Source organism: Cydia pomonella, chromosome 26 (assembly GCF_033807575.1).
Source record: "Cydia pomonella isolate Wapato2018A chromosome 26, ilCydPomo1, whole genome shotgun sequence".
Classification (NCBI taxonomy): domain Eukaryota; kingdom Metazoa; phylum Arthropoda; class Insecta; order Lepidoptera; family Tortricidae; genus Cydia; species Cydia pomonella.
The window spans coordinates 6845595-6917683 of NC_084728.1; the positions used below are offsets into that span (position 1 = coordinate 6845595).

At 39.5% G+C, this 72089-nt stretch overlaps 2 protein-coding genes across 2 annotated transcripts; both read left to right on the forward strand.

Moving 5' to 3' along the window:
• The first annotated feature begins 4913 nt into the window (after positions 1–4913).
• LOC133531989 (uncharacterized) lies at positions 4914–21428 on the forward strand. The gene is made up of 13 exons (XM_061870447.1): positions 4914–5303; positions 7339–7444; positions 10888–10973; positions 11471–11613; positions 13344–13476; positions 14074–14200; positions 15284–15351; positions 15561–15687; positions 16494–16609; positions 17290–17481; positions 17952–18094; positions 19263–19392; positions 20193–21428. Exons 1-13 carry the CDS (start codon positions 5237–5239, stop codon positions 20330–20332), a joined length of 1578 nt encoding a protein of 525 aa, XP_061726431.1. The 5' UTR covers positions 4914–5236; the 3' UTR covers positions 20333–21428.
• A 4593-nt stretch (positions 21429–26021) lies between these two features.
• On the forward strand, positions 26022–48986 carry LOC133532305 (uncharacterized). Its single transcript, XM_061870914.1, has 12 exons — positions 26022–27565; positions 30143–31045; positions 31836–31955; positions 32400–32582; positions 34950–35021; positions 37487–37588; positions 39160–39252; positions 40136–40234; positions 41003–41151; positions 45865–45970; positions 47111–47218; positions 48212–48986. The coding sequence occupies exons 2-12, from the start codon at positions 30167–30169 to the stop codon at positions 48275–48277; spliced, it is 1977 nt and encodes a 658-aa protein (XP_061726898.1). The 5' UTR covers positions 26022–27565; positions 30143–30166; the 3' UTR covers positions 48278–48986.
• Positions 48987–72089: the final 23103 nt, after the last annotated feature.

Sequence of the window (72089 nt, forward strand, 5' to 3'; positions counted from 1 at the left end):
GTTCGTAAAAGGTAAAATAATAATAATTCAGCCTATATACGTCCCATTGCTGGGCACAGGCCTCCTCTCATGCGCGAGAGGGCTTGGGCTATAGTCCCCACGCTAGCCCAAAGCGGATTGGGGACTTCACATACGCCTTTGAATTTCTTCGCAGATGTATTCAGGTTTCCTCACGATGTTTTCCTTCACCGAAAAGCTAGTGGTAAATATCAAATGATATTATCGTACATAAGTTCCGAAAACCCCATTGGTACGAGCCAGGATTTGAACCCGCGACCTCCGGATTGAAAGTCGGACGTCATATCCACTCGGCCACCACCGCTCTAAAAAAAACGGACAAGTGCGAGTCGGACTCGCCCACCGAGGGTTCCGTACTTTTTAATATTTGTTGTTATAGCGGCAACAGAAATACATCATCTGTGAAAATTTCAACTTCACTATCACGGTTCATGAGATACAGCCTGGTGACAGACGGACGGACGGACGGACAGCGGAGTCTTAGTAATAGGGTCCTGTTTTAAACCCTTTGGGTACGGAACCCTAAAAAGAAGTAAAAGATTATGCATTTTTTAACAGTCGTCCGATATAGTGATTGCGTTTAGTAGCAAATGTATAAACTCATACTAAACACTTATAATACCGATAAGAGCGCCTGTTGCTGCCTTTCTTTATAGATATATATATATACTTAGAAACCAAACAGTCATATAAACATATCAAAAATGCAATACAAATGAATAATGCATATATTTGAATGAATGAATGGAATTTGTTTTCTTTGTGGTGCAATAAAGAATATTTACTTATTTACTTTCTTAATCAATATATTATAAAGAGGCCCTAAGGGAAGTACACACGCTCGTAGAGGCATTCGGAGCAGCCGTATGGGCCGCCCGTCATCCTGACATGTTCTCAAATTACCTAAACTATTTAACCCGCGGATGTCAGCCGCAGGAAAGGTTCAGAAAGTGTAATTTACGTCTAAAATTGCGGCTTTGTTATTGTAAGACTTATCTTGTACTATAGCCGGGAGCCTGATCCAGATTCAACAAGGCCGAAGCAAGATAAGGGAACGAAAAATGCCCATTAATATATTATGACTTGATGTTTTTTTCTACAGTTACTTACATGCATAGCTCGTGTCATTCCCGACGACGCGTGCCTTATGTCTTAATATCATGTTATTAAAGGTTAGATTTGACAAATCTGCGCGTAATCGTGGATGACACAGTCTATAGCAATACAATTGTGCCAAGTTCGGTTGAATAATTCTTGGTGGTTCCGCAGAAAATATAATCCGAATTAATTAAGAGTACATTGTGATACAAGTGTGCTAAGTTGGTCATCACACACGAGGCGATATTGTGCAATAAGAAAGCCGATGTGTGTAATGACCATAGCACACGCGTTTCATACGACGTTTTTCAACACACTTGCGAGGAAAAACTAAACTTTCATATTAATCAAATTTTAATTTTAAATCGGTTAGTAAAAGTGTTGCATCTGTCATACTGTCTGCCGTCCCTCGCCCCGGCGGCGGGCGGGGCGCCGGCTCCCGCCAGTCCACGTTTTAAAATCTACTCGACCAATTTAAGAAGCCTCCGTTTCCATACATATTATTAGCAGTCAGTACCTTCTTAACTCAGTCGGGTAATATAATGAAAAAGCACGAGTGTTATAATGTACTGAAAAAGCACGCATGTTTAATATCTAGGATTATGAGCCAAAAATCGGTGGAATAAAAATGCCGTTTTGAGCAAGTGTGTTGAAAACAAGAATTTTCTCTAAAACTATTAAACTTTAGTATACTTTTATTTTTTCCTTTTTTAATGTTTAATCAAATATATGTTCTAAAAGAGAATGGAATATCTATCTTTAACACTTCAATAGAAAAGAAGTAAATGAAAATTTGCAATATTATTATTATTTTACTTTTAAAAGAGCTACCTACCACTCTAATTGTCTTTTTTTTTTTGTTTTAAAAAATGGCCTCCATAAATTCTATGGTGATTTTTCCAATGACAAGTCGTTGTTCGGTAGTTACTTTTAAATGTGCTCGTAGAGCATGCCGTTGTTCGGTAGGTAGGTGCTTTTAATAAAGGGATAGCTGGTCTTTACTAAAAGCCGCGATGGATGGATTTAATTTTTAATTTATTTTAATTGCCGGGTGTTGTTTAAAACATGGTTAAACGCGTTTCAGGATTAGTTTTTCATTAGCTGCACACTTCCACGATAGCTCACTTCTTAATAAGCTATCAATATTACACTTTAAACAACGTTAATGACAAAAAATAGGTATATATTCTCGTGACGTCTTCGCCATCTTGAAACTCAAAGATAAATCAGAAATCAGAAATCAGAAATATTTATTGTGCAAACTGTGTAGGTACAAGAATATGACTATTAGGTACATTTTTTGATGAGTATCAACAGTTTTACCCTTCTCGGGTATACAATTATAACCCATCATTATCATTTCTAAATAAGCCTTACTTAACGTTCTGTCACACATATTATTTCGATGGATAAAATCGAGATGCAACTGTGTTAAGATTAAATAAATAATGGGGTTGGATTTTATTACATTTTATTAGTCCAAGTCCCCGACGCCGCCGGGTACAGATGGGAATGAATCCTTCCATTTGTACCCGGCGGGGACAGATGGGAATGAAACGATTCCCATCTGTTCCCGCCGGGTACAGATGTAATTGAATCATGGGACTGATCACCCAAATTCGGAAATGTTTTTTGTTAACTGAAAATAAGTAACCAAGATAAAGGTCTGATTATAGTTTTCCTTATATTAATTTTAATATTATGTAAAAATTTCATAATATTTCGGTAAATTTCAGAGATACGGGGGGGGGAGGTATTTTTTACATTCTCCTTCATTATATTTTTCTATCCACTACCTATGCTTACAAAATAAAATAAAAAATGTTTTGGATTGTATACTTTAAGATCTTTTCCATCGATTTAATATATCAAGTGGAGTACTTGACCTAGTAACTAGATTTTTGTCCCTTCTGTCCCTTTTGTACCTTTTTGGAATGGAACTCTGAGACATATCCCAAGATTTTTCAATGTGGTAATTTCGCAATTTTATAAACTTTTCAATGGCACATCAGTTGTTAAAACCGTGGGTGGTCTATCAGTTATAGTGATTACAGCTTCACAAGCAAAAACTTGAAAAAAAGAATGTTTTCTCTCTGCTTAAGTATTAAAACCTAGTGACTGGATCTCAAAACATGTCGCGTGCAGTTTCCTCCCTATGTTGTGAAAATATGAGCCTTGTACAATAACACGAATTGCTCACGCGTCACTGTTAGGGTGGCCAAGGAGGCCGTTTTTTGTGGGATAAGTGCGGATTTAAGATGTGGTGACCTGGTGACCAAGTGGACGGATGTCGCTGGTTTAAATCTTGGCTGGTACCCTTGGAGGATTTAACAACCGGAGTCGCCTTTAAGAGCTTATCCCTAAATCCCTATGTCGAAAACCTCGGTCAACCGTCATATAAATAATTAATGCTTATAGGGTAGTTGACTGTTAAGTCAAATCAAGTGGTTTTTTTTCTCTCTTAGAAGTCAAAACGATTCACGACTACGACGTCAGGTTCATATTTTTTTTTATCTATCAGTTTTGTGCTACCCATGCACGATGTAATATATATATATATATTGTGTAATGCCAGACAGTCAACAACCCTATTGGACCCTATTTTTTTTGCGACAATAAATGTTATTTTTTATTTTGTTTATATGTATTTTATGGACTGACGTTTATCTGTCATTTGACGTACCCCTCCTCCGCAAAAATAGGCAGACTGCGTTGTACAGAAAATTACAAACAAGGCGTCTCCAGTTTTTAAATCCTCCAAGCTCGTACCAATAAATTTTTTGGGACTTATCGTACAGAATATCATTTGATATTTATTACTAGCTTTCGGTGAAAGAAAACATCTTGAATCCTGCATACATCTGCAAATACCTCATGTGAAGTGCCCAAAGTTAGGCCAGCGTGGGGACTCAGGCTTTCACGCATGAGAGAAGGCCTGTGCCCTGGGCGGCTACCGGGAAAATCGAAATTCGTCAATTGCGGGCATTTTTCTCTGTCACTCTAATTACGTCTTACTAAGAGTAAAAGAGAAAGATCCCCGCAATTTGCGAATTTCGGTTTTCGCGGTAGGCCCCCTGCAGCGGAACGTTGTATACGTATACGTATATATAGTCCTCCTCATCGTTTTCGATGACGGCGACCCCAAATAAACACATTATGGACGTTGTCTAGCGTGAGCCCTAATGTGGCTGACCAGGCCGACTTGCTCTTAAATACTCTATTGCACGCGTGACAATAAAGTTGGCCAGCTGCGTTATACGTATACGTAACAATGTATCGAGATGACATATACTACGAAAAGTCACGTGACTATTTAATTTCTAAGCATTAGGTGTTTTGTTTCAACGATACATTTTTTGTTTTCGTTCAGCCTTTAAATAAATAAACATGCTTTATTTCAGACCTGTTATCATGATCCGTGATGACTTGATGAGGTTGTCCATGTACACTCAATTTTTTCTTCCTCGCGTTGTCCCGGCATTTTGCCACGGCTCATGGGAGGCTGGGGTCCGCTTGGCAACTAATCCCGAGAATTGGCGCAGGCGTAGTTTTTACGAAAGCGACTGCCATCTGACCTTCCAACCCAGAGGGTAAACTAGGCCTTATTGGGATTATTCCGGTTTAGTCACGATGTTTTCCTTCACCGAAAAGCGACTGGTAAATATTAAATGATATTTCGTACATAAGTTGCGTAAAGGTTTGAACCCGCGACCTCCGGATTACAAGTCGCACGCTCTTACCGCTAGGCCACCAGCGCTATCCATGTACATTGAATATTATGTCCAAATGTCAATTGTTATTTATTTGCATCTTGAGTAATCGGTTAGCTTACTCTTCGGATATTTTATACATGTAGGTATTTATGATACATACCATAACAATATAAGAGTCCTGAAATTTTTTTGAAGTACATAACTATTCGAGTTCTATTTTATTTGTATTACTCCTTGTACCAATGTCCACGCGGTAGGGTCAACCACTTTTGTTCAGAATGTTCCCTTTCACGATATTATAATGGTCACCCTACAAAAAATAATCTCAAGAAATCAAAGCTACCATTTTGAAAATCGATTCAAATGTCCCATAACTCTTTGTCGCGGGCTTGTAGAAGCACGTCGATATGTTGTTGGGGCTCATTTTATGTGTGGCGACGATGTGTGAGGCCAGCTTCCATGAGCAGTATAGAGGTAAGTAAGTATGCTAAACGGCCCGATTCGAAGAATGAGAAACGATAAGGATCAGTTTAGTAGGGCTAAGATGGTCGGCTCTTTATCATTTGTCACCATGCCTGTCACGTTCTAACAAGTATGTAAGTGCGAAAGTGACGGGCATAGTGACAGGTGATAAAAATGGAACCATCTTAGCCCTACTGGTTTAGATAAGTTCTCATTTAGATATCGTTTGGATGTCGAATAATTAACAAAAGAAGCTCGATTCGGGCAACCAATGTCATTTTGACGTTAGAAATATCGTAGATAGATATTATTGGGATCACAGCGGAATCGAAATTAACGTCAATTTTGACATGTCGTTTAGCTATCGATCTTTTAAAGATCTTAAACGTGTCTTAATTAGAGATGTGCCGACTAGTCGCCGACTAGTCGGGAAAGCCGACTATCCGGCTACATTTATAGTCGGCGACTAGTCGGCGACTAGTCGGCAAAATGAGCCGAATAGTCGGCTGCCTAGATCTTCCAAAAAAATAAGGAAATAAAATAAAAAACCACCATACTCGAAGTGTTTGCCGATTGGTACCAGTCCACCTCACGAAATAAGTACTTGGCATTGATTACTTTACTTGAATCACCTTCAACATCGTCAAAAAATGTCCACACGCGTGATTTTCTTTTAGACATAATGTTTATAAAGATCACTATTTGTTTATTTAAACTTTTAAACAACAATTACGATTCGTTTTGTATGTTTTTCTAATAATAACACACCGGAGCAACAAGTGAATCGGAAAGGTAAACAAAACTAGTCAAAACATGAAAACGCAACCACGTGCGGCAGCGAATCAGGCGACCCGAACGTTCCCGATTACGCCCGAACTTAGGCGAAGACCATAGTCGGCTACGCCGACTAGTCGGCCGACTAGTCGGCCACCTGACTGCCGACTAGTCGGCTAGTCGGCTAGTCGGCCAAAACCGTAGTCGGCACATCTCTAGTCTTAATCATTCTTCAAATCGGACCGAAAGGATGGTTTTTATAATATGTCTTACGGTGCCGAGACATGTACGCTCACCAAGGAGGCTGTGCATAAAATTCGTGTAGCACACAGAGGCATGGAGCGCGCCATGCTCGGTATCAAGCTTCAAGATTGAGCGAGGAATAGCGAGATCCGTCGCCACACCAAGGTGCTAGACGTGGGTTGCGTCATTACCAAACTAAAATGGAGTTGGGCGGGACACAGAGTGATGGCAGGTGGACTAAAATGTTGTGGTGGCCGTTTTCGGATGAAGGAAGCCCCTGGCGTCCGATGGCTCGTTAGGTGGGCAACATTCAGAAGATTGCGGGTCGCTTCTGGATGAGATTAGCTCAGGACCGGGACAGGTGGCGTACTAGAAGAAAGGCCTATGCTCAGCAGGAGGCGATAAAGGGCTGATATGATGATGATGATTACATTTTTTTGTCATAATTAAAAGAAAATTTGATCAACAATTTCATTGATCCTAGTTATGGACAATTTGTTCGACGCGATTTAGTTGAATAGTTAATTAAGTTTTTGTGTAGCGAAACTTAGCCATTTGAAGATTTTAAAAAAATATACATTAATAAAAGCTTTAATACGAAGCCTTTAGCGAAATTGATTTAGTATAACCGATGTTTTCAAGTATATATTTTTTTATCAATTCAGTTTTTGGAATTATATTAAACTAAACATACTTTCTTCCCATTTTTTGGACTTATAAGTTTTATTACTATTTTAAAGGTAAAACTCTAGGACCTAAAGAGCTCTTGGATAAAAATTATAGAAATACTAAATATTATAAAAAGTGAGGAAAACCATTCGTATGTGTGTAGTCGTCAAAAATCGTGAATTCATCCCTCGGTCGTGCTGTAGAGAACAAAAAAAAATGTTGTCGAAAAACACCAAAAGATTACTAATAATTTGGTGAGGATTCTTTTCGTAAAAAGACGAGAACCCTTTTGTTGTTATTTTAGAACGAAAGGGCCGACATACATTATTATGTTTTAAAGTAGGCATGATGCATTTTTCAGTGCCCCAGACCTGTACGGACAAATGGGAATCCTTCGTGTACGAGGACAAGGAATATGTCATCCAGAACCTGCCGATAACCTGGGAGAATGCAAAGATTATGTGCCGGTAAGTCATTCCATTTGCATCCTTATGAGTCCGCAGCAAGCTCGGACGAATTTCACCTTCCAGTACAAAAAGAGTTTCGTTCTCAATTTAAAAATACTCGTACGTGTTGGATTGTAATGAAACTTTGCACATACAATGACATGCGGTATATCTAAGCCTTGACTTACTTGACTTATTGTCCTATGTCCCCTAGATGGGGCAAAGGGCGTCCACAGTGCGCCGCCATCTGGATCGGTCTTGAGCTTCGTGCTTGACTTCGCTCCAAGTCTTCCCAATAGCCTTCGCCTCTGCAATAATAGTCCAGCGCCAGGTCTGCTTTGGACGGCAACGTTTCCTCTTTCCTTGGGGATTCCAGCCTGGGGCTTGCCTCGGTATGTGGCCAGGATCCCTTCGGAGAGTATGCACAATCCAACTCCATTTCCGGCGCTTGATCTGCTGGTCGATCGGGGTCTTATTGCAGCATCTCCTGAGGCTGGCAGTAGAGATTTTCTTGGGCCAGTATGTAGCGAGATATACATGGCGTCCCAAGACTATGGGATATCAAGGGAAAGTAAGTAGTCGGCACCTACCAATAGTTGGCACGCGGGTCGTTCTAAGTTAAGAGGTAAGGTGACGACCTGTCTGGCCTAGTGAGTAGTGGCCCTGTCTATGAAGCCGATGATCCCGGTTCAAATTCTGGTAAGGGCATTTATTTGTGTGATGAGATTGTTCCTAAGTCATGGGTGTTTTCTACTTATTTAATTTATAAATATTTATATATGTATCTCGTTGTCTAAGTACCTACAACACAAGCCTTATTGTGCTTAATGTGGGGCTTAGTCAATTTGTATAATAATGTCATATAATATATTTTTTGTTTTTATTTAATTGCTTGCATAGAAAACGCGGCACAACATAAATACAAGGTGCCCGTGAGCATTGCGAGAGATTTTAACGGTGCATTTCTGATGGCAACAGTGAAATACGACAAAAAAAAATCTTTTTTTCCCTTTTTTTGAACACTCCTGAACATAAAACGTAATTTTTATTGATAAACACAACCTAAAATTAACTAAAAAGTTTTTTTTTATTTGGGGGTAGCCTCTTGAATACATTTTTTTTATTTTTCGATGTCAATCAATAGGTATGTCCAGACTAGACCTCAAAGTGGCAATACCGCAGTCAAAAATGTGTTTTGTACCGGCTTATGGCGGAAAAATGATTTCGAAAAACATTTAATTATCTCTGAAACTAGGCCTAATCCAGAAAATTTTATATGACATTTTAGTTTCTAAATATTACCAGGAATGCTTAGTTAAAATGTCTTGCAATGCTCACGGGCACCTTGTATAAAAATGTTGATTTAATTATACTATATTCTTATCAACCGGCATCAAGGGCGGGACGGCGATATAATTATGTGCGTGCAATAGAGATAGCAACAGGTGAGTCAATGTACGAAAATATATCTCGAAAGCGTCTCTGCTTTATAGGTAATTGTATTAATTCCTTGGGGTCTCGAATGCATAAAGTTGAAATGAAATATTTGCAACTAAATGTAAAAAGTTATAGTGCAATCCAAAAGCCTAATCTAATAGTATTTTGACTGACAGCAGTTGAAAACATATTTTGTTAGATAGGCATGCATCTTTTAGAAAACGCTGGTGGCCTAGCGGTAAGAGCGCGTGACTTTTAATTCGGAGGTCACGGGTTCAAACCCTGACTTTAACCAGTGAGTTTTTCGGAACTTATGTACGAAATATTATTTGATATTTACCAGTCAGTTTTCAGTGAAGAAAAACATCGTGAGGAAACCGGACTAATCCCAATAAGGCCTAGTTTACCCTTTGGGTTGGAAGGTCAGATGACAGTCGCTTTGGTAAAAACTAGGGCCTACGCCAATCTTTGGGATTAGTTGCTTAGGGGATTCCAGGCCCCCATGAGCCAGGACAACGAGAGAAAGATGATGCGGCATTCATCTTGCATGGTAGCACTTGCACACTTTGTCACTGAAAAGTCTGTGCAGAATTGAATTTGACCGACTCCATGTACCATACCCCGTTATCAACGTTCCGGTTGGAGAAAAATATAAACCCTAAATTCGCCTTTAGTAGTTAACTTCGCATCTAACGAAATAACGGTAATTCTCTATGAAATTCCATTCCGGGAGAACACGTTTTCCACTAACTAATCTACTCTTAACAAATACTAATCTAATCTTAACAAATCATTTTGATTTCCATGTCAATCTCTTCAGCCTTATATTCAAAGTTTAGGTTTTGCATTTTTTTGAAAAAAAAAGAAAAACATTTCTTTTTGTTTTGCAATTTTATACCTGTGCGTGCTACCTCATTTTCACGCAAAATAGGCATAATGATTTAGATTTAGATTTATTTATTTTCATAACGATAAATTACAGTATAAATTATTCTTATGTTAATCTATATGAATTTACATTATGATCGTCAATGATTTGGCATGCAAACATCAATAATAAATATATAAAAAAAAACGAAATTACAGTCAAATTCAAAACTACGAAACAAATTACGCAACGAATAGTTGTCGATTTGCGGAAAATGCCCAGTATAACTAACTAAACCTAGTTTTTCATTGTGTCAGTCAATAACATATTAAAACATCATGGAGAATAAAAAATATTTAGAAGTGGAAAAACTCTCTTTTTGTATGGATGATCACGTGGTATACTTCCCTCTTAACTAGCATTAAATCATTATGCCATTATCACTTGTATCATGGGCGTTTAGTAATTCTGCATTTAGGTATCACTTTTAGTAGTTTTAGTACAATTTCCATTTAAAAAAAAATGAGGCGAAGTGAGAGACGGCTTGAAATCTTAAGTTATTTTAGATTATTGTATATTTTTAACTTTAAAACGAATACTTCAATCCTTATTTTTCTTAAATTGCAAGATTGATTGATTTATTTATTTATTTAATCTTTATTACACAATACATGAAGGTATCAATGGCGGAATTAATGCCTTAAAGCATTCTCTACCAGTCAACCAGACTAAGTAGGTGCAGTGTCTTTTAAAGTAAATTAATTTGTAACCACGACTATATATATATATATATATATATATATATATCTTTATCTTCATAAAAAGTATATATTGATTAACTTACACATATACTTACTACAAATAAACATACAGATATTGATACATACATAATTATACCAAGTGTGAATCATTAACTTTATGAAGAAGAAAGTTTGTCAAGGAAATACTTGCGCAACATGCGCTTGAATGTGAATTTGTATCGTGATGTGAAAATTGATATCGGGGTTTACTTTTGACATTTATGAATTTAATTTTTTTTTATTATGAGCCCATACTGTCCCACTGCTGGGCAAAGGCCTCCCTCTTATTCTTCCACGTGTCCCTATCCTCGGAAGTCTCCCACCAGTCTTAAATTTATTCATGAATAATATACTTTCAGTGGCCACCATAATGGAACCTTGGCTATCTTGGATACGAAAGAAAAGGCGGAATTTCTTGCTGAAGCTTTAGCTGAATCACAGTTTGGTAAGTTTAAAGACAGGTTAGAGATAATTGACCGAGTGAGCACAAAGCGCGAGCGAAGCGTTTCCGATTCAGCTTGGGTAAAAATGCTTTAGTATGTACATCTCATATATCTGTCAGGTTTTCCGGTTGGGAAATACGACCGGTAGTGGAACCGCTCTACAGGTCGCATTTTCCAACCGATTCTCGTGAAATTTTGTGAATATGCTCAATAATTAGAGTAATGATGACGGTGACTTGGAATATGTAAGGTAAAGAAAGCTCTTGGATACCGTAGTAATTTCATCATCTGCCTAGGGTTATCCCGATGTTTAGGGACGGAACCCCAACTAAAAAATAAAAAGTAAAAATTGTTTGTATTATAAAAGTATGAAATTGACAGATATGTTACACATTGCCATTGGCGATTCGATTGTTTTGCATTTCAATTGTCACTCGGCGCAAGTACCAATTTTCTCAAAAGCGACCCACCTGAGAGCTTCTAACTTCAACTATTTCAGTGATTGATTCTGTATGGGTTGGTGCTCGGAGACATGGCGGCGACGACCCAGATGGTTACCGATGGGGAAACTTGCTGGAATTGCGTCGTACAGCTGCTGACATCCGGCGGAGCAGTCCTGAAGACGTGGATCAATATCCAGCGGTAAGACACTGATATCTTCTATCTGAATATCACTCGAAGTAAGATGGCTACCAATGGGTAAATTGCAAGAGCTGTCTTTTATAGCTGATGACATCCGGAGGAGCAGGTCTGAAGACCTGGACCAATATCCAGCGGTAAGGTACCGATATCTTCTGTCTATACATCACGATAGATCAGGTTCAGGTCTTCAATTGGTCTGGAATTGCGTCGTAGTGCTGATGACATCCGGATGAGTAGTCCTGAAGACTTAGGCCAATATCCAGCGGTAAGATATTAATACTTCCCGTATCTCGTTGTAGGGGTACCATTATTTCAGTGGTTGACTTGACTCTGTATGGGTTAGAGCTCGGAAACATGGCGGCGACGACCCAGATGGCTACCGTAGGGGCAACCTGCTGGAGCTGCGTTGCACAGCTGATGATATTCGGCGGAGCAGTCCTGAAGATATGGACTAAGAAATCCAGCAGTATAATATCACTTATATCAGTCTGCTTGTATCTGCCGGTTCAACTTACTAAATACTTTCTTCATCATACATGATGCATCCTAAATGTCATGGTCCACTTTTGGATATCTACTCGTAATCCCAAGAATTGGCGCGATACTTGTTTATTACGAAAACGACTGCCATCTGTCATTCCAAGCTAAAATCTTATACCTTTAAACGAGCAATTCTTGTATATACCGGGTGTTTCCTGTAACACGAGCAAATAATTAAACCATATATTGTACTCCTCAAACGATATAACTTTTGATTAACAACTTTTAAAAATTACGAAATCTTTAGATTTCATCTTTTTCATACAAATTAAATATTATTTTCAATGTACGCTGACATCAGTGTGTTTGACGTTGCTTGTCACGCTTTAAACATAACAAGTTTTGCAATACATTGCGCCTTAGAATAAACTTTAAAGTGTAATAAAAATCAAAACATAAGTTATTTTTTAAAGTTGTTGAACAAATGTTGGTCAGTTTGGGGAGTACAGCCTACAGTTTAATTTATTGTTCCTGTTACAGGAAACACCCGGTATATATATATGTATATATATTTCCGGGATCTCGGAAAGGGCTCTAACGATTTCGCTGAAATTTGGTATATGGGGGTTTTTGGGGGTATACAATCGATCTAGATTAGTCTTATGTTTGGGAAAACGCGTGTTTTGGAGTTTTCATGCGTTTTTCTTTCGACGCAGAATATGGTCGCTAATTTCGTGTGGCCGGACACTGTCCGTCTGGTCCAGCGGGTTAAGACGCGGAGTGCTAAACGAGTGTTACGGGTTCGAATCTCGTCCAGTGACTAACTTTTGTTTTTTTTTATATGTTCATGTTATATATAATTTTTTAATTTTTATTGTTTTAGACAAGTTTAATTTAGTAAAAAAATGTAGTTAAGATTATCACCGATACACCACCATAGTACAATAAATAGTTATAACCGAGCAAAGCTCGGTCGCCCAGGTACTAATCCTTAATTGAGATCATTCCGGTTGCCTCACACCTTTTTCTTCCTTGACCAAAGTGTGATCGGTACCTGAATATTAAATGATATTACGTAAGTAAATTCCAAGAAACTCACTGATACTAGCTGGGGTCCGAACCTGAGACGCTCAGTTTTGAACCCCGCGCCTTGCTACAGCATCAACGGTCACATTCTTCCAAACTATGTGGGTAATGGGTAATGTGGGTACCTTTTGGCTAATGATTCCAAACTTAATTTGGCTTTCCAGTGGCAGAATAGAACCCATGTTCCCGTCCCAGACGCAGGCGCCGACTGCGTTGCTGTGCAAAGAGTGTCTCACGACCGAGGAGTATTCCTGGATCTTCCCTGCGAGCTGGAAAGACCATTTGTCTGTGAAAGAGGTAAGATCGAAAAATACTTACTTACTGCTGTTTCGCGACGGCCCGAAGCAAAAATCACCATGCTTCTCTGCCAAAAACCGTTTCTGTCCAATCACATGAATTAAATAAAACTAAATGAACATTTTCTTTATCATCTGATAACTCAGGGTGCACGGAGCCCTACGGTATTAGGGACTTTAAGGAGCTAGCCACGGATCCCTGAAATACTCGAAAAAATTTTGTTACATTTGGTTAGAAATTTCGGCCAACATTTTATGACCCAAAAACTAAGGCTTAAATAATGTAGTATTATGAACCTCTTTTACATTTTTTCCTAGACATAATAAATAAGCCGATTGAAGGTTAATGAACGAATCTTTATATTGTGCTATTATTATTATTGGAGTTAGTGGGCCTTTGAGTGCCACATCGAAAGTTAATTACTAATGCCCGTTGAATCCAGGAAATTCCAGATTCTTTGGGTCGTGATGTTCTGTTCTGTGAAAAAAATACCTCATAGGGTATAATGAGCTAACCACGCGCGTGAGTTGACGTCTTGGCGGTCAAAGGGTAAGTTTAACTCATATCTTTGGTTAAGGATATCTTGTTTGTAAACAGAGGCACAGACCCGACAGCTCATAAAGGAACTGAAGACGGTCCGATGCCGGACCGGTCTGTACCGGATGTATGACGGCCTCTTGGACTGGCATCAGGCGGCTGCATACTGCGTGCTCAGGAAGATGAGGTAAGTACATTGAGAGATTACAACCTCGAATAAGCCCTTTACTTCCAGGCTAGGCAAAACGCCCATCAGTTTGAAAACGTAACCATAATTAGGACCCATTTTAACTATAAGAACAAATTAAATTGGCTTCTGATTCGAGCACCTGCATCTTGATAGTCACGCCTTGTGATTAATTGCTTTGTTTTTTGCTCATCAATATTGTTTACAGTGTACTATCGATAGCGTATTATACAGTAAACTAATGTGGTAGTGTGCAGTGAATGAAGAATTGATCTTGAAACGCGTTTAACCACCATTGGAGTCAACGGCCGGTAGTCCACGTGCTACTTGTAAAGTCCAGCTATCGCTTTACAATAGACACTGTCTTGTACTAACCGTACAATTTAAATCTTATTTAAAGCCCCTAATACCTTGATACCGGCGAAATAGTCACACTGGACTAAAGCCATAATTTTAAAAGAATGAATGACAACAAATTAAATTACTTATTTTATTATTTCAGTTTTTACCCACTTACAGGTCCAAAATATTCGTTCACAGTTTACAGGCGTCATTGGGCATATTTAGAGTTGTGCCATTCTCGAAAACGTTCTCCGTTTTGTATGGGGAATGTTCTCTCTCAAGAACGTATAGAAATATTCAGTCGCTGACATTGGTATAAAGAAGTCTCAGTTGTCCGGAACCGGTTATATTTTCAAAATGGCGGGCGTTTTTCTGAGCCTTGACTATAATACTCTGTATATTTCGTCTTCTAAAGTTAAAAAGGGGTTAAAAGTTAAGGGAGAGAGTTTAAGGACTTCTACACTACACAGGCGAAGAATAATTCAGTGATTATATGTGACGTTATCTATGAAAAGGGACCTTATTGTCGTTGGCGCTTCTGACGTCATAAATTATGCTCCGATACAAATACAACGCTGCGCGACGCAGTGCGGCGTAAGCGCCATCGACAATAAGGTCCCTTTTCATAAATAATGCCACATATGCTCTTTGAATTATGTTTGATGCTACTACTCGTACTAAGTGTCATATGCAATAGATCTTATAGCCGATGATGATGATAATATATTGAATTGTTTTCAGTTTAGCCAACATTGCCACGATGAAATGTCTGAAGAAACTTGGCACCACAATGCTAAAGACCAGACCCAGTAAGTTTTGCAAATCCTAATTCTAATCCTCTTTAGCCTTTTATTCGGAAGCTGGTAGTTCTGAGGGCCTACCGCGAAAAAAGAAAGTGGAAATTTCGTTATCTGCATCTCTATCGCTCTTGCATTTTCGAGCGATAGGGTGGCAGGTAAATTTTATACCTAATGATAGCTTTGCAAAGTTTGTATAGTATTTATATATTGATGGACAGGTATCGAGAACGCGTGGGTCGGAGCGAGAGGAGAGCTCGGGAAATGGAGCTGGGTGGACTCGGGAGCCAGCATTTTCCTGCCCAGTCCTTATAGCGACGTGGACAAAGCTATGTGGCCACCTATGAGGTAAACTACAAAAGAAACGCGTGGGTCGAGGGGAGAGCTCGGGAAAAAGAGCTGGGTGGACTCGGGAGCCAGCATCTTCCTGCCCAGTCCTTATAGCGACGTGGAAAAAGCTATGTGGCCACCTATGAGGTAAACTACAATAGAAATCCATGGGTCGAGGGGAGAGCTCGGGAAATGGAGCTCGGTGGACTCGGGAGCCAGCGTCTTCCTGCCTAGTCCTTATAAAGACATGAACAAAGCCATCTGGCCACCTATGAGGTAAACCACAAAAGAAAATATATTATCTTATATAGAAAGTTTTTATAATATTTGGTATTTGCATGGATGGTATTAATAATCAATTAATCATCAAATTTAGTTATATTAAGCAGTTCATACAAATGATCCATTAGACCATACAATTTAAATGAATATCTCAGGAGTAAACGTAAGGTAAACGTAAAGTTCCATTTTGATCCATAGGTATACCTAACTTGTATGAAATGTTAAAGACGCTATAATTTCCGTAATGCCTATTTTTACCACTGTATGCGCTGCGATCGCTTTACTTACCCCCACCATACATTTCGCACGGCGCTAATAAATATATAAGTGTAGAATTTATATAGAATTTCATAACTCTGTTTTATTCAACAATGACAATACTAAAAGTAAGGCTTAAGATTTTAGTACTCCATGTTTATTTTTGCGTATGTGTATGTTTGTGTGTCTTTACGCTTGTTTGCCGATGTGTAACCACCACCACCACTATGTGACAAACGAGAAAATGCTATGCTCTATTTCACTCTGAATGTATATTGTTTCAGAGACAGAACATCAGTAAAACAAAATGGCTGCCTCCAACTAGATCGGCACGCTAGTCACCCGCCGATATTCCTGGAGGCACGCTGCGAAAGAAAGATGCAGTTCATCTGCTATCAAGGTATACAAGGTGCAGGCATTATTACCATTTTACTATACATAGGTACCCCGATTTTTTTTTTCAGATTGGAAATGTTATTACTTCAAAAGTAGAGGTTACTTTTTTCCTCCAAACTTATCTCAGAGTAACTATGCACTGCATTATAGTGCCCTTTACATATTATTGTACCGCAATATTAGATAACATAGGAACCCTAGAATTTGGAAGAAAAATATATTACCACTACTTTTGAGCTGAAAAAAAAATCTAATCTTAAAAAAACGAGGTAAAAGCAGGGTAAAAGTGCTAATAGTCTTAATAATAGCGTCATCAAGCGGTGAGTAGACATATTGTTCCACTACGATGTATTCTTTATTCAAATGTATTATGTTTATAAAGTGCAAAAAGTAAGTGGTAAGTTTTGTAACTTACTTATTACATTGTCTGTTTTTACGGATAGCTTTACACGGATTCATTAATCTAGGTGCTACACAAGGTGTAGTCAACTCTTGATAATAGCGCTATCTTGCGGTCAGTAGCAACATTATATGACAGACGTGTAAATAATAAAGATTGAAATTTTACACAACTGTCGCGCTTCAGCGCTAACGTAATACAAATACGTCACTTTTTGAGCACCCACCAAAATTGACTAATTTCTAGTAACGTGATAGTTTTTTTCTTAACCATACTTATTTTAGGTTCACCGGCATTGCGAACAGCCACACCGCTACCTAGCGACGACTTCTACTACTACGTGCTTGTCAAACAACTGCTATTCTGGCAGCATGCTTACGAAAACTGTAATAAAATGAACGGTTCGTTGGCCTATCCGGAGACTTCGGAAATAATGACGCAGCTGCTGCTTCTTATGGGTGAAAATAAAGAGGAACGTAAGTTTTGTTACATTTATCACAGCGCCATCTAGTGACTAGTAGCATACACATTCAAACACCAATGACACATAAAACAGACTGCACAAAGTACACGTCATCTTTATTTCTCAATTGCAATCTCGGCAGTCTCATTCCTTGATTCACAACCTTTTGTTAGGAGCTACTTATACTATCTTGATAATGCCTAACTCTCTCTATCTATAACAGAATTTTAGATCGCAATTAGAGTCAATCTGCACAGATTTAGTGAGCAAGTGTGGCTTTGCCGCCATTAAACGACAAATTCATTCTTAAAATATGACGTTTATACTGGCTCACCCACACGTTATCGCTGCAAAATCAGTGCATAGCTAACTTAGACGGATTATCAAATGGATTTATCCTTGATGGCATGATTTCATTCTTCTATTTGATCAAGCGCCATCTCGTGTCCAATAGCGTAATCATATTAAGCATATTTTTTGCAGCTGTTGAACATATTTGGATATCGGGCCGTTTAAATATAACGAAAGATCTTGCAACAGACGACATTAAATACGGATGGTATAACCCGTTTAACAATAAGGCTATTCCAGACCCGAAGACTCGGAGGAATTCAAAAGGAATTTATGTAAGTTCAAAATTGTCTTGAGAAATAAAATAGTGCAGTAGAAAATGATATGTTCATGTTGATACATTAATTTGTATATCGTCGGGTGAGAATACGTTTGTGCCATACACCAACTTTTACATTGGTTTGCAAGTGAGCGAAAAGAAGCAAAAATTATTTTTTGAAAAGTTTTATATTTAGGACTTCAACTTATTTATGATTTAGACACACATGTTTACTATTTATAGTATACAAATATTTTGAATATAGTGGTAATGAATTAAAAGCATTGTTATTACTGTCATATCCGTTTTTGATGAGTAAATGTTAAACGTACAATGTATTTTATATATGACACAGGGGCGTAGCTACCGCCGTATCTGCCGTGTCAATTATACGGGGCCCTCGGGCCACGAGGGCCCCCAACGTGGGTTTGTGTGAGAAATCTTTACCCTTCCTAAGGGCCCCCAAACAAATTTTTATACGGGGCCCCACCAAGGCACGCTACGCCACTGGTATGACATGATACAAAGCTTTGGATATGTCACAATTTTTGTGATAATTTTCTGTTAACAGAGTGTAAATTATCCTATAAAATGTGGAATGGCACAACATTTAAAAAAAAAGGATATTTAAAAACCGGATAGTGTCAATTATGGAATATTTTTTGTTATTTTAGTAATCATTAAAATTTTTGCTCAAAAATGGATATATGACACAAACGTATTCTCAGCCGAAGTTATGTGAAATCCCTAACCTGTATATCATACGACCCACTTCTTACAGTTGGGCGTATCTATGGGCTGAATTGAATTATTACTTTAATAATATGCTGTTTCGTGCCCCCTACGTAAAATGAAAATTATGTTTACAGTACATATGGTGCTACTTTACCGCACTAGTTCGAAAATGAGAATATTACGTTACTATGTCGAACATTTAAAGGGCCATATGTACTGTAAAACGTTGTACGATACATGTGCGAATAGGTAATTCGCAACTCGTATCTATTTAAAACACTCCCTTCGGTCGTGTTTTAATTTATCGTCACTCGTTTCGAATTTCCTATTTTTCGCACTTGTATCGTAATGTACTAATAAAGCTAAAATGAAATCATAATTACTAGTGCTTTCTCTATTATTTAATTTGTTTAATGTTACTCATTAATGTTTACGCTACTCACCGATAGACGGCGCCGTGGTTGGATGAAGAATATACAAGGGACAACTCCTGCTTGAATTTGGACAGACAAGATCACTTGAAGGGACTCATCTATGGTCTTCCATGTGATACTCCTCAATACTCCATTTGTATGATTGGTATGTAACGTATTTAGAAAGACATTAAAATTAATCGAGAGATAAGCGGTCAAACCCTAGTAGCGGTACTGATAAATCCGCAACTTGACACCAGAGGGCCTACCGCGAACCACGTTCGACGTGTTGCCTCCCTAGTACACTTACGTACGAATTTACAAGAGCGACAGAGAGGCAACACGTCGAACGTGGTTCGTGGTAGGTCCTCTGAGGTCCTCGAAACGTCGGAGGTAAATTTAAAACTTAATACACGATTAAGTCCCGTTTGTGTTAGTTAATAATGTGTAAAAATCTTGAAAGTTTAAGTCAGTGTTTCAACAATATAGTTCTTATAGTTTCGGAAAAAAGTGGTTTTGACCAGAGGTGGCGTTAGGCGGGGGCGACGTGGGCCACCGCCTACGGCCTCGCGGTTCGAGGGGCCTCGCGTTTCAAATAAGTATATCTCGGACACAATGTAAAAATGTTCGTTATTTCTTGTGCCACTAAAAAGGGCCTCGCTAAATGTACCTCGCCCATATAACATTTTGGTCTTGCCCCGCCACTGGCTGTGACATACGGACGGACAGACAGACAGACGAATCCATAAGGGTTCCGTTTTTTGCCAGTCGGCTACGGAACCCTAAAAATGCGTGAGTATCGTGGAACACTCTGTTGGAACGAAGAAAGAGGGTCGTGACAGAAATTCGTGACGGAAAACTCTTACGCTTTTTTTCGCCTAGCCCCCATCCGCCGAGTCCGCATCGTGCGATATGGAACTTCGTTTCAAATACGTCAAATGATTAAGAATTCGACCTTATTTTCAGAGAAAAGTCCGCGCGCAAAGCCCGAAAGTGCACCTGTCATCTCTACGCCGTCTAACCTGGGCGTCCCCGAGGCAATGGAAGCTCCTCATTCGGAAGGATTGTTTAAGGATGCTGACAATACTGACATTAGTAACAAATAGATAAATCGACTAAGTTAGGTTTAGGTACCGAAGTTTGACAGCGATTCAGGGAAAATTCATACCGGGAAAATCGAAGTTCGTCAATTGCGGGCATTTTTCTCTGTCACTCTAATTACGTCTTAGTAAGAGTAAAAGAGAAAGATCCCCGCAATTTGCGAATTTCGGTTTTCGCGGTAAGCCCCCAGGGACGAATCATGCTGTTACTTTCTAATGTAAAGCACTATGCCTTTCGGCTATTTACGGTTGACAAAATTCAAGCCATTATCTTATGGTGGTACACGCAAAGGGACGCCAAGTTGTGCCACACCTAATAATTGCTCGGAACAATTCTGAGCCGAATGGCGTCGAAAATGGCCGAAAGGACTAGTGGCGCCCCACTGGTTTAGGCTCACTAACCTTTTCGACACCGTATCAAACAGAAAAGGTGTCACTCGGACGACACGTGACGGAAGTGTCAAAACTGAAATTGAACTTTATGCATATGCTCGTAGGTCTATGTTGCTCTGTAGTCTGTGACGGATTAATCTGTCGTTGGCGGTGGACCTGCGTTTTGGATATATCCGTCATTGACGTCGAAAAGCTTTAAACCATAGTGAAGTACAGGCAAGGGTTATAACCGCGAGAATCGAAGTTCGGCAATTGCTAGCATTTTTCTCTATCACTCTAATTCAGGATTAGTGAAAAGAAAGAAAAATACCCGCAATTTGCGAATTTCGGTTCTCGCGGTAGACCCCAGAGGTTGGCCCAAAAATATGTTGATTTTTTTAATCTCTCTCCTTCTCTGGAGTTGCTGGAGTACATAGGCTACGGAGACTGCTTACCATCAGGCGGGCCATTAGCTTGTTTGCCACCGAGGTAGTATAAAAAAAACTCTATTGTCAGGTGAAAACCACATGGAAATCCGGTCAGTAGGTTTTGAGTTTATCACGAACATACTTACTGAGAAGTACTGAAACACAGCGAGATTTTTCGCCAACTTTGGCCACATCAAGCGCTGTGATCGTTTTTGTTTTCCCGCCAAACCCTCTGCACCCGGCCAATAGGTTTATTTCATTGACATATATCTACGGACGGGCCTTACGGGTACTAACTAAGAACGGTGGTGGTGGTGGTGTCACTCACGCATTCGAGCCAATCGCGCGCGTGATGCCACTCCTCAGGACAAACAATCGATTGACCCGGGTACGTTCAAGAAAAAAAAAGATATAAAGCAGAGCCCAACTGGGGAAATACCTCCACCTTACAGAAAACCGCAGCCAAATAACACTAGACCCTACTCATAGGTTCCTGCCGGTGAGTAAGTAAGGTTGCCAGAGCTCAACGAGGGTGCGGAGTGTTAGGATCGGCAACGCGCATGTAATTCCTCTGGAGTTGCGGGCGTATATAGGCTACGGAGACTGCTTACCATCAGGTGGGCCGTATTGTTTGCTACCGACGTAGCATAAAAACAAGCGTTGTGGCGTTAGACTGCACGATTGGCTTGAATTCGTGTGCGTGTCACCGCTGTACTGGCCGCATTCTTATTGCCCGTAAGGCCTGTCCTTAGATATATGTTAATTATTTATTTATTACGTTTGCGTTTATGTATCAAAGCTAAATATTTTGAAGATAGTAACAATTTTATTAAGTTAAATATTTGTAATTGATTTTTTTTTTTGTAAAAGACGTGTACCAAGTCACAAAAATATTCCTAAAAAATACTTAGTCAACGTGTTTTTGGGCTAGGTACCCTGTAAACTGAAGATAAAGTCATCTGTCTTACATTTGTAGAAATCATAACGTTCCGTGTGTAAGGTTGTGTCCGCGTAGGAAATAGTAAAGAGAATTTGAAATAGAGATTGATTGTCAAAAAAAAACTTTGTAGCCACAGTAAATTTACTGCCATCTATCGATACATGATTAAAAATCGTTTCGAGCGATGCGGCCATACCTTTGGCCTGTGCTCTATTAGATGGCGCCACTTTTTGATGTTTAACAAATTTAACATATATCACTGAAATAATAAGGATCAAAGTCAAATGGCGTTCTTAAAGTTTTAATCATGTGTCGAAAGATGGCAGTAAATGTACTGTGGCTAGTCTTTTGACAATCCACCTCTATTTCAAATTCTTCTTGGAAATAGGAATGTAAAATCTGTTACAATACTTTGTCACACAACTAACCAGTTTGTGTGTAGAGTAAAGTAGGCAAATAAAACTTCAAGTGTCAACTTTAATTAATACTCCATGTACTAAAGAATTACAGCGCCCTCTGACGTCGAGTAGCGTACTTTAATATGCTAGGTTAAGAAATTATTATTTATATTATAAAAGCGCCATCTGGCGTCAAGTGGCTTTACAGATTTATTATAGTAAACTGAATCAAAGTATTCAGAATTTTATATTATATACTTAGTTTAGGGCCAGTTGCACCAACCACAGTTAACAGACTGATCAACGTCACACAACAGGGATCTATGAAACACCCATACAATTAAATTTAGCGAACGCTTTTACGGTGACAGACGGCTTGGTACAGTCAGCGTCAAATACTCCGAAGCAGTCAACGTGGCCAAATAGTTCGGTACACCATACTAAATATATGATGTACCGAACTATTTGGCTACTTTGGTTGTTACTAAGTATTTGACGCCGACTGTACAACCGACCCGTAAACATTAATTGGTCAAGGTCATAGATTAATCAGAAATAATACCATCAATTTAATCTGAACTCTAAAATTAACCATTATTACACTCAAGAACAATGAAGACGCGTCACTATGATGTATACATTATATTATTCAGTAAGAGACCCATCCTTTTTGCTTTTGATATGATACAGGAAAAGTCGCTAAGATCTCTATGCTATATTATAAAAAAAAGACCATAAGATAAGCAACTTCTGCTGCATACTTAGGGCCTACCGGTGTAGACCGCAGTTCGTGAATTGCGGGCATTTTTCTCTGTCACTTTAATTACGCCTTAAATGGAGTAAAAGAGAAAGATACCCGCAATTTGCCAACTTCGGTGTTCGTGGTAGGCCCTCTGGATTTTTGTAGAAAACTATGTATCATGATGTATCTAACAAAATAACAATAAAACAATTTGTTTCATAACATTAAAACAGGTTTTTTTTTTAAACCACTCCTTGGTACTAGCAGAGACCTCTTCAATGACATGGCAGTGGTCACCACACATCGGCCATACTAATTTTGTAACTCCATGGTGTCTCCATGTCCATGTATATGAAAAGACCAAGTGTGATCGAAGATCTCTGTCTCAGCTTTGTCAGAAACACTTTTACATGTCATGTTTTCCTCTGCCTGTTGCATTTCTTAATCAATTCTCATGAAATTTTTGGTAGTTAGATATAATTATCTTGTCAAATGACAGGTTTCAGTTATGAAGGACTCAAGTCCCAGTGAACTCTATGGCACTTAAGACCATCGCAAATTTTATGTAATAATGACTCTGAAGTATTTTTTATTTTTACATTTTTTTATCTTATAATAGCCTAAGGCTGAAATAATATCATTTTATTATTATTATTTGTCACTAGGCTTATTCACACATACATACATACATAGGCTACGGAGACTGCTTACCATCAGGCAGGCCGTATGCTTGTTTGCCACCGACGTAGTATAAAAAAAAAAAAAAAAATTCAATACGCGAATAACAACAAAAATTTAGTCGTAAAACATGGCTGTTTTATTATGACATGGAAAAACCGAATAGGACTTTAAATTACAGGTACCAGTTAACTAAACCAGTAATGGTGGGGGCAGCTGGCCCCGTAGCTCAAATTTTACATACAATGTATGCCCCTCTGCGGCATCTGCCCCTCTAGGCTTTCGGCGATATCATCTTGCCCCCTCTAATTCACTGGCTGGCTACGCCCTTGGGTGTATTCCCATTTGTCCTGGCCACATCTGTAGAAATGTGAATAGGGGCAATCATATGAATCATTCCCATCTGTTCTCACGTCATGTAATGCAGTGGTCAAACGGGACAGAGACAAATGCAAATACACCAAAAAATTTTCATTTACAAAAAGTTATAATTCCCACAGCTCAAAAATTAAGTCTATTCGAACAGTCTGTAAACTTTTTAAAATGAGGAGATAGTCAAATAGATGTTCATTTAGACACTAAAATTCTAAGTTAGCTTAACTTAAAATGGCAAAGGCAATGTAAAATAAAGAGTTCTTCTCTAACTGCCATTAATAGAATGACATATAATAGTATAAATACACTATGCCTTGGTCGCCATAGCATCCTAATTCTAATGTACTTATACAACATTGAAAACAAAACTAAGACCTTCAAAAAGAAGTCTTCAAAATTAAGACCTTTGCCATGATAAAATAAAAAACTATATATTAAAAACAAATCATTTCGTTTTCATGTTTCCAACATCAAGCCACTGATTATTTACTTTGTGCAATGTTCTAATGTGTTCATCCATTTGAATTGTAGTTTGTTTTAACATCTTTATATTATTCAAATATGTCTGTAAATATTTGTTTAATGCACGAGCCGCTTCAACCTCCATTGGTAAATCAGATCCAGCTCTCTAAAATAGAAAACAAGTTTGTGAAATATTACAATGATAATTTCCTTATCACAAAAGTATTATTTTCATATTTTTGGTTCAACAATTTTACCTCGTTCTTTGACGATGTCACTGATGTCGTAGACATTGTTGGATCGTTTATAAATGCAATATAAGTCCAAACCCTTCGTGAATTAAACTTAATTCATAATAAAACGAAGAAACTAGAAACAAATTCTTCATTTAAAAGCTTCAACGGTTTGGTTACTTTATAAGTTGTGAGCTGTGACAGTGACTGATTAAAGTTTTTTTTAATATGGCCTGGCTACGAGACCGTTAAGCCAAACAAATGAAAGTGTCAGATGGCTTATGACGAAAACCGAAGTTCGCAAAATTGCGGACATCTGGGGGCCTACCGCGAAAACCGAAATTCGCAAGTTGCGGGGATCTTGCTATGTTACTCTCGCTAAGACGTAATAAGAGTGACAGATAAAAATGCCCGCAATTGACGAACTTCGATTTTCGATCGAAGTTCATCCCCGCAATTTGCGGATTTCAATTTTCGCGGTAGGCCCTCTGTATCTGTCACTTTAATAACGCCTTCCTTGGAGTAAAAGAGAAAGATGCCCGCTATTTGTAAACTTCGGTGTTTGCGGTAGGCCCTCAGCTTCCGTATTAAATCTAAAGGCAAGCATACTATTTTTATTACTATAGTCTGTCAAGCCATTTCCATCCGTAGAAAAAAGCGGCAATTGCCCCCTTTAAAATTTTAATTTCGCGCTTTTTTTTCTACTGACAAAGTCATTTGACAGACTATATTAGAGTTGCAACACGCGCGTGCGCCTATGAGGACTGAATGACAGAGCCTACCGCGAACCACGCTCGACGTGTTGCCTCTCTATCGCGCTTGTAAATTCGTACGTAAGTGTGACAGGCAGGCAACACGTAGAACGTGGTTTGCAGTAGACTCTTAGAGCAAGACCAAGAACGCCGAAGTTCGCAAATTGTGGGCATCTTTCTCTTGTACCCCAATCCAGGCGTAAATGGATAACAGAAAAAGATACCCGCAACTTGCGAACTTCGGTGTTAGCGGTAGGCCCACAGAACATACGCATTCGTGTACTTCACGTGTACTTATATTTCTGTCAACATCATTTGTCAAAATACCTAAAACAAACCTACGTATAATATATATTTTAATTTAATAACGGGTTTATTATTTGTCCGCCAAGCTTTGGCTTTGGGATTTACTGTTTTGACGTAGATTCAAGTTAGGATGCCAGATAGGACGACTGAATTAAGTAAGGTGTGTGAAGCATTTTAAGTCGAATGTTTTGTTTAAAACATAACTTTGAAAAATAAAAATTAATGTATCTCCATCTCTGTTCAGTACAGTTAGTTTGATAGAGACAGATACCTACATTACTTTTGATGTTCTCGGTAATGCCTCAGGGCTGTAACTGCGAAAAATCGAAGTTCGTCAATTGCTGGCATTTTTCTCTGTCACTCTAATTACGTCTTCGCGTTCTTCGTTATCGCGCGAAGTGGAAAGAAAAGATAAGGAAAGCAGGAGGCTTAGCGCGAAAATCGAAGTTCGTCAATTGCGGGCATTTTTCTCTGTCACTCTAATTACGCCTTAGTAAGAGTAAAAGAGAAAGATCCCCGCAATTTGCGAATTTCGATTTCCCCGGTAGGCCCCCAGCCCACAATCAAATGGGTATAATAATGCTGCGGAGAGAGAGACTCTAATTACGTCTTAGTGAGAATAAAAGAGAAAGAAAGTGAAATTACAAATTTCGGTTTTCGCGGTAGGCCCCCGTTTCATAGTCATTTTAAAGTTCTCCAGAATATATAAATAAGTCATTGCTAAAGATGGGGTGAAGATGTATTCATTCGCGGTTTAAATATAAATAAATTAGAAATAGCTTTATAAATTGCTCTCTAATTACGATATAAGTACAGAACGAGAAAACTATTTTTTTAAATTTAATTAACACGATTTATATAATTCTCCAGTTGAATTGGTGAAACTGCACTTGCGGAAATGCACGGAAATTAAAATTCCACTTCCTCGCTATCGATCACGTAAAGCAGTTGCAAAACGCATGCGCGATAGAATAAAGCAAAGCGCCCTCTGCAGAAAAATTGATGAGACAAAAAAAGAAACGCCGCCATTTTGACATTTGTTTGGCTTTTGTTCTTAATAAATATAAATTATCATGTAATTACGCGGGTAACAGCGATTATGTTTACATTTTCGCTTCACAACAGTTTCGCTTATTAGCCGATTACTGAAATATGGTGCATCATCAATGTTCGTTTCGGTTCAGCAGCGCATAAATCGATAAATTCGCCCGTGCCGCATTTTTATTTTCTCGATGCTTATTTCGTGTATAATTTGATATTACTAGAAGACTAAGTGCTTAAATAGGTTAAATAGTGTACTGAACTGTGTGGTTAACTAATTACATTTAAGAATAAACTATGATATATCATTAAATGTGTGATGTCAAAAAGGCGCGAACGCTTTTTACCGCTGTCGATTTTGGGACGAAAATAAAACAGAGTGTTTGTACGAAACAAAGACATTAGACCTTCGCGTTATGTTTACGAAGCTCTGCAAGTGTTATAACTGAATTTCGCACAACTTTTCTGGAAATATATGGCGTGGAAACTATCTTTCTGCACATTAGGTTCATGTAAGTAACAATTTGATTTTCGATTTCTTATACGAAATTCTCTTACAATCTACACAGAACCAAGCATTACTTGGATTTTATATGTTACGGGATTACATTTGCTTTCGTGTTTTATGATGATTTTACATACATATAAAATGTTTAAATGAACAGAACGAGAAAAAAACTTTATTTTAATAATTGTACAAAATGTATTATCAGAAAATAAAATTTTTGGTTTATTTTTTATTTTTGTATCATAATCTGTCATTTATTTTTCACCTAGGAATATGAATGATATTTAATGTAAGTGAAAGTAAAACATTATTATGGAGTCAAATGTACTGATTCTCTTAAGATTATAATAGATTTTTTTTAATTTTCTTTACCTACATTCTCTCATTTTGGAGGCCAAGACCCTCTTTGGATCACTGCGCCACAATAGTTAGTTACTCATACCACAGATTAATAACACTTTTAGATTAAAATGAGATTAGGTTAAGAAATTGCACAGTGATTTTGTAGTAGAAAGTAGCTGTAGTTTGGTGCTAAAACTAGTTAATAGTTTTATTTAACGTGATGCAAGGCACCTGTGTATATCCCTGGCAGGACTTCTTTACAATCTCCACTCAGCGGGTTAGTGGATGTCAACTACCCCATCCTCAGTCCACCATGCCAACCATAATGCGCTTTTCGAAATCAGCTACAGTGTAAACTACATATAACGTCACTCAATATAATGATTCACTCATAACATTGACATTTGTTGGCTATAGCTGCTTAACTTCAATATTAATTTCTATAAAGAAACTCTCTACACCATGTTTTTTTTTTATTTCTGTTAATTTTAAGGGTGCATTACTGAGCTTAAATTAGGTTACTTTCTCAAAGACACCGGTATTCTAATTAACTCCATTTCGGAGATAATCATTAATTTTTTTTGTGTTATATGGCCCTTACTAGCATATACACTTGAATTAGGGCCTGTTTACATAAGAATTAGTGTTTTGTACGAGTGTGTACATTTGCTACTAAACATAAATACTATCTCGGACGATTGATGTTCGAAACGACATTGATATGTCACAGTTTTCAAATGTTTGGTTGAGTTAAATATATTACCTGAATTACAACAATATTTAGTTACCTTTTGAAAAAATAAAAATAGTTTTAAAAAATTTTTTTTTTTTTTTTAATTAAGTATGCCATTTAGTTTCTTTAAACATACTTACCGATACCCCAAAGTTAACGGAATTCAATAAAAACACGGTGTATAATGTCAATAAACATCTGGTCCCTTGAGTGTCTCTATATAGAGTTTGACATGACAGACAAAAGATGGACCATACAAACCACAAAATGGAAGGGACCACACAGAAAACAACCACCACACAAAAATTAAACACATTATAAAACTTACCTTATTTTATGGGACTGGACATTGATCAAGATCAATTGTGATCTCAATATTACCGATGGCCTGTTGTGTCCCACTGGTGGGCAAAGGCCTCCCCGACTTTTCCATTCTTCCCGTTTTGTGCCGTCTTAGGCCATTCTTTTACTTAAAAAGTAGTCTAGTATCTTCTAGCCATCGCCAAGTAGTCTGCCAGATCCCCATTTTGAGTGGGCTGCTACTCTGTGGCAATCTTGGCCCTCAACTCTCTCGCCATACAAAAGACATAACCAGCCCAGTCCCACTTAAACTTGGCTGCTTTCGAAGCTACTAACTACACTAAGACCTCGACCTCTTTATCCAAACCGCCTCTAATCCGTAATCCGAACGCCCTACTACGTTTACATAATTCTTCAAGACAAAGACAAAGCTTTTTATTTGTCATTAAATACTACTCGATAATCCAATATATTGGTTTTTTTTAAGAAGGTATAATGAATGTTACATTTACAGATAAATACACATTTAATTAGGCGGGTCCACACAGAGCGATCATACGCGCGAGGCAATTTCCTCGCGTATATAATATATACATTATAATTATATATTCATTATACCTTCTTAAAAAAAACCAATATCTTGGATTGTCGAGTAGACACAATATTGTTTGTTTTATTCCATAAGGGTAAATTTTCGAAGTTCGGATTAAAGGTCGTAGTGTAATCTGGGTCTTAAAAATTACAGCCTATCCTATATCATTTCTAGACGCCCCCTTTCGCACAACAAGTGGAGACCTGAGGGCCTACCGCGAACCACGTTCGACGTGTTGCCTCCCTGTCACACTTACGTACGAATTCACAAGTGCGATAGAGAGGCAACACGTCGAACGTGGTTCGGGGTGGCCCTCTGTACCCAGTTGTGCAATATATTTCATGCCACCCACCCTACAAATTAATAGCTACGGAAGTTTGAATCTAGTTGTATTGTTAATTGGGTTGAATTTATGTTACATAATTTTAAAAGACAAATTGCTACTCTGTTCCAAATATAATTCTGTTACAAAAATTGTATTTAAAAATTGCCCAAGCATTCAAACAAATACAACACAAATAAATACTTCGAAAAAATATTATAACATAATGGCGACTCGAGCATTCAAAAGTCCCAAGCCTAGTAATGACACTCATAACTTATGTTGGTTGCAGGTTAAGTTCCCCTCCGCACTTGCGATGCGGTTAAGAAGTAGAAAGAGGGAGCCCCTCTCGGTCAAGAGGAACACATCCAAAGTCACAAAATTGAAGGCAAAACCGTTAAACAGCCGCTTGTCACCTCCCAACGCCACCTGGAAGAAAGTCCTCAACCGGGACACCGCCAAAAATGGGTTGCCGGAAATCTGCACTCGGTCACAGCTAAAAACTAGGCCCGTTAGAACCAAGTTAGTTAGCATGGAGAAAGAGCACAAAAAAGAGTTGAAAAGCACAAAGAAACCGATCTTCCAAACAGTTGTACGTAGCACTAATAAGGATCTTGTGACTTCCACTACTAAGTTAAGAGACAAGACGCAGAATGATAAAGTTACAACAACTTCCAAGCCAAAACTTAAAGATGTACGAACCACAAAAAGTGTTCAACTCCGACACAGCTCACTAAATCGTGAAAAGAAGTCTGAATCCGTTGAGATATCATCTCCTCGAAAAACCAGGCGTATGGATAAAAATGAGAAATCAGCGTCTTTAAACAGCTCGCCAATCCGTAAAGTCCGTCAGCTTGGTATACCTTCAGCGAAAAGCAAGATCGCTGTAAGCTCTACCAATGAGAGCCCTAAGAAGAAAACTAAGACTAAAGCAGCTATAGTTCCGGAGCAGAATAATTGGAATACGGAAGACAATGATGTAACGATGTATGAGCCTCATACAACTACATTTGTGGACTTCCCGACTCCGAAGCATGAGGAATCAGACTCTGAGACGCAGGTCGAGTCATCATTGTGTCTTCCAAATGACTGCTTGAATGATTTTATCGCTATTGCGGAGTGCGCCAGGCTGATCAACCAGGATTTACCTGCCGAGGATGACGATATTAACTACTTAGCTGATAGAGCTGCTAAGGTAAGGATTATAAAATGGTAACGTCACTATATTTAAATACCTTCTTTCATTACATTTTGAACCTTCTTGCTTTGCGATAAAGTTGAAATGTTAAATTGTACAAAATCTGTACATCTGACCATAATCAATAAATATAGGGTTTCATCATCATCTTCTTGTTTCACACTTATAGCATAGACAAGACCCTAAGGGTCTGTTTCACAATGTCCAAGTCCTTAATAAGGTACTTGCCACTTATCGGACGAATAAAGTCATTGTTGGTGTTTCACAATCTTCAAATCAAATCAAAAGCTTAACTGGTAGATTAAGTTTTATCTGGCAGTTAATTTATTTGTTAATTAGCTATCTAATACTTTACTCAGGATTTGTGAAACAGACCCTAAAAGTAATTCCAATATTGTATAAAATTTAGCATTACGTTACACATCTTGGCATTTCTTTCTTTCATGGGGATTTATAAAAAAACTGTTTCTGGGTCATTCTACAGCAATCTCATTCCCCTGGCTATTACCTATCGGTAAATTCCCAGAAGATTCCGCTCTGCCGTTATACACAGTAGGCGGGTCCACACAGAGCGAACATGCTCACCCGAGCGCGCTGCCTCGCCGAGGCACGTCTACACTGGCCGTTTTGTGCGCGAGGAAATTGCCTCGCGCGTATTCTCGCTCAGCGTGGGGCACCTAGTAACAAAAAAATTGATGCCAATAATGCGGCATCTCCTGAGAATTTGCGAATAGCCAGGGGAATGAGATTGCTGAACCTTTCTGTAACTTACTCGATATATTGACAGGTGATGACCACAGAGAAAGCAAGGCGCAAATCTAGCAACGAGCTGGAAATGTACCAACCCACATCTACCACTGATGATGCCGACACCGATGTGTTCAAACACAAGCATAAATACGTGCAGGTATGTCTATTTCGCTCTAACAGTACAAGGTAGTGTACCGTTTTCTGAAAATTCCAAAAATTACAAGGTATTTGGAAATTAACTTTTAATTATTATAACGTTTAAGTTACTTAATTAGGAATTCATGGGGGGATATAACCGAATGGGATAGTCTTATGTATCTTTCGGTAGTAGAACAGAAAGCGCTATTATTGTTTGTCCTTATCACAGTCAAATTTTAATTCCCACCTTAAATTTTTGTATGGTTTATGGTGGGCAACAAATACGTAGGTTGTTTTTTGTTGTCAGGAATGTTAAAACGTGTTTTTAATTTTGTCGCCTTGCGTATGTTCTGTCCCTCACCTCACTATCTATCTAATCTATCTAGATGCGCCATCTGCAACAGTTTTCACGGGCGCTTCCTAAACTAAATACTGATACTAACTATCTTTCTCTTTCCCGCAGCCGGACTTCGTGACGATGCTAGAGCAGGACGGCTACGTGCGTGACAGCGAGTGCGAGATCTCGTCGACCTGCGACACGCAGGGCACGGCTATTGAAAGCTTGGAAGCGCTTTCGGCGAGGAGTCCTAGCGAGGGTTTTCTGCATGAAATAACGCAGAGCCTTGTGGCTGAGGCCTCGGGATGGGTATGTTTTTTTCTGTCTCCCTTAGACGAAAATAGATTTTTCATCACACTTCCTCGAAAAAGATCTTATTTCATGCAGGTGTGCTGAAGGACAAAGGGCTATTTTGTTCCCACGGGAGTTATGGATTGTGAAAAAAAGCTAAATAGCTTTCTTCATTAATTATATCACTTATTCATACAAACCAAGTAGCATAAATGAGTTTTACTTTTATAATACTGACGTTTATAATTTAATATTTTTGTTTATGTTTAAAATTATTTAATTTGATTAATTTAACAGCCGATTAAAATATTTTTACATAATTTTCAATCGTGGCTGAATGCCGAATAGGTCTGTGCCTTCGATGCCTCACCTGCCAAGAAATTACAAAATGGCGGACGAATGTTTGATATGTCACCGTATTTGAGAATTATTTCGCTTAAAATTTAGTTTTTTCTTTGCAAGTGTGATGAAAAACGTGTGTAAGAATATTGCAAACTCGGGTCTTTAATTCCCTCCACCCTGCGGCTGTCGGGAATTACCACCCTACCAAAATTTCACTTTGTACATAGTTTGCGCATAGTACATTGTGCAACGAGGGGGGGCTCTCGTTGCACAATGTACTATTAGAATTTTGAAAAGGTACTTTTCTAGCGGAGCCTATTAGACCGCGAGCCAGTAACAGATTTCCATGAGCTATCGCCTCCCGGGCGATAACTCGTATAGTGGTTAACGGCTATGCATGATGAACCCTCGTGGACGTCAGCTGCCGCTCCGTTGGTGAGTTCAGGAATGGAAGCCACCGATACACATAAAAAATGTAGTTAGCGCCTCACGTTTGATACTTTGTCAGATGATAGTTTAGATGCTATTGTGAATTAAAAAAATCGTCAGCTGGTTGTATCGTGGTGGAAAGAATGTCAGCTACGTTGTATACATACAGCAATGGATAAGCAAACAAAAAAGACACACAATTGGGATAGCTGCAAACCTTATTTCATTAAACACGGCATACTTACTCTTCCATGCATTTACATCTTAGAGTTATGCATATATGTAAGAAAAAACATACATTTGTTCAAAGAGCTACAGAATAAAAGACAAAAATATAAACTCGAATTAACCGCGCCAAAATTAGAAATATACCGCAAAAGCCCTCATTATGCAGCAATAAAATATTATAATCACCTCCCCAATTATTTAAAAGTTTTTATTTCTCTTTTATTTCCTTGCTGAAAAAGCATATTATTCAGTAACCGATTTTCTAACTGATAGTTTTATTAAGTAAAATAGTTTTGATCTCCTAAAATTGTAAAGCTAGTTTGTATTTTTTTTAATGCTTTATTTAAGCAAATGTTTGCCATACCCTATTAGGGTCCATGAGATACTATCATTTTGTAACAACTTACTTTTTTACCATGGTGCAATAAACGATTATGATTACAATAAAATAAGCAAGTAAGCGCTTACCTCTTTATGATAGTGGTAACAAAGTCATGAAACTTGGCATGTATGTTACATGCCAAGTTTCATCACTTGATCAAGCGTTACAATAAACGGATTACGCATAATTCGCGAACATAAGTGGTAAGGCGTGTATTTTTTACATGTTCATCCAGCTGACGGTCATTCCACCGCGATACAACCGGCTGACGGTTTTTTTATTTAAAATAACATCTAAACTATCATCTGGCAAAGTATCAGCTGGGAGGCGATGGCTGACGATATATGCTCCTGGCCCGTGGTCTATACACCGTGTTTTTTTTTATTTCCGTTAATTTCAAGGGTGCATCCCTGAGCTTAAATTAAGTATTCTAATTAACTCCATTTCGGAAATAATCAATATTTAATTTTTATCTTATAAGGCCCGTACGAGCGTGTACACTTGGCTTAGGACCTGTTTACATATTTGATTAGTGTTAAGTATGAGTTAATACATTTGCTACTAAACGTAAATACTATCTCGGACGATTGATGTTCAAAATGACGTTGATATGTCACAGTTTTTAATTGTTTCGTTGAGTTAAATGTAATGCCCGTGTTACAACAACGCTATATGCAACATTTAATTACTTTTTATAAAAAAAATTAAAAAAATATATATATTTTTGTAAATTTACTATGCCATATAGTTTCCTAAAACACACTTACCGATACCCCGAAGTTAACGGAATTCAATAAAAAAATGGTGTATATTTTTATAAAGAATATTCAATCTATATGTTTAAGTGTTGCTCAGAGACAAAAGACATTTTGTACTATATATATGAGAATTTCTGTTTTGCCCTATGGTAGACTGGTAGAGAATGCCTTAAAGCATTAAGTCCGCCATTTGTACTTTATTGTGCAATAAAAATTAAAATAAATGAATAAATAATTAATTTCCAGAGCACTTCAGACATCACCGCTGACGAATCATCGTTGGCTTGTCACGATGAACAACCGCCTTCTGATCTTGAGGTAAGAATTACTTTCAAAATATATTATCGGTATCTGTAAGAATTGGTTCAATTTCTCGAGGATTGCATCAAAAGATGAGTAGGATGGCGCCAACGTAAAATTACTGCCTTTCAAACAGAAAAATTAAATTTTCATCACACTTGCTCGAAAAAGGTCTTATTTCGTGCAGGTATACTGAAGGACAAAGGCATGTATTGTTCCCGCGGGATTTATGGATTGTGAAAAAATCTGAAAAATCCCTAGTTATAGATTTTTTGAAATATGTCAATAATTCATACGAACCGAGTAGGATATAAGTACAATACTTGTTACATGTCAAGGTATATATATGAGTTTACGTTTAAAAATATTTAATAGATCTAGACGAGACTAGATGTCACGAGTGTCGCGAAAAGTGTATAAGCTCAACAATTTACAACTAATATTACAAGCAGAGTTGAAAATAGAGTCCCGGTTAATCCGGTTATAATATTAGCTGAAAATTGTTGAGCATTACATTTTTCGTTCGTCGCGACATCTATTGTCAAGTAGCAGTACTGATAAATCCGCTACTTGACACTACGAAAATATGCGTTTTGGTAATAAATAGGCATCGGAGTTATTATATCGTGGTAAGACTAATGGAGCTATGGAGTCGACATTAGCAATAAAATTCAACTCATACTCGTACTCATTCAACTTATTTAATTAGTGATTTTAATTTTAAAAGGACAAGAATGTTTGTAAACGATCCTTTAATTTTGTCTTTCAGGACATAAATATTACTAATAAAAAATAATGGCTATTTTTATGTATTGATTAATTTACATCCATATTATTTTTTTCTCTTTTAATATACATATTGTTTTTTTTTAATGAAATTTCGTATTATAATCAAAACATAAAATAGTAATTATTATTTTTTGTAATATTTATACAGGGTGATTTTGGGGTCGTGGAGCAAGAGAACTATACATCGTACAGAATTCAAAGACGAGCCTAATGATATTGCTAATTATTTATTACCACCAATAATGATGATTATTTTTCAGATGACCAGTATAATTTTTTTTTTTGCATACAATTTGGTCACCCTACTCAATGTGACGTCTTGTCGCTTCCCATACAGCGTATGTCAAAAGTCATAGGGTGACCATGATTACTTAGTATAAGATTAATTTTACTTAAGAATAAGAACAAAATTACTAATAATATTTTAATCAAATACTACCATATGATAATGTGGATCATTTACAGAGTCAGAAAAAGTGGTTCTGGATCACGACCCAGAAATCACCCTGTATATTCAAAGACAATTGACAACATTTCAAAATTTTCAATATCCCTAAATCGAAAACCATTTCGAGAGGGGTCCTGTAGATTACAAAAAAATAAATTTTATATATTTTTTACGAATTTTTGTATTAAAAATATCTAAAAATAGTTAAAACGGAAATTGACGTCACCCAGCTCCTTCAGTTCTGCCACTACAAGCCAAAAAATGACTTCCGATTGGGTTGACATTGTCATTGTCATTGAAAACGGGATGAAAACCATGGTTTGACTTGAGTTTTGACGTTTGTGACACTTGTTAATTTGTGATTTTATTTTTAACGTTTGAGGTTATGTCACTCGCACTGTTGTCTATGCTCAAACGTAAATTAATTCAACGTTTTTTTCCAGTGTATGAAACAGATCCGTGACGTCACGATTCTCACAAATGACGTTTGTTACATACGCCCTTTTGTTTCAAGTCACAATATAAATAGATTTTATGACCAAAATATAGGACTTACGCAAAATAAAAAAAATACGGGTACCTTAAATTAGTGCGTTCTTTCTATGTAGACAATAAAAAGTAGCACTTAAAAATATGAAATGTTGTCAATTAAAGTATAGTATATAACTCGTCAAAGTTCTAGTTCATGGTTATAAAATTAAAATCACTTATTAAAAAGATGAATGAATATGAGTTGAATTTTATTGCTAATGTCGACTCCATAGCTATTAGTCTTACCATGCGATAAAAACTCTGATGCCTATTAATAAACCTGATGTATGGCGGGAGCACTATATGCTGTCGCTAAGAAATTGACAGAATTTTGACATTCTTACTTAAGAGGGAAGTATACCACGTCACGGCATACAAAAAGAGAAAACGTTTTTCCACTTCTAAATATTTTCCATTCTCCATGTTTTTTTTGTATGTTATTGACACAATGCAAAATTAGGTTTATAGGTTTGCCTTTTTTTTCAAAATTTGCATTCCAAAAAAAAAAAATTATAAGCGGAACCTATAAACCTAGAATTTATTATGCTGAAGCGATCGACATCAAAATCAAAGTGATTTATTATGATTTAGTGGAAAACGTTTTCTCCCGAAATGGAATTTCATAGAAAAAATACTATTATTTCGCTAAGATCGCAAAGCTATTCATCCCTCTTAATGTTGTAGATGTTTATTCCTAACCCTGTTTTCTTCTTAGGAGGAAGCAGCAGATGTGATATCGTCGTGCAGCAATCGAGTTGACTGCGAACAAATCTCCTCTTGGGTCGACGCATTTGACCCCTACCTCTTCATCAAGCAGGTATTTCAAGTTTTTTAAACCTCTCTGAGTTCTCAAAGGTTACTCAAGTTACAGAAAACCACTAGACCCTACTCATGGTGTTGTGTTCTGGTGAGTAAGGTTGTCAGAGCTCAACGAGGGTGCGGAGTGTTAGGGTCGGCAACGGGCATGTTACTCCTCTGGAGTTGCAGGCGTACATAGGCTACGGTGACTGCTCACCACCAGGCGGGCCGTATGCTTGTTTGCCACCGAGGTAGTATTTTAAAAGTGTTATCCACAAGTGTAGCGAGTTGCAATGAGGTTTTGATAGATGGCGCTAGCATAGGCTTTAGGCTTTGTGCACAAATTACGCGAGATTTATCCGTCTACTTGTTCATCACACAAATAAATGCCCTTACCGGGATTCGAACCCGGGACCATTAGTTTCATAGGCAAAACACTAGCCACTATATCCTGTATCTTTAGGTATTTAAATAAAAGTAAACAAAATCTACCCTCAAATCGCTCCATAAGCCAGTTGAGGGTAGATGAAAACATTACATGATCAAATAATGTAGGTTAAAGTCAGGTCGTTCAGTGATAGATCCAGGCGGTTTTGTATTTGGTTGGTTAACCAATAAATATTATAACTACCCGAAAATGTACAAATTGTAGAGGTGTAAGTATAGTACGTAAGTACTAATGTTTATATGTGTGTAATCTCTAGTATGTAAGGCTAAGGTACTCCAAATGACAGTTCATCTATGACAGGGGTCTCCAAACTTTTTTAAACTTTCGTGCGAGCCACCATCGGTTTCTGCGCGGAGGTGGTCTAGTTGCTGCTGTTAGGAACAGTTCCACTCTCAATGAATGCTGAACCCCTGGAGCCTGGGATCCGTTTAGCAACCTCCCGCGTTGGGTGTCCGCGGGACGGATTGGAACGCCCCGCGGGCCGCATTTGGCCCGCCGGCCGGGGTTTGGAGACCCCTGATCTATGACTTTCGTTGCTCCAAATCCCGTCCCTGGCGACCCTGCCAGTAGCGGTGGTGAGCGCGTTTAGTGTCAAATACCGCGGAACAATTTGGACAGTTAAATAAAATGTGCGGGAAAAATTCTAAATAAACTTCTGACATGAAGCAATGGACATATTTTTGTATGTTATGTGTTTTTGCAATAATTTATTTTGGGCCGTGTCATTGACACGTAGTGCGTGCAAACCTTTTATGGACCGAACGTGAGTCAACGAACGTTTCACCTTTGTTCGCATAAATAGGACAGATGGTTTAGTACGAACTTTTTTTATTTGTTTACTTTTATTTAAATACCTCAAGATACAGAGTATAGGTCTGTCTGTTTATTTATTTATTCGTATGGCATTTACAGAGTCGCTTAATTATAAATTATAATAAAATATCTAAGTTCTTCACCCATTGGGCAGCGTTTGCATTAGGTGAGTGAAGATCTAGGGCCTCTCCAACAAATTTCTGTCTGTATTAACCGACTTCAAGATTTCATAAGGAGGAGGTTATCAATTCGGCGTGTATGTTTTTTTTTAAATGTTTGTTACTCCATAATATTGTCTGTGGAGTATCTGATGAAGTGTATGTTTCCAGCTGCCGCCGCTGGAGAGCGTGGCGACGGGGGCGCTGCGCGCGCGCTGCCCCGCGCTGCCGCTCAAGACGAGGACCAGCCCCGACTTCAGCCTGGTAAGCCGATTCATTTTATTTTCAACTTGTAATACCTTTAATAGGGAATACTACGCGAAACTCTGCGTAGGGGGCGCCACTGTCATAATCTATCACAATTTGAGGATCTGCCGCGAAAAAAGAAAATCGAAATTTCGTTATCTAACCTCCCTATCACTTGCATATTCGAGCGATGAAGAGGCAGATAACTAAATTTCAATTTTCGCCTTTTCCCGATGGGCCCTTTGTAAACAAGCCGTCTTGATGTATCAATGTCATATTTTATTATCTATGAAAACTTGTCAAAAAACAGTTTAAGGTATGGAAGGAATAGAATCTCCATATACCAAAAAGTGTCCGACAAAAAACTATAAATAGGTGGCGCTACAATACCTGGAATACTTGAGAAAAAAATCTAATCATAGACAGCGTATTTCACTTCGTCAATAACGCCCAGGTTCTTAGCTACTCTAGCGCTACTCTGGAGAGATTTAGAACTTATTTATAGCTGAAGCACCCGTACACAAGGAGTTCCAAACGCGCAAATGGCATTTGATTGGGCATATCCTCAGGAAGCCTGACACCCACCTATCCAAAGTGGCCCTGACCTGGAAGATGCCCGGTAATCGAAAACATGGTCGCCCTAAATCTACTTGGCGCCGTTCCGTGGAGCAAGAGTTGGGTGTATCGGGGATGGGGTGGGAGGAGCTTACCCGAGCTGCCCAGGACCGGAGTCAGGTGAAGATAATGGTCCGAGCCCTACACCCCAGCTGGGGGTAACAGGATGGAAAGAAAAGATTTATAGCTGACAGCTGGACACTTTTGCAACAGTTCTGCCTAAGGAGATTCTGTTCCTTGCCTCTACCTTCCATAGTTCAAATGTATACCTCTACTCTAATGTCAGGTGTTGGACTTGGACGAGACGTTGGTGCACTGCTCCCTACAGGAGCTTCCTGACGCGAGCTTCCACTTCCCGGTGCTCTTCCAGGACTGCCGGTACACGGTTAGTACATAAGTAATAAATATGGAGACAATCTAACACAGATTGACCTAGCCCGAAACTAATTATTTCAATACAAATGGGTGGAAACACAATTAAAAACTTATAAATAAATAAATTGTGGCTGCATTGCCTCTCTGGATAGCAATGCTTATCTGCTGGGTGAAATACAGGCCAGGCCCCAAACTCAGCAGACCTTTAACTATGGGTATTTTAATGCACTTATACTTAGCCATATGTATAAGTGCATTAAAATATGTCTAAATTGAAGAATATTTTTTTTATTTTCAATACTTACAACGTCACACTCACAAGGAAAGGTACCCAACTGCCCGGTTCCGATTTGATTCATATTTCTATATGTTATAGAGTACTCTAAAATAACGAACACTTTTTTTTTAGCTGAAGGCTTTTTTTAAGGAAAACTTGAGTTTAAGCAGATGTAACAAAACACGTGCTCATTATTTTTTCTTGCTCTCAAACATATACTCAAACAAGCCATTATCTAGCAAGTTGCTTGAGCATCACTTTCTATAGGAGTTAGAAGATTTAATAATTTTTTAATACTTTGGAGGACAATTTGTCCCAACCTGTTGAGTTTGGGCAGCTAAAAAAAAATACGTGTCCGTTATTTTAGACTACTCTATAACATATATAAATATAAACCAAATCGGAACCGGATAGTTGGGTACCTTTCCTTGTTAGACTTTTCCTATATTCCGGTCAATTTTAGAAAAAATAATGGCTGACAATTGGCTTGATTCCGTCCAGGTGTTCGTCCGCACGCGGCCGCACTTCGCGGAGTTCCTGGCGCGCGTGTCGCGCGCGTACGAGGTCATCCTGTTCACGGCCAGCAAGCGGGTCTACGCCGACCGCCTGCTCAACCTGCTGGACCCCGAGCGGCGCTGGATCAAATACAGGTATATACTATACGTACGAGGTCATCCTGTTCACGGCCAGCAAGCGGGTCTACGCCGACCGCCTGCTCAACCTGCTGGACCCCGAGCGGCGCTGGATCAAATACAGGTATATACTATACGTACGAGGTCATCCTGTTCACGGCCAGCAAGCGGGTCTACGCCGACCGCCTGCTCAACCTGCTGGACCCCGAGCGGCGCTGGATCAAATACAGGTATATACTATACGTACGAGGTCATCCTGTTCACGGCCAGCAAGCGGGTCTACGCCGACCGCCTGCTCAACCTGCTGGACCCCGAGCGGCGCTGGATCAAATACAGGTATATACTATACGTACGAGGTCATCCTGTTCACGGCCAGCAAGCGGGTCTACGCCGACCGCCTGCTCAACCTGCTGGACCCCGAGCGGCGCTGGATCAAATACAGGTATATACTATACGTACGAGGTCATCCTGTTCACGGCCAGCAAGCGGGTCTACGCCGACCGCCTGCTCAACCTGCTGGACCCCGAGCGGCGCTGGATCAAATACAGGTATATACTATACGTACGAGGTCATCCTGTTCACGGCCAGCAAGCGGGTCTACGCCGACCGCCTGCTCAACCTGCTGGACCCCGAGCGGCGCTGGATCAAATACAGGTATATACTATACGTACGAGGTCATCCTGTTCACGGCCAGCAAGCGGGTCTACGCCGACCGCCTGCTCAACCTGCTGGACCCCGAGCGGCGCTGGATCAAATACAGGTATATACTATACGTACGAGGTCATCCTGTTCACGGCCAGCAAGCGGGTCTACGCCGACCGCCTGCTCAACCTGCTGGACCCCGAGCGGCGCTGGATCAAATACAGGTATATACTATACGTACGAGGTCATCCTGTTCACGGCCAGCAAGCGGGTCTACGCCGACCGCCTGCTCAACCTGCTGGACCCCGAGCGGCGCTGGATCAAATACAGGTATATACTATACGTACGAGGTCATCCTGTTCACGGCCAGCAAGCGGGTCTACGCCGACCGCCTGCTCAACCTGCTGGACCCCGAGCGGCGCTGGATCAAATACAGGTATATACTATACGTACGAGGTCATCCTGTTCACGGCCAGCAAGCGGGTCTACGCCGACCGCCTGCTCAACCTGCTGGACCCCGAGCGGCGCTGGATCAAATACAGGTATATACTATACGTACGAGGTCATCCTGTTCACGGCCAGCAAGCGGGTCTACGCCGACCGCCTGCTCAACCTGCTGGACCCCGAGCGGCGCTGGATCAAATACAGGTATATACTATACGTACGAGGTCATCCTGTTCACGGCCAGCAAGCGGGTCTACGCCGACCGCCTGCTCAACCTGCTGGACCCCGAGCGGCGCTGGATCAAATACAGGTATATACTATACGTACGAGGTCATCCTGTTCACGGCCAGCAAGCGGGTCTACGCCGACCGCCTGCTCAACCTGCTGGACCCCGAGCGGCGCTGGATCAAATACAGGTATATACTATACGTACGAGGTCATCCTGTTCACGGCCAGCAAGCGGGTCTACGCCGACCGCCTGCTCAACCTGCTGGACCCCGAGCGGCGCTGGATCAAATACAGGTATATACTATACGTACGAGGTCATCCTGTTCACGGCCAGCAAGCGGGTCTACGCCGACCGCCTGCTCAACCTGCTGGACCCCGAGCGGCGCTGGATCAAATACAGGTATATACTATACGTACGAGGTCATCCTGTTCACGGCCAGCAAGCGGGTCTACGCCGACCGCCTGCTCAACCTGCTGAACCCCGAGCGGCGCTGGATCAAATACAGGTATATACTATACGTACGAGGTCATCCTGTTCACGGCCAGCAAGCGGGTCTACGCCGACCGCCTGCTCAACCTGCTGGACCCCGAGCGGCGCTGGATCAAATACAGGTATATACTATACGTACGAGGTCATCCTGTTCACGGCCAGCAAGCGGGTCTACGCCGACCGCCTGCTCAACCTGCTGGACCCCGAGCGGCGCTGGATCAAATACAGGTATATACTATACGTACGAGGTCATCCTGTTCACGGCCAGCAAGCGGGTCTACGCCGACCGCCTGCTCAACCTGCTGGACCCCGAGCGGCGCTGGATCAAATACAGGTATATACTATACGTACGAGGTCATCCTGTTCACGGCCAGCAAGCGGGTCTACGCCGACCGCCTGCTCAACCTGCTGGACCCCGAGCGGCGCTGGATCAAATACAGGTATATACTATACGTACGAGGTCATCCTGTTCACGGCCAGCAAGCGGGTCTACGCCGACCGCCTGCTCAACCTGCTGAACCCCGAGCGGCGCTGGATCAAATACAGGTATATACTATACGTACGAGGTCATCCTGTTCACGGCCAGCAAGCGGGTCTACGCCGACCGCCTGCTCAACCTGCTGGACCCCGAGCGGCGCTGGATCAAATACAGGTATATACTATACGTACGAGGTCATCCTGTTCACGGCCAGCAAGCGGGTCTACGCCGACCGCCTGCTCAACCTGCTGGACCCCGAGCGGCGCTGGATCAAATACAGGTATATACTATACGTACGAGGTCATCCTGTTCACGGCCAGCAAGCGGGTCTACGCCGACCGCCTGCTCAACCTGCTGGACCCCGAGCGGCGCTGGATCAAATACAGGTATATACTATACGTACGAGGTCATCCTGTTCACGGCCAGCAAGCGGGTCTACGCCGACCGCCTGCTCAACCTGCTGGACCCCGAGCGGCGCTGGATCAAATACAGGTATATACTATACGTACGAGGTCATCCTGTTCACGGCCAGCAAGCGGGTCTACGCCGACCGTCCTGCTCAACCTGCTGGACCCCGAGCGGCGCTGGATCAAATACAGGTATATACTATACGTACGAGGTCATCCTGTTCACGGCCAGCAAGCGGGTCTACGCCGACCGCCTGCTCAACCTGCTGGACCCCGAGCGGCGCTGGATCAAATACAGGTATATACTATACGTACGAGGTCATCCTGTTCACGGCCAGCAAGCGGGTCTACGCCGACCGCCTGCTCAACCTGCTGGACCCCGAGCGGCGCTGGATCAAATACAGGTATATACTATACGTACGAGGTCATCCTGTTCACGGCCAGCAAGCGGGTCTACGCCGACCGCCTGCTCAACCTGCTGGACCCCGAGCGGCGCTGGATCAAATACAGGTATATACTATACGTACGAGGTCATCCTGTTCACGGCCAGCAAGCGGGTCTACGCCGACCGCCTGCTCAACCTGCTGGACCCCGAGCGGCGCTGGATCAAATACAGGTATATACTATACGTACGAGGTCATCCTGTTCACGGCCAGCAAGCGGGTCTACGCCGACCGCCTGCTCAACCTGCTGGACCCCGAGCGGCGCTGGATCAAATACAGGTATATACTATACGTACGAGGTCATCCTGTTCACGGCCAGCAAGCGGGTCTACGCCGACCGCCTGCTCAACCTGCTGGACCCCGAGCGGCGCTGGATCAAATACAGGTATATACTATACGTACGAGGTCATCCTGTTCACGGCCAGCAAGCGGGTCTACGCCGACCGCCTGCTCAACCTGCTGGACCCCGAGCGGCGCTGGATCAAATACAGGTATATACTATACGTACGAGGTCATCCTGTTCACGGCCAGCAAGCGGGTCTACGCCGACCGCCTGCTCAACCTGCTGGACCCCGAGCGACGCTGGATCAAATACAGGTATATACTATACGTACGAGGTCATCCTGTTCACGGCCAGCAAGCGGGTCTACGCCGACCGCCTGCTCAACCTGCTGGACCCCGAGCGGCGCTGGATCAAATACAGGTATATACTATACGTACGAGGTCATCCTGTTCACGGCCAGCAAGCGGGTCTACGCCGACCGCCTGCTCAACCTGCTGGACCCCGAGCGGCGCTGGATCAAATACAGGTATATACTATACGTACGAGGTCATCCTGTTCACGGCCAGCAAGTGGGATAGTATAATACTAAATAGATTGTACTTAGCTATGGAAAAGCGGTGTCTCCTAGCACATGTTATTTTGTAAATAACTTACAAGGACACACCAGCCAAAATACAGGGTGGACCAATAAGAATGATACACTTTGTTTTTAAATTTTAATTACAAGAAGTGGAAATTTTATTATATATTTTTTCATAAATATATTATTTAGGGTTGGCATTTGTATACGGAAGATAATTTCTGCCAAATGTCTACCACTAGCAGCAAGCAATTTTATCTCAAATGTTTCTGTTGTTTAAAACACGTTGTTTGCTCGATTAATTTTGAAAAAAAGTGACAGTGATTGGCACCCGAATTCCCCAAATGTTGCAGCTCTTGACTTATTTCTGTGGGGCTATCTAAAATTACGTGTCTATGCTAACGATCTGATGAAATTTAAACAGTTAAAACCGAGTATTCGACACAAATTTACTAAGATAATGCCAAAAATGTGCGAATAGATGCTGAACATTGGGATGATAAGGGCTTACATTTGCCTGCTGTTAGAAGTGGACATATGTCAGACATTATGTTTCGCATGAATTTGCCAACCCTGAAGAATATATTTTTAAAACAATACTTAATAATTTTTGAACTTAATACAGTTAAAATTTAAAAACAAAATGTATACTTCTTATTTGGCCACCCTGTATAAACATTAAATAATCCATTGAATTTAGATACATGCTAAAGAAAATTTAATGAATTGTCCCCAGGTTATTCCGAGAGCACTGCCTACTGGTGAACGGGAACTACGTGAAGGACCTCTCGATCCTGGGCCGTGATCTGCGCAAAACCGTTATAGTGGACAACAGTCCACAGGTATGTATATAAGTCGCTCGAGCTATGGAGACGGCTATGCTCGGAGTTTCTCTACGTGATCGAATCAGTCACCGACATAGCCCACCGGATTAGCAAGCTGAACTGGCAATGGGCAGGCTACATTGCACGCAGAGAAGATGGCCGATGGGATCGCAAAGTGGTCGAATGCAGACCACGGACTAGCAAGCGCAGCGTGGGACGCCCACCCACGAGACGGACAGACGACCTCATTAAGGTCGCCGGCAGACGCTGGATGTGGGTCGCTTCCAACCGGTACGTGTGGAGGTCCAAGGGGGAAGCCTACGTTCAGCAGTGGACGTCTTATGGCTGAGATGATGATGTTCGCACTTTTTCTCACCATCTCGTGGCATAATACCAAAAAAAAAATTGAAATAGAGGTGCATTGTCAAAGAAAATGTTGTAGCCACAGTAAATTTACTGCCATCTTTCGACACATGATTAAAACTTTTACAACCCCATTTGACCTTGATCCTTATTCATTCACTGATATGTGTTAAATAGGTATCAAAAAGTGACGTTTCGAGCGACGATGCCCGGTAAGATGTCACCACTATGATATTTAACAAATTCAACACATATCAGTGAAAGAATAAGGATCAAAGTCAAATGGCGTTCTAAAAGTTTTGATCATGTGTCGAAAGATGGCATTAAATTTACTGTGGCTACAACATTTTCTTTGACAATCCACCTCTATTTCAAATTCTCTAAACAGCAGCCAAATAACACTAGACCCCACTCATAGTGTTGTGTTCCTGCCGGTGAGTAAAGTTGCCAGAGCTCATCGGGGGGGGGGGGGGGGGGGGGGGGAGGGTTTTAGGATCGATTATTAAATTATCCTTAAAGATGTAGAGGGTCTCCAAGTCTTGAGTTCTTATATAAATAATTAAAAGACAAAAGATTAAAAGTTTAAAATCATAATTAAATTAAATTAAAATTAAATTAAATAATCTTTTAATTCAGGCATAGCCCATATAAGTGTTAGTAACAGACTTAAATAATAATGTTAAACTATGACTATGACTATTACAATTTCCTATAATCTACCATGCAACACGTATACTTAGGGCTATAATACAACCATTACGACGACTAAATCTGATTTCTTTTATTTGTTATTAGGCGTTCGGCTACCAGTTGGAGAACGGCATACCCATCGACAGCTGGTTCGTGGACCGCAGCGACAACGAGCTGCTGAAGCTGCTCCCCTTCCTCGAGGACCTGACCACGGTGAGCTCGTTATTATCATCCGCTTATACCTCAAAGCCCAGTAATATATGAGCATGCGCCATATTGCGGAATTTCATTGGAATTAAATTTTTAATACTAAACTGAACTGTCACCCTATACATGAGAATAACAGCGCCCTCTTGACAATGATCATATATTTCTGGTCGGGCTTTACACACGTACGCAATGGCGACACAGACTAACAACACATGGATTGTCACAAATGTCCCTATCGTATTAAGCCCTCTTCGGGCAAGAAACTTATATATCAGGTGTACACACCTGCCTGTTTTTACAAGCTTTTATTTAACATGCAATGTTTATCAATATATAGTCTTGGTTATAAATTAATTTACTTTAAAAGACACTGCACCTACTTAATCTTTCTGGTTTAACCCATTGGTTGACTGGTAGAGAATGCCTTAATGCATTAAGTCCGCCATTTGTAACTTCATGTATTGTGCAATAAAGAAAAAAAATGTAACTATGTATGTTCGTACGGGTCTTCTTCTTCTCTTACAAATAAATTTGACCTACTTCCCGGTTTCCGATGAAGCTGAAAAATTGCATACATATGTAAGTCGAGTGACAATTCAATATTATGCTACCATCAATCTGATCTGATGACAGGAAGTGGCCATAGGAACTCTGTGATAAAACAACGCTACTACTGTTAGAAGTATTGATTGGCAGCGCCATCTCTCTCGCTAGCTCGGTATCACCTGAGTTGATCCAGTTAGAAGGTCGTACCATACTGTTCTACCTTAGGGATGGCTAGAGGGCGCCGTAAGCCTTCAGTAAGAAATGCATATACTTGGAAAAATTCGATTAATGCCGCCGTGACCCCGGTGGCCGAGTGGCTCAGGCACCTGCCGCGATAGCAGAGGACGCTGGTTCGATTCCAACCTGAGGCACTGGAGGCCATGGTCACTTTTTCTTAATATATCACATTTATTTCAATTTATAATTGACTTATTGTTTTTTTTTTTCCAGAAAGAAGACGTCCGCCCACACATAAGGGACAAATACCGCCTCTTCAGCTACCTTCCTCCCGGATAAACCGCCGTAAATATAACTACCCAACTAATATTATTCAGACATTCTCCATAAATATAAGGATCTTCTCAAAACTCCCCATAAAAATATAATTAATGTGAATCATTTCGCTGACTAGAGCTACCTCAGTAGCTCAGTTGGAGAGCACCACTCAAGAATCAGAAAAATAATTAAGTTGGAATAGAAGTACTGATTTCTGAATTTAATTATGTCTTGTTTACACGAAAACATTAACTAAATTAGTTAAACAGAATACAAAATGTCTGAATATGGTTTTAACTACTTTAATATAAAAGTATCGAATATTTGACATGATATTTGGAAATGTTAAGAATTGTCATCGTCAATTAATCATGGCTAGAAAGAGAGGAATGTTAGAGCGAGAAAATAAAAACAAGATATATATGAATGGATTTTATTTTATATTCGAACAAAATATGATGGATGAAAGTAATTTGAGAAAATGCAAATATTCGATAATTTTATATTCTTAATTATTGAAATAAGTACTAACATTAGAATCTGACTACAGTTTAAAATATATAATTATAAATTAAGTTTAAAAAAATGTTGATTCGAACTGAATTTCAATCGAGTATTATGGATGAAAATTTATTTTTTTAAGTTATTATTTAAGTGAAATATAAAATTTATATTTTTTGAATTCGGCATCTGTGATTATTTAAGTTGTTTTTTAATTGAATCGGAAATATATTTTAGTACAGTGTCCTTTAACATTTTCAGTACTAAAAAAGACTGTTAAATTAGTTATTTTGTTATGAAACCCTATTGAAAAGATATACTTAAGGATAATTGTATCTTATCTTATACTTTTAAACGAGCAATTCTTTTATATATATTTCGATGAAATTTGCTAGATGGGGCGAAAAATATATGTTTTTCGAGCAAAACTCGGTATCCCAGATTTTACATGTAACCAGTGATTTTGAATGATCTCAAAATTGAAACGAAAATGGGGTTGGCCGTTCGCAGTTATTTTACAGATGGCGTCAGCATAGCTTGTCCTGTCAATCCCTAGAATTATGTCAAATTCTTGTTTTATTAAAATTTTATGCCCAAGATGTACTTGGATGACAGGGGAAAGCTCTGATGGCGCCCTCTGTGCAAACCCCATAGAGCAAAGACAAGTAGACAAAAGACTGACAATGTCCATTCTACGCCACGTGCCTCGTTATTGTAGATGGCGCTGTTTGCATTTTAGATTTAATATAGTGATTGTCAGTTTTCACTGTTTACTTGAGTGAAAATAAGCAGAAAAAATTATAACATTAAAAAAATGTGGGTACTGCATACTTATGTAATAGGGGGTATTACTGCATTTAACTGCCGCCAGAGCGCAGCACTGGCACATATTGTGAACTATGGAGTAACATACATATTAGGCCTTAACACATTCACTGCCAGACAAAAAACGGCGCATTACCCCAGAAACCGGTGGTCTATAGCTGAGTACAAAACAACCCGCCCGGCGGGTTGTCCGGCATCTGAACAAAGTTCACGAGCGCCCACCAGGTGGGTTCCCGGCAGTGAATGTGTTAGTCAGTTCTTTGAGAAGTTTCCACTAAGACATTGACGCATCAAGGCGGTTGGATTACTGAGGGCCTACCGCGGAACACGAAATTTCGTCATCTGCCGCGTTGTCTCTTCTTCCTCGCGTTGTCCCGGCATTTTGCCACAGCTCATTCGAGCCTGGGGTCCGCTTGACAACTAATCCCAAGATTTGGCGTAGGCACTAGTTTTTACGAAAGCGACTGCCATCTTACCTGAGGGTAAACTAGGCCTTTTTGGGATTAGTCCGGTTTCCTCGCGATATTTTCCTTCACCGAAAAGCGACTGGTAAATATCGAATTAGATTTTTCGTGTTTTGCCAATTCATGGCAGGAAACCGCGCTGGATTGGGACAGGTCAGGTGGCGTTCTCTCGTTTCGGAGCCCAAGATTCTTTTTGGATCGCTGAGCCAAAGCAGTTAGTTAGTTCAGTTGTTTTGCGGTATGCCCTCAAATTATGCTAGTGGCGCCCCCTACGCAGAGTTTTGCGTAATATTCCTTGTTATATAGTTCTGGGAATGATTATTCCGCCTAATATTTTTATAGATACTTGAAAAGCGTTATACCCAGAAGTTGATTGCCGTCTATTTCTAAAAGCAAGTTGCGAATATCGGGTCTGTAAATATAATAAAATTTCAATTCTTATGCGGTTTTTCATAAACGCATTACAAGCCTGAATTAACTATGAATCATTTATAAAAAAAAAAAATTATACTACTTCGGTGGCAAACAAGCATACGGCCTGCCTGATGGTAAGCAGTATCCGTAGCCTATGTACGCCTGCAACTCCAGAGTAGTTACATGCGCGTTGCCGACCCTAACCCCATCCCACCCTCGTTGAGATCTGGCAACCTTACTCACCGGCAGGAACACAACACTATGAGTAGAGTCTAGTGTTATTTGGCTGCGATTTTCTGTAAGGTGAGTAAAGTCAAGCTTTAGGAGCTCTACAAGCCCTAACTTCACAAACTCTACACCTTAGTCAAAATATGTGGCTTGGCCGTTCCCCTAGTTTAAGGGGTTGTGGGGTTAAAGTACCAAGTGTTAGATTTTTTTTGTTTGTGTATTAATACTCGCATAAATACCAAATTTCAGCTTTCTAGGACTTCAGGAAGTACCCTAAGAGTTTTGATGATCATCAGTGAGTCAGTGACGAAATTGGAAAAAAAGACTAAAGAGCTATGTAATTGAAACTTTCTATGTTTAATAAGTCCACTATTGACATAGTATCCCGGGAATTTTGTTTACGTGGTATACTCCAAACCCAAGTTATGAGGGTTCAAAATAAGTTTTTGGCAAAAATTTCATATTTGGTACAAGCTTTTATCGCTGACTGTACTTTTTTCCACAGGCCACTAACACTCATCAAGACAATTCTAAAAACCCCATACACTAATTGTGTTGTGTGGTTGCGTTGTTTTATCACAGAGTTCCTATAGCTACCTCCTGTCTCCATCATCAGATCGGCTTGATGGTACCATAATATTGCATTGTCACCCGACTCACATATGTATGCAAATTTTCAGCTTCATCGAAAACCGGGAAGTGGGTCAAATTTAACTTGCATGATTTGTCCCATACATACCAACAGGGCAAGTTAAATAAAAGCTTGTAAAAACGACGAAGTGCTTCAAGGAAACGTAGGTAGTGCCCTTGCGCTTCGCTTGGCTCGCCTTGGTGTCAGATTTGTAAGGAATGGATAAAACATAATTTAACTAATTCAGGCTCGTAAACTTTTATGAATAAGGCCCACAAACCTGAGTTAAGAGGTTAACGGTTGTAGAAGTGGTGTATTCTCAAATGTCCCCGCCAGGCACAAATGGGAATAGGTGTTTTGATATAAATCATTACCACTAGTCTCCACCTTTTGTATGGGGGCGGGCACTAATGGGAATACACGAGGTTCCAAACATTGGTGAGGTGCCCAAAGTAGATTATTCTACGCACGAACTATTACATGATAACTTAGAATCTACTTAACACCTCTGGAGTTGCAGGCGTCCATAGGCTGCGGTGACTGCTTACCATCAAGCGGGCCGTATGCTTGTTTGCCACCGTCGTGGTATAAAAAAAAAACTTAGATATTTAGTGATGCGTTAATAGTTATTTGTTTTACAAGGGGGCAAAGTTGTTGTTTAACCGCTCGTGCTAATATTGATACCCGAGCAAGCGAAAGATTCCAAAATTGAACCACGAGCGTAGCGAGTGGTTCGAGAAATGGAATCTTGAACGTTGCGAGGGGTTCGAGAAATGGAATATTGAGCGTTGCGAGGGCTTCAAGGCACGAGGGTTAAACAAACTTTGCCTCCGAGTGAAACACAAATTTTTTCACCCCACCAACGCGAGGAAACTATTAACTATAAAACACTAAAATATTCAAATTAAATCAATCAATCATCATTTAAAAGTCATACTAGCTAACATAAGGAAACAATTCAAAATTTGTATTTGATTACTTTGCCCACATGCGGATAAAATGCAACTTTCTCATTAGTTTTTGAACAATCAAGAGGGTCTTTACCAGTTGGTGTGGTGAAAAAACATATTACTAATATCGCGCGACATTTATTTGTCCGCCATTAAAGAAAGATGCCTAGAATATGAAGTCAATACCCATAATATCTAAATTGACGTCAAATAAGCCTGTATAATAATCTCAGTACGCTACTGACGTGTTTAAAGGGCGCTGTACTAAACTCGGTATTAAACGATTATGTACAATCAATATCTTATCTTAGAGCTAAATTATTAGATAGATTATTTGTTGTGGCGAGTCGATGAATATTGACCAGTGTAAAGAGATATATACACCGTGTTTTTTTTTTCGTCAATTTCAAGTGTGCATCCCTAAGCTTAAATTAAGACACCGGTATTCTAATTAACTCTATTTCCGAGATAATCAATATTTAATTTTTATCTTATAAGGCCCTTACGAGCGTGTACACTTGCCTTAGGGCCTGTTTACATATTGATTAGTGTTTAGTCTGAGATAATACATTTGCTACTAAAAATAAATACTATTTCGGACGATCGATGTTCGAAATGACAGTGATGTATCACAGTTTACAATTGTTTGGTTGAGTTAAATGTAATGCCCGTGTTACAACAACGCTATATGGAACATTTGATTACTTTTTATAAAAATGAAATAATTTAAAAAAATTAAAAAAGATATTTTTTTTTTAATTAACTAGGCCATTTAGTTTCCCTTAACGTTCTTACTGATACTCCGCAGTTAACCGAATTCAATAAAAACACTGTGTATATATATCTTTTTTTCAACACACCCATAAAGAAATAAGTAAGCATAGAGTGCTCACTCCATAGTTTTCTTACCAAAACCCTTATTATTTTCGTAGTCGACATCTAGCGTCAAGTGGCGGATTTATTAGTACTGTTACTGATGCATGGAGTGAGCACTCTATGCTTAATTGTTTCTCTATGCTAATCCGGTGCTACGCGGCGTAAATGCCGACCGACATAAGGTACCTTTACTCTTGGAACGTCACATTTGACTTCACTTTGTAGGACGCAAAAGGAAAACATTAATAATCTTTAGCGTAATGAAAGCAATCAGACAACTACCTACATTTTATTGACGGCATGAGTTCGTTTAAGAAAATAGGGAAAAATGTGTGGAAAATTTCCACATTTCTTATCTTTATTATTGTTTGGAAGATAAAGAACCGTATTTTGCGTGTGTTTCCTCATATACAATATATTATAACTTTCTTTACTTCTTTGAAAACGAACTATACCACGTGATCTCCATACGAGAAGAGAAAATGTTTTTCCATTTCTAAATATTTTCCTTTCTCCGTGATTTTTTAGTATGATATTGACACAATGAAAAACTAGGTTTACCTTTTCCCTTTTTTTTTTCAAAATTTGCAATATATTTATAAACCTAGAATATATTATGCTGAAGCGATCGACATCAAAATCAAAGTGATTTGTTAAGATTTAGTTAGTGGAATCGTTTTCTCCCTAAATGGAATGATATTATCATACATAGAAAATGTACCATTATTTCGTTAGAACCGCAAAGCCATTCACTCTCTTTATTTTTGTATTTTACATGAAATTTAAAGTAAAGTTCTATATAAATTGCAAATAATGTAAACAAAACAAATTTACCTTCATTACTTCGTAATCTCGCACTTTTTAGGGTTCCGTACCCAAAGGGTCAAACGGGACCCTATTACTAAGACTTCGCTGTCCGTCCGTCCGTCTGTCACCAGGCTGTATCTCATGAACCGTGATAGCTAGACAGTTGAAATTTTCACAGATGATGTATTTCTGTTGCCGCTATAACAAAATATACTAAAAACAGAATAAAATAAATATTTAAGGGGGGCTCCCATACAACAAACATAATTTTTTATGCCGTATTTATAAATAATGGTACGGAACCCTTATCAACAATATACTTAAATATTTTATTGATATCGTTTTTTAGTTAAAATATATGTTGATTGGGTCAAAATTGAACCCGTTCATGGTAAAGGTTCCATTTGTTCGCACGAAACGGTTTGCCTCCTCTTTTTTGGTACGGACGGCTAAAGCATGGAATGCGCTCCCGCCATCTGTATTCCCTGATAAATATGACCTCGGTCTCTTTAAAGCAACAGTGAATAGGCTACTACTGAACCGGTGAGCTCCATCTTAGGCCCTGCCTTGACTTTCCATCAGGTGTGACTAGAGCCAATCGCCGATCAGTTTTAATAAAAAAAAAAAAAATTTGTTGTTTTGTTTCTGACCACTCTATCACGTTTGTATTTGTGTCTACTATTAATGAAATAAAAAAAAGTCGAGTGCTGTTGCATGACTTTCTAGCTGTAGAATATAATTTACATGAGTAAAAGAAAAAAAATCTCATACAAAAAGTTTCACTCCGTCACATTTTTTGTGAACAAAAAACAAGACGACGAAAATAATTTTAAACCGATTATTAATATTTCAGTGAAAACAACCTTCGTAAGAATTTTATGTTATATGAAAAATGGAAGCGAAGGAGGTATGTCAGGATAGTAGCAAGTGGGAATCCGTGGTCTCTGTCTACCCCTCCGGGAAATAGGCGTGATGTATGTATGTAAAATGCTAACAAAATCATATTTGGGTGAATCAACTTTTTTTGTTTTGTTATCCTGTCCCGTTGTCCAAGGGACAACAGTGGCACAGTTTGTTCGAAGAGACGTTGTATGCCGTTCTATTAACATGCTTAGTAGGGGGCCCATTATGGACATTGGTTATAACGACCACAAAAACGCAAGTTTGATACATTTAAGTACCATAAAATCAGTATTTCAATGAACTTTTGTCCCCTGGACAACTAATCGTAACCATGGCAACGAGTGACGCTAATAAGTTGATTCTCCCATTTGCAAGGGCGTAGCCAGCCAGTGAACTAGGGGGGGGGGGGGGGGGCAAGTTGATGTCGCCGGAGGCCTAGGGGAGGTCAGACGCCGCAGAGGGATGGACTTTGTATGTAAAATGGTACCTACCTACACCCATGCATATTTGTTTACATTATTTGCAATATCTTTTGAACTGCACTTTAGGTATAATTACTATTTATTTCCAAAAATTAAAATATTGATTGTACATAATACGAAGAATTGAAATTGTTTTACATGATTAAATATTTTATTACGTAATTTTAATTAGATTTAAGTTTTCCTCGCGAACGCAGGTGCTTATTTTTTTTAGAATATAATTTTGACTACCGAAAAACTGTTTTTTGTTTAAAAATAAGCCAACAACCCTATCTAATATTATTATATTACCCGTTTTACGAACATTGATAATATATAAATGACTACAATTGTTACATACAAGGTGTAACAAAAATAGTGGGGATCATGATTAGGCAAAAGTATAAGAAAAAAAATTTTGACGTGAAAATTTTTTGGCCTTTGTATGGAGGGTTAGTTGACTTGGAAGACCTGCCCTATAGATATTTTTTTGCGTCAAAAGTTTTTTTTTTACTTTGTCCTAATCACGGATCCCCACTATTTTTGTTACACCTTGTGCAAGGCAAATAGCTTAGGCACCGTCATTTGTCATATCCACACACATGTGCCAACATCATTGCCACGAGCAAGCCTATATAAACCTTATTTGATTGCAAGAGGGTAGGTATACGTCTACCACTTATCTCAGACGGTAAGTAAAGATGTTGCAGTGTTTTTTAGTTTCAATGTCGCTTACACATTACAAAACTTTTTACTCCAAAAGGACAAAACTTTTTACTCCAAAATATTGGTCTAATAGGCCAGCCTATTAGACCAATAAGAGCAAGCGGTATATCACCGGGTAGGTTATTCTAAGCTGTAAAACTTTTACTATGGCGGGTAGTCCCAAATCTTTGTGTGAAAAAAGTTATCACGGCAAAAATTAGTGCGAGTTGAAACGTGACTTTATAGTTTTTTTTTTAATACTTTTTATTCGTTTTCTTATTTTTTTTTTGTCTTTTTTTTTTCAACAGAGATTTGACAAGTCTCGCCGGACAGAGAAATGGAATGTATAAAAAAACTTTTCCGATGGGATGGTGTGGTATGGTATGTCGCTTATTCTTAGTGATTCATAGACCAGTGTCCATACAAATCTCCCCATCCTCTTTTGGGATCTACGGTAAAAGTTGGTCAGGTTCGTGCACACCATGTATATTTTACATAAACTATTCTAAAGTAATGCTGAGCACGAATAATTTCTTATGAAATTATTCTCCTATAAAATGTAAAGTATTGTAAATACTCTAAATTATCTAATTCATAAATTATTAAAATTTGGTCTAGGCGGGGGTTTTATAAAGTTAGATTAATTAGATTTCAATAATGAATTCTGAAACTTACTATCGATGTCTTGCTCGATCGTCCAGCATAATATGTCTTTGGAAATAGACAACTATATTAAATACCAGCGGCCGCCCCAGCTTCGCACGGGTTACACAAAAACTTAACAAATTATACACCTAATCCTTCCTCAGAATCACTATTAATAAGTGGAAACCGCATGAAAATTTGATCAGTAGTTTTTGAGTTTATCGCGAACACACAGACGCGGCAGGGGGAGTTTGTTTTATAAGGTGTAGTGATACTTACTTGCAAATGACTTGTCAAATTTGAGTTGTTAGTTCAATGCATTGTGTCAAAACGTCTTCATTCGCTTGCCTTTATCCCATTCACTTGGGGTCAGCGCAGCATATCTTTTTCTTCTATACCTCTCTTTCGCCCATCATCTCATCATTCAATCGTCCGTTTTATATCATCTCACACAATCCATCCACCTTTTCCTTGGTTTTCCTCCCGTTACTTCCCTCCACATTCATTCGTGATACCTTTCTCGTCACACATTTTCGTCCCTCCGCATCACATGGCCGTACCACGCTAGGCACTTCCCTCTTACTCTTTGTACGTTATTTACTTGCAAGTGACTTGGATCGGTGTGTCAATTTTGAGTTGTCAGAGAATGCATTGTGTCAAAACTTTTGACATCCTAGTTGGACAGCGTCGTCTACATATTGATGTGCAAATTGTGAAAAATTTCCAAAAAGTTGAAAAATTATTTGGAAATTTTAGAAAAAAATCGCAGGAAATAAAAAGAAAATCTTTAAAAATATCGATCCTCATACAAAATAATGATATGTTTCCGAAATTTTTCCATGGGGAAATTTCGCAATTCTGGAATTTTGACGACACGTCAGTAGACATCTATACGCTGTTAAATTTGCGACCAATGATTTATTATAACTCAAGATATGTTATACGCGTTCCAAAATTAAAGCACCTTGTGACTAGTTGTACAAATTGCCTTTAGTCGCAAGCGAGAAATGTGCACGTCCTAACGAGCTCTCGCTCACCGATAGAGAAAGAGACAAGCTGATGTTTAACAACGAGTATGACAAAGAAAAATGGAATGCGAAAATTAATCAAGAAGTCAAAAATAACAGATTTCTTCGTAGGTATAGAAATATATATTGAAGTATTTTTTGTGCTCCTTATTTGTTGCGACCACTATAGTTTGCACTATTATGCGTCAATGAAAATTTGATTAATCTTTTGATCGCCATAGTCGGCTGTGGCCGTCATCGGAGTTTGGCAAAGGACGCCAACGACAGCTTCGCCAATGCAATAGGGACCTACGCGGGACTCCGTAAAGTTCAATTTCGCTTAAATAATCGCGATCGCCTGGCGTCCGAGGCAGGGCATATTCCTTCGCCATCTGGCGTTCAAAATGTTAACATTAATGACACGTTTTATTTTCTTTGTTTTTCTAAATTTTTCGTCGATTGGTGCCTATATACATACAGGGCGACTTCAAATTGGTAATACAAAATTAATGTTTTACACACATTTTCCCTTAACTAATCCCCTTAATTAAGTCTCATGCTATTAAATTAAGCAAAAGTATTTTTTTCTTAATTTTTAATTTATCCCTTTTGTTTAGACTTCACATGGTTATCCTACCATAATAATTAACAAAGAAGTTTAGAGAATTTCAAATGAACACTTTCCTCTTTGGTTATCAATCACCTGTCACGGTATTTATGAAGAAAACGTGTTTTGATTAGTAATTGTCACTTGTCAAAGAAAATAATATTTTCCGTGAGATTTTAATTTCACAATTAAATTAAAATGCCTCGACGTTATCCGTATACTAATTTTAAAAAAATGGATATTCTTGAATTTTATTTCATTCACGGAGTACTGTGCGAACTCAGGCATTATTTCACGAACGATACCCTGATTGCCCAACACCTACACGTGTATTAATAAACAGTACCATCTAAAATTTACGAGATCATGGTCAGTTTACGGTTCCAGTACATGCTCAAGCACAAGGCCGGCGGCCGCGGTATTCACAAGCTTTTCGGAGAAGAGTGCTCGAGTTTTTTAACCGCAACCCAGAAGCCAGCACAAGGGATGCTGCTGCGAAATTCGGCACGAGCCAATTGTTTATTTGGCGGCTAATGAAAGCTGAAGCAAAACATCTCTTTAAATTTCAAAGGGTACAGGATATTGTATTGGCTGATTACCCTAGAAGAGTTATTTTTGGGCGTTGGCTGCAGCAAAACTTACACTTAAATATCCTATGGACCGACGAGGCAACTTTTACAAGAGTCGGCCTCTTTAACGTGCACAATGAACACTGGTGGGCTGATCGTGATGCAAATCCTCACGTAACTCGGCGAGACTCTTACCAAACTCGTTTTTCTGTAAACGTTTGGGCAGGCATTCTGAATAATTGTGTGATTGGACCGTATTTTATTAACGGCCACTTAAATGGACCGAAATATGAAGATTTCCTGAGAAACGTGTTACCGATTTTGCTACAAGAGGTGCCGGAACAAAATTTAGAGAATCTCTATTTCCAGCAAGACGGTGCACCAGCACATTTTGCTCTAAGTGTGCGAAATTATTTGGATAGAATATTCCCTGGCAGATGGATTGGACGCAACGGCCCAGTCGCATGGCCGCCTCGAAGTCCCGATCTGACGCCACTCGACTTCTTTTTGTGGGGCGAAATTAAAAGGAGAGTGTACGCACGGGAATCAAATACTATCGATGAACTTCGCCAAAAGATAATTGAGGCATTTAATTCTGTAAAAGCCAATGAATTTATTTTAGACAGACTCAAAATCAACCATAGACGGCGGGCCGACTTCGACGTCAGGGAAGGCGGTGGTCATTTTGAACACATCTTAAAATACGCTTAGGTAGGTTCACACTTAAACTTTTAAAGGGTCATGGTGTTAATAAACGTGATTTATGCGTTTTAAAGTGTTTCATTGTTATTAATAATTATTGCGGTAAAGAAGAGAAAATTTCGAGTTTGTATTGATCGGTAGATTAGGTACAATAATAAATGATTTAAAAAAATAATTCGGCTTATTATTACCATAAATTTATCAGGGTACTTAACCTTTTGAACGCCAAGAGCCACTAAAGTGGTCGGGTGCTGTCGTGCCTACCACGCCAACGACCACTAAAGAGGTCATGGCAGACGCTGTCAAAGCAATGTTACTGTTGACAGATAAGGTTTAAATTCGTTTCTCAATAGTTGACATATTGGCGTGTATGCCACATTTTGATGCGAGGGAGAAAGCGTTGAAAAGGTTAAAACCTCATCAAAACAATTTAGTTACACGAGTGTCACTTGTAGTGATATCAATGATAACGTACATTGACGATAACATCGAGTGACAAGTAGGTATGACAGTTAGATATTTAATGTAGAGTAACCACACTTTGGGACTTTAATTATTAGTTTTGTTAGAAAATTAGCGAGAATTAAATGCAGCTGATTTTAACAACGGAGTGAATGTATTATAATGTTTGGTATTAACTGAGCCACAATCAAGTGTTTTGTATTACCAATTCGAAGTCACCCTGTATATTGAATTTAATTGTAGTAACATTATTTGTTAATTTTTTTTTGAGGTAATTGATGTCTGATTTTGTATATCTATATTTTTAAGAGTATATTCCTTTATATCACGATTTTTTTGGAAAGGTCCATTCAGTTCTAATAAAATGTCAACAATACAAACAAAAATAATTACTATAAATGTGAGGTTTTTTTTGAAATTATTTGAGGACTTGTTTAATAAAAAATAGTTATTATATAAATTGAGTGAGCTCGATTCTTCCAACTTATGTATGTCTCGAATAATTTCAAAAATGATACTACTATGGCAGCAACATATTTATATACAACTACATATTTCGCTATAAATAAAATGTCATAAACTCTACCGATTACAGTACCATGTCAAACCGATATAATCTATTTCTCTCTTTCACACTTCCTGATTAGAAAGAGACGAACGAGAAACATTGTAAATAATCTTTTCTCAAATCCAAAACTAATGTAATTCTTAAAACTGCTGTAAAATTAATAAAATACCGTTTTTCTAAATAAGCATTAGCAAACGGTCTAAGTAGATAAGCCAATTTTTGTATGACATTCTACAATTGTATGAAATATACTGTTCGTTTAGCAACTGCATGAAATTTTTATTAAATCAAATAGTAGTCAAGTTTTAGTCACATTTTACAAAAAAAAATGTAACCTCGTACGGCCCAATATGATTACTTACAAGCTTTTCACAAACCAAATAAAGTGGCTTTTCTTTTGTTTCGTTGCTTTCTCAAACAAATAGATCGGATGCGAAATTGATCCGAATTTATAATTGAAATAAAGGTTCATATTTAAAATCGGAAAATTTTGTATACAATACATATGGTGCTACTTTACCGCCCTACTAAACTATACGTAACTAGCACAATACTTGCGTATGTCGTAAATTTAAAGGGCCTTATGTACTGTAAAACGTTGTACAATACATGTGCGAAAAGGTAAGTCGCAGTTCCTGTAACATTACTTGACAACTATTGGTCCATAGATAATACCTTATAAACTAGTATACATATTATTATAAAATATATCTAAATACTAAATCACACAATTATGGGTGCGATGCAGTTCGCAACCCCGCAGTGTCCCTTCGTTCGTGTTTTAATTTATCGCCACTCTTCGCGAATTCCCTACTTTTCGCACTTGTATCGTAAATCGTAATGTACATGGGCCGATACAAGGTTAAAAAAATGTGAAATGCTGGTATATACGTACAGTTGTAGAGAGTCCATAATCAGTGACTAGTGTAAGATAGCCGAGCAATTGTTCGTAACCGAATGTTTACCCATTAAAATAATGAGAACTGAATGTTGGTTTTATTTTTTGTATCGCTAAGACGCCTAAAGGAAGGTACAATATGTGACCGCGTTAGGCAAAACGTCCCACTTTGTCGCTTGCCATATGGACGGCTTGCCAGGTTATTCGTATAAAGAAAAAAATCGGCCAAGAGCTTGTCGGGCCACGCTCAGTGTAGGGTTCCGTAGTTACTCTTCCGTCACAATAAGCTAAACTGGAGCTTAAAGTATAGTAAATTGTTAACCAAGGGATGAAACGGTACCTTTCACCCGAGTTAAACAAATAGGCAAATTTGCATAATCAGTACCTAATTAAAGTAAGTCTTTTTACTATGAAGGGGAAACTTTTTGCGATAACTCAAAAACAGCTAAACTGATCATGTCCGCTATAGTTTTCATTTAATGTATTTCTTAAGCTCTGCTTCCACGATTTTTTTCATATTTTTTGGACCTATGGTTCAAAAGTTAGAGGGGAAGGACACATTTTTTTTCTTACGGAGCGATTATCTCCGAATATATTCACTTTATAAAAATGTTTGTTGAAGACCCCTATTAGTTTTGAAAGACCTTTCCAACGATACCCCACACTGTAGGGTTGAAGTAAAAAAAAATCACCCCCAATTTACGTGTAGATGAGGTACCCAAAAAAAATTTATATTTTTAGATTTTATTGTACGACGTTGTCGGCTTTATTGATTTATATATCCATGCCATATTTCAGCTTTCTAGCACTAACGACCACGGAGCAAAGCCTCGGACAGACAGACAGACGGACATGGCGAAACTATAAGGGTTTTTGTACTTGACTACGGAACCCTAAAAAGAAAGATGCAAAAATCTCGTCCTTATGGTAAGCGACAAAGTGGGATACTTTGCAGGCCACGATCTCATATCGTCGGTGAAGAGTGTAAACCTGCTGAATCCATTCTTGACATTTATTTATTTTAGACTTTAATGTCTATTGATATAGGTACAAATTTCTCTGTTTTCAAAAATGGATTTGGCAGGGATACACTCTTAGCCAACCATATAGTGATCACAAAACATATACTTAGCGCAGTACAGCGCCATTATTTCAGCTTTCAAATTAGGAGGCAAGAAGTTTTCATACACTTTACATCTCTACAATCAATGAGTCTTATTAAAAGCAATGTAGCTGAAAAACGGTGCAACTACACGGTGTTTTTCATGGGCGCCGCCAGGATTACTTTCAGGGAGGGGTATAATAAATAGAATAGGAGAATCGATGCAGTTATAGGTAAAAAACTTAAGTAAGTCACCTGTTGTATGTAGTTGTGATGTGTTCGAATAGACATTTGTTTTGTATGTGTGTGTCTTTTAAACATGTATTGTATTGTCTATTCGAACACGCCACAACTACATACAACAGGTGACTTAAGTTTTTTACCAATATTTATTTTTCTTGTGTTATATAGTTCCGAGTTATGCTATCAAAATCATCTCTATAAATGGTATAATACAATATATTTTAAAAAAATGTATTTTTTTTTTATATATTTTCTTTCTTGCCAGGGGGGTGCAAGTGCACCCCCTTGCATCCCGCTTCCGGCGCCCATGGTGTTTTTCCTCTTAAAATCAATAAGTCTTATTAAAAGCAATATAGCTGAAAAACGGTGCAACTACACGGTGTTTTTCCTCTAAAAATCAATAAGTCTTATTAAAAGCAATATAGCTGAAAAACGGTGCAACTAATTAGTTTCCTTAAACGTTCTTACACATGCCCCGAAGTTAACAGAATTCAATAAAATAAAAACACGGTGTATAGTAAGTAAACAACGTATTAGAATATTCTAAATTAACTAATCAATCAGTATTATGATAATACACTTGTACAGTAGCTATTGGCGAATAGTGACGCGAATTTAAGTATATGCATAGATAAAATATAAGTATGCTACGAAGTATTTCCTTATATCTAAATGGGTCATACATAACTATTAACTCCAGGTATCTCCTATGGAACATGTTCAAAGTTAAGGAGTAGGTATACAGCTTAATTTTGTGATTGAACTGTTATCCGCATTAATGAAATCTGCTTTATTAACCTGCGTGGTAAAACCATTACTTATACAGAATGTTTATTTAGTCACCTGCAATAATCTACGGTCTGAATATATAGGTCATACTGAGCAACTTTTACCATGGGACCAACCCCGAAACCACGAAATAGTTATTTGTGTCCGAAGGGAGGAAAAGTAGGAAATTGCGTGCCGCGTGTAAAATTGTTACCCGAGCCGAAAGCGAGGGTAGTAAACGCGCGGGATGGAATGTCGCGCATACTATTTTTCCGCCTATAAAAAAATATTTTATTATTATGAATATATAAAATATATAATTTTTTTATAAAAAAAAATTACTCACCCATAGAAAATTTCAATGACAAACAGCCAAAATGTATGAAACAGACAATTTTTTTCGCGATTTCGGCTAAATGTACACATGCTTGTCATACGAATGCCTTTAGGATTTACTTTACATTGCACATTTCTCAGAGTATATTTTGAACATCTGTGGCGTCTCTTCTGTTTGTCAACGTTGTGCCAGAAGACCTAACAGATGACCTTAGTAGAGACACTTCCACTTCTATACAAACAAAGAGTGCAACCGTATGAAGTGCCTCCCACACCGCCTTTGCGAAGTTCCAAATATCAACAGTCAACAGTCAGTTGCTATAAAGTAACGCGTCCCGTACTTTTCCCGTCTCGTTTTTGACCCGTATATCAATACCGCTGCAGAATACCTATATAAATGGTCACAATCATCTCTGTTCAACCTCCTTTCTTCACCTATGTGAGTTAAAGCTATGAGAATGCGTTTGCACAACTTGTGTTGTTCCATATTCCGTAACTACCCCATTGCCCCGTATCAGTTACGAATAATTATGGGTTAGTAATTACTTAATGATGAATTAGATCATAAGATACCCACGTGAACGGTACAATTGTATCTTAACGTATCTAGTTATCTTCTTATTCTAAATTAGACAAACCGATAAGCGATTATACTCGTATTAGACAATCTAAGCCATCAATAATTCGCGTAAACGGATTTGGGCTTTTCCTATCAATCAGGGCGATTAGAAATATTATCGTCTTGAAAATCCTGAGGAAAACTGATGTAAACGTATTTCCAAAATGTATTCGGTCGGGCGATACCCGGAGCTTTCAAGCGTTGAATAAGGCCTGAGTGGACGCTCGAGTTGGGCGTGTCAAGCAAATGCAAACGTAAACGTATATAGACCGCGAGCCAGGAACAGATTTCCATGACCAATCGCCTCCCGGCCGAAAACTCGTGTAGTGGTTAACGGCTAGGTATAATGAACCCTCGTGGACGTCAGCTGCCGCTCCGTTGGTGGGTTGAGGAATGGCAACCACCGAAACACGTGAAACAAACAAAAAAATTGTCATCGCCTCCAGTTTGATACTTTGTCAAATGATAGTTCAGATGGTTAGTTAAAAAAATCGTCAGCCGGTTATATCGCGGTGGTAAGAACATCAGCTGGTCACATGAACATGTAAAAAATAAGCGCTATACCTTTATATGATAGCAATAACAAATCATGAAACTTTGCATGTAGTATTTTATCACGCGTAAACGCCTGAAAAGCCATCAACGGATCACGCAATTTACACATTACGCATACTTTGCCGCACAAAGTGGTAAAGCACATATTTTTTACATGTTCATTTTACAGCTGACGGTCATTCCACCGCGATACAACCGGCTGACGGTTTTATTTTATTAAGTAAGTAAGTTTATCCTCACTTTCTCGACACGTGGCAAACCAAAAACAAGCGGGCATCTCGCTCGTTCTTTTCCAGAACGTGCCAGTTGTGGAATGAGCTACCTTCTGAGGTGTTTCCCTTGCGCTATGACATGGGTTTCTTCAAGAAGCAGGTGTTTAGGGTTCTCAAAGGTTGGCAACGCATAAGTGGCTCCTTCGATGTTGCTTATGTCCATGGGCGGCGATGACTGCTTCCCATCAGGCGGCTCGTTTGCTCGTTTGCAGCCTATTACATCTAGTCTCATCCGGGAGGCGATGACTGGCGGTCTAGTATAGTGGTGGCCTTAGTGCATGCTGCTCAAATCACTTGTGAGCCCAACGCCACGCTGCACGCTCCGCCGAACGCTTCGCTTCGAGCGTCCACTCAGGCCTTACACTAATACAATCAATGAGTCTTTGTGGATAGGTAAAGTATGGACGCTAAGTATCGAAGAAATTTTGTACAATGACCTGCCGTTTCATAGCTTTATCGCACATGCATAATTTTTTTTTAACGATTTTATGACCTAGGTGGCAAAAGAGTAGACGAATCGCCTGATGGTAAGTGATTACCGTCGCCCTAGTTCACTGGCTGACTACGCCCTTGCCTTTAGGTGTTCTACTTGGCGTTCAAAAGGTTAAGATAAGTATAAGTATGCTCTTTTCTAGAAGGTTTGAAGGTCGTATCGGTCCGGAAATACCGCAGGCGACAGTTTAGCTGTGCGAGGCAGGAACTTTCTGAGGTTGTTGAGTTGAGGATTTCCAAGTACAGTCAGACCAAGATCAGTTGGCAGCGATTTTGATAGCCCAGCCTGCAAGTGTTAAGTAAATGTCATAATTTCATAGCAGTTTGACGTTTAAAATAACACTTGCACGTTATATTGTATGTCTATGACTTGCACTGATGGGGCTGTCAAAATTGCTGCCAACTAAACTTGGTATGAATCTATCTAAGTGGTGCGGGACAGCAATATAATTACGCGCGAGAGATAGGATAGGTCATCGAAGCCTCATGGAAGTGAGTAAAGAAGGCAACAAAGTAACAGTGCAATGGATAAAGGGGCATAGTGGATCAAGAGGCAGACGAGGCAGCGGATGAACTGGTCAGGAAAGTTCAGAAACCCCGGCAAATGGACCCGAGCCCATCATACCCCTACTAATATTCTACATACATAACCAGCTAGATTAACATCACAGACAACTGCACAATAGGTACTGGAATCAAATGGACACATGCAGGCAGACCAAGGATATTTTACCAGAACTCAACTACAAGCTCACCAAAATACTACTGAAAACACCTAGACGCCAACTACGTAAAATAGTAGGATTAATTTCAACACACTAAACAAACACCTACACAATATGGGTAAAACAGACAGCCCCATGTGCAGAGCGTGCATGAAACAGAAGAAATAACAAAACATTCTTCTAGACTGCAAACAGGTAGAAGTATAATACAGGAGCAAATACCTAGGGACTCCGTGCACACTAAAGGAGGCAGTTAGCAACCTAAAAACATTGCTAGTCTTCGTGGAGGAGCTGGGGTGGTTAGAATAGCGCTATCTCGTTTCACGCAAAATAGGCACAATGGTTGTCGATTGACGGAAAATGCCCAGAAGCACTAACTAACTAGAGATAGGCACAGACGGGTCAATGTCCAAAATTCTTCGTGCTTACCGTCATTACTTTACTAACATTTGCTAATCTCCAGGCATTAGGCTTAGCTATAGAAAAATAAGCATAGAGTTCTCACTCCATACATCAGCTAATAATATAATCGGAACTCTATTTTCAACTCCTTGAAAATAGAGTTCCGATTATAATATTAGCTGAAAATTGTTGAGCATTAGACTTTTCGTTTGTCACAACATCTATTGTCAAGTAGCAGTACTGATAATTCCGCTATTCGATGCTAGATGTCGACTACGAAAGTAATAATAACACACCAAACTGATGGAATGAGCACTCGTATGTTTACTTCTTATTTATCTATGGCTAACTTGTATGCTGAAACGCATACGACGCAGTTCCACGCAGCGTAGGGCAGGCCCGCGTAGCCGTGGCGACCAAAACACAACTGTCACAGTCGCACTAATATGGAAGAGTTAGGCCGGCGCCCCACTGCAGGGCACGCTATGTACACGACCCACGTTCCTATACAAAATTTCGTGGGCTTGCCCACGGTTTGTATTAAAACGTGGGCCGTGGATGTAGCGTGCGCAGCAGTGGGGCGCCGGCCTTATAGAGAGAGATGACTACGCTACGCTAGCGTTAACGATTGTAACGTTGGCTACGCTACGCTAATATGGAAGAGTTAGGCCGGCGCCCCACTGCAGGGCACGCTATGTACACGACCCACGTTCCTATACAAAATTTCGTGGGCTTGCCCACGGTTTGTATTAAAACGTGGGCCGTGGATGTAGCGTGCGCAGCAGTGGGGCGCCGGCCTTATAGAGAGAGATGACTACGCTACGCTAGCGTTAACGATTGTAACGTTGGCTACGCGGCCTGGGCTATAACCGCGAAAATCGAAGTTCGTCAATTGCGGGCATTTTTCTCTGTCACTCTAATTGCGTTTCAGTGAGAGTAAAAGAGTGAGAGGCCCCCAGGTTTTCTAAAGTGTTATGGTACGGTCAAGCAATTTAATTTCCTACCCATTTCGTACCTTGTCACAGTGACAAACAACATGAAACTCGCTAGAGACCTCAGACTATTGTCACTGTGACAAGGTACGAAATGGGTAGGAAATTAAATTCTTTGACTGTACGTCTTTACGCCGCAGCGTGTGTAGCTAAAGCACGTTCCATACTTTACAAAATCTGCTCTGCCCTGCGCTGCGTGGAGCTGCGTCGCCTGCGTCTCAGCGTACGCTTAGCCTATGCGTGTTACATTACGTGGTTTGCGCCCGTCTGTCTCATTATTATGAAATTGCATATATATCAATCAATTAGATAATCTTAATTAAATTATATCATGATCACTATCTACGATTATCGTTCACATTAAATCCAATATGTAAAAATGTATCGCTCTTAATGCGATTATTATCAAATTGATGACTAATTCGGTAAAATTCCACAGATTCTTATACAAACAGCAACACTCTTAAAGGCTTCGTCACACCGAAGCGGAAGCGTTCCGTTCCGGGGCGGTCGCAGAGCGGAGCGGTAACAGGGCGCCCAAGATGCGCCCAAGGCGGTGATGTCACATTGAGCGCGGTCGGCGGATTGAAAGCGTTTTGATCGCGGACCCGCGTTGTAAGTACCTACGGCTACTAAACTCAATTCGTAAACCATATTTCTGTAATATTTGTGTCTTAAATCATATAGACATGAATATTGTCTAACAAAGTCAATCAGTTTCTCCGTAACATCCGTCATAGTCCAAAATCACCGACCCTCCAGACATTACTTATTTTCTCATGAATAAAATGTATGGGATAATGTAGTGTTAGTATTATTATTTCTTTCCGAAATAGTTGTACAGCATAACAGTATAATAAGTCACCGCAAAACTACAAACAAATTGAAACAAAAATAGGTTAACTAATAATATTATGTACAATTACTAATTAGGCATCGACAGTTTCTAGGCAGGTTACCACACTAAGATATAACAACCACATTCAAACAGTTGAAGGACGTGCATCCATCGTCTCACAGAACCTCAACAATTCATCTCGCACTTCGCTCCACCTGCCAGCAAATAAATCACACTCGGGCGCTGATGCTAAGAGCGCATTCAGGAGGGGTAAAGGGCGAACAAGTGGGGATTTTCTGTGAGACACGGTTCGCGAACTCGGGCCTACAAGTAGACCACGGTCACGAGGCCGGAAATTGACTCTGGTTGGCGTAGGGACAAAAAGACGCAGTAATTGCGCCACCAGTTCGGCACAGTCCGATTCACCTCGCAAGACGCAACAGGCAGTCGTAAGGAGCTTAAAATTTCGTCTTACCTCCAAAGAGTTCAAGCCCAAAGAACCTAGCAAGTATTTTGTTGGGTATAAAAACGGGAAATACCCGAGTATTTTTTTATATAAGAAACGGAGAAATACTTTTTGCACCCTCTCCAAAAGCAAGACGTAGCATACCTCATAAGGATTCCAAACAATGGCAGCTGACTCAAGCTTGCTTCTGACTAGAGATGTGTATAGAAGCTTTATAGTACCAGAGTCCTGAAAATCTCTCGCGTTCCTAATGATAAATCCTAACCTCTTATAGCAATCACGAGCTAGCGATATCATGTGTTCATGGAAGTTGAGGTGAGTATTAAGAATGATTCCAAGATCCCGAATAGTGTTGACCCGGGATAATGGTTCCGATCCTAGATGATACTCATAGTAGAGTGGATGACGGGCCCTACTGAAAGTCATGACGGCACACTTAGTGACATTAAAGGACAACTTATTTTGAAGATTCCATTGATGCACTTTATCCACATCCTCCTGGAGAGATAAACAGTCGGATACCTCTTGGACACCGTAAATAACTTTGAGGTCGTCGGCATAGAGCAAGCATCTGGCAGATTTAAGAACTGATGCAAGATCATTGATCATGATCCCAAAAAGTAACGGCCCAAGTATCGAACCCTGACTGACGCCAGAGCGCGTATGATAGGTTCTAGATACAAAACAGCCGTGTTGCACATACTGTTTCCTGTCGCCCAAGTAGCTCGCGAAAAATCGGAGTAGTTGGGGTGAAAACCCAATGTTACACAGCTTGGACAACAGGATATCATTATCTACTTGATCAAAGGCATTTTTAAAGTCAAAGTACAACACATCTACTTGTATGCCTTTGTCTAAATGATCTGCGATAGAGTCAACCAGAGTTAGCAGATTAGTTTCTACTGATCGCCGAGACCTGAAACCGTGCTGGGACTCACAGAGGTAGGGCCCGATTTGGTGGGCAACAAGTCGATTTATAGTAGACTCGAAAAGTTTTGCCATCGACGAGAGGATAGCGATAGGTCGATGATCCTCAACCTGGGTGGTCTTGTTAGTTTTGGGAATAGGCTTGACTCTCGTTATTTTCCATTTGTTTGGATACTGCCCGGTACTTAATGCCAAGTTAAAAATGTGCATCATGGGTGCTATAAGCCACTCTTTGCAGCCTTTTAAAATAAAGGCAGGAAGATTGTCAGGACCAGGGGAGCTTCGAGGTTTCAGATGACCCAAAGAAATTTCGATATCTGACTGCAAAATCTTACTAATATGCACATAGTTTGCGTTATAACACTTATAACTTCGGTCCTCACGCAAAATTCGTTGGTAATCAAGATGAGGCTCCTCGGAGAGAAAGACCGACGAAAAGTAATTAGCAAAAGCCTGAGCCGCCTCACTACCCTGAAATTCATTACCGTCATAGAAGACTAGGGACTCGAAGCCTCCTTTGGCTTTAAGACTTGCAACGTGTTGCCAGAAAGCACGGGGATTGGTTTTAAGCTTTCCTTCCACTTGAGTAATGTAATTCTCATAGGCAAGATATAGGATTTATTCGAGTTTTGATGTCTGCTCTGAGCCTCGAGAAGGAGTTGTACACAGATCTGTCTCCGCTGCGCGTAGTATGTACTTTTCATTGCAGTGCATTGCAAACATTATTATCAACCCGCGCTCAATGTGACGGGCGAGTGGTCGCACCCGCACCGCTTCGGTTCCGCATTCGGTCGGTAGATTTACGTGGCGTCGCGCTTCGGCAGTGTGGCATAGCTCATAATGTTCTGTGCATTCCGAGTTGCGCGGCACCGCGCGCAATCCGCGTCGGTTCCGCTACCGCGTTGGTGTGACGGAGCCTTAACTGTCCATCCGTTGCTATGCCTTTTGTAATAAGCTCCACCGATGGACAGTTAACAGCGAAGGCAATGGTACCTCTCGCCAACTCTCGCGTCAAATGATAGTCCCTATGAAAGTTTCTTCAAGTATCTTTTGGTTGCGCTTAAATAGAGTCCAGAAAATGTCTACTACCATTTTACGTGACAGATACTCCAGATAGAGACCGTGCGTGTTGGAGGGTCCGCCATCTCGAGACCTGAATCGAAAGCGAAAACAATTCACGCTTCTAAGCAGTATCTGCATACACTTAAAGCCTTAAGTGCCTTAAGCCAGCCGGCTCTATTTCATATACATATTCATAATTCTTTATTGCTATCATGTCAAAAAAATACAGCTGTTACAATAAATACATTAGTAGGTACATGACACCCAGTTAGGGCACTGCAACATTCTTAAATCTACATTTTTACATTTCGAAACATTTCTCATACTAGGATCGGCCATCTACTGGCTTATATTTAAAAATGGAAACTTGACAATGCTCGTGCTAATGAATAGGCGGCTTCTGTGCTGCCGTCTACAGTTCATGCACGCTCCCTATAAAAATAAACTGTCATAGCGAGAATCATTCGATGCGAAAGATATAGTAGGTACTTGGGTTGGGTATTTACCACCACAAACTACATAACAGAAGTGCGATGCAGCAAACGCACTCATTGGTATAGCGACATCTACCGAGATATTTGGTAAACTTTACAAGATGGACGCGACCGACCGATCTCTGGAGAAAATCCTCTATGGGATTGGTCAGCTCTCAGCTAATAGGAATAACATGAATTCAACTGATCAAATCGATGAAATCCTGAAGAAAGCCCAGGTCAAGAGCACCCCAAACCGGTGAGCGTGTATGAGGATTATGAAAGTGAAGGAAGCGAAAGATGTATGTCAGGATTGTAGCAAGTGGGAATCCGTGGTA

Coding starts and splice junctions, on each gene's coding strand:
- LOC133531989 (XM_061870447.1), top strand. CDS start 5,237: ATGTTGTTGGGGCTCATTTTATGTGTGGCGACGATGTGTGAGGCCAGC. Junction 10,974..11,470: donor TTTAGCTGAATCACAGTTTG/GTAAGTTTAAAG, acceptor CAACTATTTCAG/TGATTGATTCTGTATGGGTT. Junction 13,477..14,073: donor ACCATTTGTCTGTGAAAGAG/GTAAGATCGAAA, acceptor GTTTGTAAACAG/AGGCACAGACCCGACAGCTC.
- LOC133532305 (XM_061870914.1), top strand. CDS start 30,167: ATGCGGTTAAGAAGTAGAAAGAGGGAGCCCCTCTCGGTCAAGAGGAAC. Junction 31,046..31,835: donor TAGCTGATAGAGCTGCTAAG/GTAAGGATTATA, acceptor ATATATTGACAG/GTGATGACCACAGAGAAAGC. Junction 31,956..32,399: donor ACAAGCATAAATACGTGCAG/GTATGTCTATTT, acceptor TCTTTCCCGCAG/CCGGACTTCGTGACGATGCT.